General features: G+C 38.0%; 2 protein-coding genes across 2 annotated transcripts; both read right to left on the bottom strand.

Annotated features, from left to right (window-relative positions):
• Window positions 1-23,145: 23,145 nt before the first annotated feature.
• Window positions 23,146-26,403, bottom strand: LOC138896838 (uncharacterized). The gene is made up of 3 exons (XM_070182214.1): window positions 25,661-26,403; window positions 23,573-23,798; window positions 23,146-23,406 (listed from the first exon to the last, which is right to left on the bottom strand). Exons 1-3 carry the CDS (start codon window positions 26,401-26,403, stop codon window positions 23,146-23,148), a joined length of 1,230 nt encoding a protein of 409 aa, XP_070038315.1.
• Window positions 26,404-39,758: 13,355 nt separating this feature from the next.
• LOC104119372 (protein transport protein SEC23 C) lies at window positions 39,759-56,925 on the bottom strand. The gene is made up of 13 exons (XM_009630863.4): window positions 56,345-56,925; window positions 47,804-48,082; window positions 47,054-47,227; window positions 45,934-46,095; window positions 45,087-45,229; window positions 44,016-44,091; window positions 43,766-43,941; window positions 43,584-43,665; window positions 42,462-42,539; window positions 42,119-42,280; window positions 41,757-42,020; window positions 40,959-41,063; window positions 39,759-40,192 (listed from the first exon to the last, which is right to left on the bottom strand). Exons 1-13 carry the CDS (start codon window positions 56,792-56,794, stop codon window positions 40,049-40,051), a joined length of 2,295 nt encoding a protein of 764 aa, XP_009629158.1. The 5' UTR covers window positions 56,795-56,925; the 3' UTR covers window positions 39,759-40,048.
• Between the last annotated feature and the right edge of the window lie 15,164 nt (window positions 56,926-72,089).

Genomic DNA, 72,089 nt, shown 5'->3' with positions numbered 1-72,089 from the left:
CCTTAGCCGCGTTTACTTTGTCAAGCCTTTCTCAAAACGCTTCCCAAACCTTTTGTGGATTCGAGGAGTAAACAATTCCTTTCCTAAGCTCCTGTGCTACTGAACTCATGATCCACGATTGTACAATGGAATTACATCAATCCCACTAGTGTAACCTGAACGAATCTGCTCCATACTTCTCCCTAGTACAGGTTCCGTCAATCAAACCTATTTTGTTCTTCACCAAAAGTGACATTTTCATAGAGCGACTCTATTTCGAGTAATTTTCTGTTCCGACCAAAAAATGGAGGAACCAACGCAATCCCCGACGTGTCTGAGGGATGAACAAACAACGGGTCGTTGCAATCGAGAGCGCTTGCATGTGAAGTTCCGACTCTAATTTGGGGAGAATCACTCGTCATCGTAGTTGAATTCGTCATTTTTCAAAAATTAGGGCTAGGATGAAAATCGAAGAAGAGAGAACTTGATTTGGAGATATTGAGAGTAACTAAAAACTTTAGATTACAAATCGTACTCGACCCGCTCTGATACCATGTCAAAACTAACCTAGATCTGCCATGGAAATGGAGGCAAGGTCTAGTGAGAAGAAGAGAGGAAATATAAAGTGAGAGACAAAAGATCGTAGAGAGGGAAATTGTAATATGTATTTCTTTTCTTATGTCTACCGTCTACACATTGTGTCTAATATATACAAAGTTGTCCTAACTAGCCAACTAATAAATGTATCTAGAAGAGTACATATTAAATACCACAATGTATAAAATGCCTCAACTACATTTTATATCTCTACAGAATTCCATGTAAAAACAAGTGTTGATTTGCCTTTTAAGCTAAGAATACTCACTAACTATGAAAGGAAATCCTCTTGACCAAACACATGTTCTTCCTTATTGATTCTGCTTTATCTGAAATTTAGATCACTAAGAATTAAGGGGATCTTGTAACCGTATACAAGCTGTCCCAATGGGGTACTATTAAGTATTAATTAGTACAATCATACTAGTCAGGATACTTAATTAGTACCTCTGTGAGATTATTAAGATTTAAACTGTATAATTAACAAACCTCATATTGAGGACTTGGATCTTTGATGGGAACTTAAGAGTTGGAAAGGGAGATGCGCCGCAAAAAAAAAGTTAATAGCCACAAATGGTTTTTGGTGTTGGACTATTTAAAGTAGTGATTTAGGGTGCTTAAGAAGTAGTATATACAATTCCTCAAAATTTATAACATGCCATCATCATTACCAATGTTTATTTATGTGCATAAACATGTGCTATCGAAACCGGCCAAAATCGACAATTTTTTTTTTTAAAGTATCATATTAGTAGCTAGCTAAGTGTAGCCTTTTCTTTATAGATATCACCACTAAAGACTTAAGATTAAGATTACTTAATCAAGAATCCTTAACAAGTTAGAGGGTTAAGTGCATTTGGTAAGCTAATTTACTAACATCCCACCTCCCTTTTTCGAGTTTGGTCCATAAAAGCCTGATAGCTTAAGTCTTGCTATGAAAAGTGATGCTTTCGAACTTATCAAGTTGATCGAAGTAGATCATATTGGTGAAGTTGGAATATTACCGATTTGACGTCATTAATTAAGTGATGAGAATTAATTTGAATCCGTTGAGAAAGGGTGTATTATAATGCTAGCATGGTAAAATTTTATCAACATCCGGTATTTATACTAAAATCAATAGAAATGAAAAATACATTTACATATTTACTTTAATCACTAAACTATGATTAATAAATATATATTTTTACTTTATTAAACTAATTAATCATGATAAATTGAATTAGTTTGCTCACCCGATGTGAATAAGTATTTACTAAATACTATTTTGACCTTTAAATAGTTCAAAAGGTAAAAGTAGTAACTTCTAACTCCCGTTACCTTTATTTGCGATTAGATCGAAGCCGCAAACTTGATTTAATTATTGGAGGTCAGCGTGTTTTATCAAATAATTTGAGGACCAAAATTGATATTAAGTCATAACTTAGGTATCAAAATAAAAAATGAAGCCTTACATAACAGAGTAATAATCGCTCGTACTAGTGCTAGGTGCTTGTACAAATTTTTGGCTCGATAAAAATTCACTAGCACGATAAAGAAGTACGTACTATTGAACACAACTATATGTATATATGCACTAGTATATACAACATGTTTGTAGAAAAAATAACTACTTTATAAACTTTTAGAATTTGAGGCTAATTTTTTTGAAAATGAACAAATGGAAAAAATAGCTTAAGTTGGAAGGGTTGTGTTATAATTCAACTTTTAGCCTAATTTTAAACGAATCATCTTGTTTCAAGCAAAAAACTCAATTAGATTGGTGTGTCATTGCCGGTCTATTAACCCAATCCCGTTTGATCCGTCTAAATTAATCTTAACTGCCTATTTAATGCCTCTAGTCATGTATGTAAGAGTTTTCAACTAGATTTATAATGATCTTGAAAACTTCACCATTTACCTCATGACTTCAAATTTGATGTTCAAATCTTCTTTCACATGCCTATACACAAGAGTGTAGCTTTGGTATTTCAATGTATGATTTAGACCTTCTAAAAAATCAATTGCCACAAAAACAAGAGTGTAGCTTTGGTATTGGGAATTCATTAATTCATTTTCTTTCGGTTTAGATTCCCAAATAAACAATTACGACTACCGTACGTAAGAGCATACAACAACAACAAACCCAATATAATCTCATGCACATGTGGAGTTAACTTGAGGAAGGTAATATGTACGTAGGTTTACTTGTGAAGATAGAGATGCTATTTTGAAAAATACAATAATGGATAATCCATGGAAAAAAATAGTAACACGAAGCAATACCAACAATAACAAGAAAACTAAAGCAACAAAACAACTGATAGTAATATAAATTTAAGTATAAGAAAGTACGAGAATACTATTAATACTACATGTAAGAAAAGGATAAACTCGCGACTACCTACTAGCCTTCATGTAAGAGCATCAAATGGTGAAATTATAACACTTTGTGTCAAATTAGTTAAGTGAATCTAGTAAAGAAAGTTGAAATACCATATTATATTACTAAAAAATAATTTTTGATTTGTTCGATTTTCTAAAATCGAATTCGAAATAGAAACAAGAGGAAATTCACAATTATAAAACGTAAGGGAATCAGAAAGTGTGAAAATCTGAACAACAATAATCGAAAGTTTTATATTTCTTCCTTTTTCTTTGTTGGGTTAAACGGAATAATGTACAGACTACCCAACGATGTAAATAAGAAATATTCTGACGCTTGTTCAACCGAAGCACAGGATAGTCCAAAATTTGAACATCAACATAGACACATGGTGTTTACATTAAATTAATAAATACAATATAATTATCTTACATACATATATTTATCAGTTAATTATGATTAAGTTATATGAATATTCACTTCAAACGTAACCGTCAAACTGGTCTAGTATTATCCATTTAAAAATTTAGTAATACGTTTATCAACATATGATTGAAATTTGAAAGCATTACGTGTGAATCGAAATTAAAAAATGACTAGCTAGAAACTCTTACGTAAACAACATTCATTGGAGCTAATAAACCCATCCCCTTTTTCATGCAATTGGAATAGATAAGTTTGTTACATGCCATACGCGCGGTAAAGCATATGCTTTTATCCTAAATTAAAGGATCATCTTGTGCTAAATTCTAAATTCAATTCCTTGTACGTATGATTATTAAACGCAGGGGCAGAGAGAGAGAGTAGAACCTACGCGTTCGGCCGAACTCAGTAGTTTTGGTCCAAATTATGTAATTGTTTTAAGAAATTCATTGAACATGTATAAATTATTAATTTAGAACCCAATAACTTAAAAAATTTAGAATCCCAAACCTATAAATTTTAAATTCTGGCTCCGCCTCTGATTAAACATAGTGATGGATCAAAATTAACTGAATTATTACCATTGACAGATAATGAATTAATACACCTAAAGAGCAGCTACAAATAATAATGAATTAATAAGAATACCTAAAGCTATATCCAATATGATCTCTTAGGCCTCCAACAAAAACAAACTTGTTACGCGACTTCTAAATCGAAAAACTACATGAGCTCTGTTGGAGCCCTTCGGTATATGTATCATCTCTTTGACAATTTTTTTTTTTTTTTGCATCTTCTACTTTCTAATAAGAGGGAGTTAACAGGCACCTGGACGACATGCCTGTTTATTGTCGGGACATTTTCGACATTTCACATATTTAGCTTGCCTGAAAGAGTTATACTCGCTGCTGCATTATTTGGACATTGTCGGTAGCTACGTCAAGATCATCATCGTTTTATGCTAATTTTTAGCAGCTCTTGTGCCACGTTAAAATAGCCACTGCTCAATGTATTGATTATGGTGGGCCCATTATATTTTTGGTTTGACACGCCAACCCCAGAACCCTTACTTGCGCTTCTACACTGATGATGTCATTGTAATGCCACATTTTTCTCTTCTTTACTTTTCAACAATAGTTGCTTGTAAGCTAATTTCCTTTTATGTTTGTAGACCACCATTATTTTTCTTTTTCTTTTTGAATTTATGTATTCTATTGATTTAAATCGGAGATACCTTTTAATTAATTCCAAGAATTGATACATAAAGATTGTTAGCTTCTACGAATGATTTTATCATTCTTGGCTATTAGAAGGAAATATCATTTGTAATTTTAGAATACGTTTTTACCGTTTATAAACGAATTAAAATATGAATTTTGTTGTCTTGAGAAATTATAAAAAGATGAAGGAATACCAAAATATTTTACCTTAACAAAAGCCGAGCATTATTTGGTCATTACAATAAACGTTGCTGGAGAGCCAAAACTTCTTTTGTGTTATTACAGTATTATACAACGAATAATAGTAATTTCTTGGTATGTCCTTTACTTAATTAATTGGTTATTTTGAGTGACATATGATACAAAACGAGATACGAATAAGGTTTGTGTACACATTACTCTCGCCAAATTCTACTTGTGGGATTACACATGATATGTTGTTGTTGTATACGATATAGGAAAAATAAAAATAACATTTTAAATATATTACTAAAGCATAATATTTATTAAAAAACGAAATAAGAAAAAATAAAGAAGAATAAAGTATAAGAAGTTGCAAAGTACTACAATGTACGTATATAATAAGAGAAATAAAAGCAGGAAAATATGCAAATAAAAAAAGGGAAGAAGGAGGACATGGAACCGAAGTAGCAACACAAATACTCTATAGTTAACACCATAAAAATGTCATGGTAAGAGAAAGTATGAAATAAGTAGAAAAAAGAATTAAAGAGGAAAGGAGTACCTCGAATGAAATTAGGAGTAATAAAATACATTTTGAGAGACAAATGAGAGGGGGGAAAGAGTTTTCCTTTTTTATTATGTTTTAAAAAGAAAAAAACAAGAATTTGAATGTCATCACGTAATTATCATCAATTTATCCTCTGTGAGAATTGAAGAGTATAATTACTTCATTTTAATTATACTTAATTCATATTGACTAAATGATTACATATGCAGATAAACATGTCAAACCGTATAATTAGTTAAATTACATTCAAATTCAATTACGATAATACTTAAACAAGCCCTAATAGGTTTACGTATATGGTGGGGGTGGGGGTGGGGGTGGGGGTAAGAAGTAAATCAGAAATAGTTAGATTTACAACCGGTAATTGAAAAATAGACACAATTTCAAAAGTAATCCGTAAAAATTCCAGCATAATACACCGGAGTTCGATTTTTTTACATATGAGATTCCAACATAATGTGCTGGAGTTTCATAATGTATCGGAGTTCCACCATAATATACTAGAAGTTTATACGGAGGAGCTCCAAAATTTAGTATATTATGCTGGAACGTTCTGTGTTTCAGCTAAAATAGTGGTTATTTTCAATAATTTTGCAAATGCTGGTTATTTCTAATTACGAATTTGAAAATTGGCTAGCCCATACTATTTTCACATATATATATAAGTAATAATTGCACGGGGCGCCCTATTTGGTCGCCCCCATTTAACCTATACCCATATTTTTAAAATTCTTTAACCTATATCCTAATTTTGACAACTTCAGACGCCTCCTCTTCTTCCTCCTGACCTATGCGCTCCTTTCTCCCTCCTCTTATTTTCCTCTTCTTCTTTTCTCTCTCAAACACATGAGACTTTGTATAAGTATTATTGATTGGATCTGTAAAGTTTTTATTAAATCTTATCAACTACCATATTCTATGTTGAAGGACGAGTAATAAAACTCCACAAGCTGGTTAAAGTAGGTATGATTTGTGTCTTTCCCTGATCTATCCTTCTTAAATATACAACAACAACTGACTACTACATGTCATCTCTTCCAAGTTACCTGCCACAAGAATGGCACATGCATATGAAATTTATTATACACAATAGTTGCTCTCGCGATCTCTTGGAATTAGTTTACCCCTTGCTTTATGATATCATCTGCAGGAAAAATGACAGAAAAGGGCTGCAGAACTGAAAAATAAAAGATAGGAAAAATAACTTCAGAACTTTATAAAAAAAAATCAGTTAAAATTTCAGCACAATTTAGCTTAAGTTATATTTTAAAGCCATCTAACTTCAAAGAAAGGCATAACACAACTTCAGCTCTAAGACTGCTAAAGTTTAGCAAATATAAAATAAAAACTTCAGCTCCTAAAATGCTGAAGTTCATTAAATACAAAACAAAACTTCAGCTTCTAGAATGCTGAAATTCAGCAATTACAAAACAAAATTTCAGCTCCTAGAATGCTGAAGTTCAACAATTACAAAACAAAAACTTCAGCCAAAACATGCTGTAGTTTTATTGAATTGAAGTTTGCCATTGCGCTATGAACTGAAGTTTGCGTGATTGCCTTTGCAAGTCAGGCCAAACTTCAGGCAAAACTATCTGAAGTTTTGTTTTGATAAGACTACACTTCAGGCAAAACATTCTGAAGTTCAAACTTCAGACATAAATTTTTGTTACTTCAGGCCCGTATGTCTGAAGTTACCCAAAAAGTGGGTACGCTTGCAATTTATTTTGCAAAGCAGGTATAAGTTAAAATGTGACAAAAAAACTAGATATAGATGCAAATCCCCCTATATATAAGCGTTTAAATTATTGGGCCCGTGCCAACGCCGATCTAGTGTACCACTACAAATTAGTGACTCCTTTAAATAACTTCAGTTCCTGGCTTTCCAGTATCGGACTTTTTGTGGTGTTAAATACGAGCTCAAGCCTTGAATTATATCAATCAAAAAATAAAATGAAAAAAGTATTAATTAGTCAAATGTTCTACGTAATAAAATACTAGTGTTTTTATCTTTTTGTCTAACTTTTGATTTTAGATAAAAATCTTAAGACATCATTACTCTCTTCTTTTGTTCTTTTCTGGGGTTTATTCTCGAATGAGGTTTGTTTTCAATAGTTTTATTTTTTTGGGTCAATGGACTATTTACTTTCTTACTTTTTCTGTACATTTTTTGCATCTAAAGTTTAAAAAGAAAGATTGCTAATCATTGCACGTTATTTGAGGATTGGATCAGGTTAATTGTCATTCTCTACAAGAAACAAACATACACATAGAAGCTGTTTTCCATCTTCTCCATATTCCATTTTCTTTTAAAAGGCAAGAACCATAGCGAGACCCTCCAAGAAATCGATCGCATTAGCTTCAAAACAAGCAGCAAAAAACCTTCAGAATTACTAGCAAAAACAATGGAAGAAATTGCCTCAATGGCTTCTTCAGAAATAACTTCTTCCCCCATCACAACTATAGTAGTGTTAGTCCAAGAAAACCGTTCATTTGATCACATGTTAGGTTGGATGAATACCCTAAACCCTAATATAAATGGTCCAACAAGAAAATCATCCAACCCTATCTCAACCTCCAATGCAAAATCCGACGTTCTTTTTTTTGGCAACCAATCACTTTACGTAGATCCAGATCCCGGCCACTCAATCCAAGATGTTTATGAGCAAATATTTGGAGTTCCATGGAGTAAGAACTTGGCTAGCAAGAAACTTCAGCCCACCATGAAAGGATTTGCTCAGAATGCAGAGAGAAATCTCAAGGGTACGATATATCATTGAGGTAGCAAATGAGCGAATTGAGTCAAACTTGAACGGGGATAATGCAAGTTAAAACGGATTATGCAAGATATGTTGGGTTAAGATATGACAAAATAATGTGTCATATATACCCCAAACCTCAATGTCAACACATGAACCCAACCGTCCCCTTTTTTGTTTTGCTTTTTGGAAAAATATTATTATTTATTTATTTTTTAAATAATCACTCCCTTAAGTTCTTCCAAATTTACATACTCTTAATTTCCATTTTTAGTTTAGGTTGGGGTTGCATTTGATCCGTTGGATATATTATAATATTCTGACCTTATAGTTTAGTAGGTCATTTTAAATTCAAAATTAAGTCAACAAATATGTCATAACTTAGATACAGGTTGAATTTGCTATTTTTAGGTATGTCGGAGGCAGTGATGAATGGGTTCAAACCAGAGGCGGTGCGGTTTACAAAGAGCTGGTGACGGAATTTGCTGTGTGTGACCGGTGGTTCGCGGCGGTTCCGGCGTCTACACAGCCTAATAGGTTGTTTGTGCACTCTGGAACTTCTCATGGGCTTACTAGTAATGATACAACAAAGTTGATTTTAGGGGCTCCTCAAAAAACTATATTTGAATCAATGGATGAAGCTGGTCACTCTTTTGGGATTTATTATCAGTATCCTCCAGCTACACTCTTTTACAGGTAATATTCTTTTACTAACCTTCTCTACACTGATGATATATAAGAATATTTTACACTATTATGTTACTAAAAATTGATCATATATAAATGTTTATAACAAGTGAAATTAATAACCTAATTTTTTTTTAAAAATACTAAATTGCGAAATTTTTTGTTTACAGTATAGTAAATATAAGTTAAATCCATATTTTTACATGGTTTTGTGTTTTATTTCTCTTCTCCATAGTTCTATCAATTTCAATCGACGTGTTCAAGTATCTCAAGCCACTTTCCAGTATATTATTGCCTTTGACAGTGGATAATTTCTTCATTTTGATTAATAAAAGAATAAATGCACTAATTAATGGTGGATACTTCTTGGGTTAGTGCCTTGACTCCAGTATTCAGTCTGACTAAAACAAATACTACTGGAAGCCTGTAGATTATGTAGTTATGCTCTGTTGTACAACTCATGAAATTAAAGCTAGTGAAGAATGAAGAATCTGAGAATTTAATTTCTGTTGAGTGAATTTTTTGACACTACTCATAATTCTATTTGTGTGTCATAATTGTAAACTGATATAAACCTTTCCCAGGTAGTTGAGAAAAATATTCTTTTTATTTTTTCATAGAATAAATTATTTATACTTATTTGGTTAAGTGGTTACATATACGAGGCTCAGGCACTGAAAGGTAACCTCGGCGAAGGGGCCCAAGGAGCAGTAGATTCTCTTCACCATTTCTTCGATGGCCTGGATTCTACCGCCTCAGAAGATGTTACCGGGTTGGGCGACTTACCAGTAACAAAAAAGACACCATCCCCGGAAGCCGGCGGGCCTTCTTTAAGCCCACGATTAGTGAACCAGTTCCCAGCTCCAAGTGTTGACCCTACTCGGAGATGGGCAATTTACATGTCGATCCTGGAGGACACCCGGGTTCCTTCTTCCCCGGTGGGAATTGCTAGTTACCTTCGGTGCTTGGTGAACGAAGAGGATCAAATAAAAATGAACGAGGTAGAGGTGCCTGCCTATTCAACGAAGCTCAACATGCGCTGAATCGGGTAATTTTGAATGCCCATTTATTATGTACTTAACTTAATCATGAATAATCATAACGTTTTTACTTTGTTTTTGTAGGCCGCGGTGCTTCATCACGAGGCTTTTATTCGATACCGGGAGGAGTCAAAACGTTTCGAGGTTGAGGCCCGGGAGCTTGCCGAAAAGAGGGATGCTTATAAGCTCCTTAATGAAAAATTCCAAGCTGAGCTGGAAGCGGCTCGTAGGGAACATTCTGACCTGGTCGAGCAGGTAAGAAGATCTTTTGAAGTTAGTGATGATGAGTCGGACTTAATAGCTAATGATCCTCGTCCGAGGTGAGGTGAATGCAGTCAAAGCCGAGACCGAAGAGTGGAAGAAAAATATGGATCGTCTGGCCTTAGATAAAGAGACTGCCCGGACTTCGCTGGCTTCAGCTGAGGCCCAGCTTCAGGCTACAAAGGAGAAGAATTTGGCGCAGGCCAAAATGATCGAGGGACTCCAATATCAGCTGAACTCGGCCGTTTCTGGTCAAGAGAATCTGGCTAAAGAGCCCGAAGCTGCCAAGTTAGAGGTCGTCACGGCCAAGACCGAGGCTGATAAAAAGGTGGCCCAGTTCAAGGTTGATGTCGAGGCTATCCATGAGCAAGCAAAAAACATGGTGAAGCATGTGAGGTGGGAATCCTGAAGGGACACCCTCGAGGGAGTCCATGCTCAGAACTTCGACATCTTGACCGAAATCAAGAACGCTAAGATATGTAAAGTGTCACGACCCAATTTTCCCTCCGTGTGATGTCGTGATGACACCTATTCTCTACAACTAGGTAAGCCTAACATTTTTGCGGAATAGTGAAATAAAAATAAAAATTTAACCAACTATTCAAAAATACACAACAAATCCCAAAACCCGGAAGATAGTGAATCACAAACTACAGAAGGAAAAATCTAGTGTCTCTATACATCAGAATCTAACAAGGAAAATACAGAAGATAATGGACATGAGAAAGAGTAGAAGGGGACTTCGATATTTGCGGACGCGACAGATATACCTTGAAGTCTCCAAAGCTATCACGACTCACTGATAGTACAGCTCATAAGGTGCACATGGATCTGCACACGAAAAACATGTGCAGAGAGTAGCATGAGTACACCACAATCGGTACCTAGTAAATGCCAAGCCTAACCTCGGTCGAGTAGTGACGAGGTCAGGGCCCTACTGGTAATTATATAATAAAATAATATAGAGTGTAATACCGCAATAAAATAAAGGCTGAAATTCAACAACAATGAAATCATATAAGGTAACAACTCAGTACATAGAAACACAACAGATGATCTCCTGAGATACCGTCTCGTAGTCCCAAACGTAAATGTGCAGGGGGATCTCCCGGAATACCGTTCCGTAGTCCCAAAGTAAATATGCAAGACAAAGGGATCGATCGAAATACCGTTCCGTAGTCCCAAAGTAAATATGCAGTACAGGGAGATATCTCGGAATAACGTTTTGTAGTCCCAAAGTAAATATGCAGTACAGGGGGATCTCCCGGAATACTGTTCCGTAGTCCCAAAGTAAATATGCAGCGCAAATAATAGAAATGCAACTACATCATGAAATCTTACGATTTAGACTAAGTACCAGTCAAGGAAGAAGCAGGAAATTTACTAAGCATGCTGCACAGAATTCACATAAATAATTAAGACACGTATACATGTTGTATTAGACTAAACATGATAGCTACACATATTGGAATCACTCAATTAAGAATGAAAAATAGATTAGTACTCATTAACATGGTATAACTCAAAATAACAGGAAACGTGTTGCTGCTCAGTAAGAAAAATCGGGTTTTACCACAACTAGCCCGTGTATATACTCGTCACCTCACGTACACGGCGCTCACATACCACAATAGTTCCAAATCTTAAGGGAATTTTTCCCACACAAAGTTAGGCAAGCCACTTGCCTCGAACCAAGCTCAATTAATCGGTAAGAATGCCTTTTCCTCGAATATCCGACTCTGAATGGCCCAAATCTATCCAAACACAATTGCATATAATAAATACAACCATAATAAACTCATCTAATTAATGAAATCAATATTTAAACAAAATTTCCGAAATTAACTCAAAATCACTCGTGGGGACCATATCTCAGAATCGCATAACAGTTACAAAATCCGAAAGCCCATTCACTCACGAGTCTAACCATATCAAATTTACTAAAATCCGACACCAAATGGTCCTTCAAATCCTCAAATCAAAATTTCCAAATCTCTAGTCTCAAACTCCCAAACTCCACCTTAAATACACACTAACTAGGTGAAAAAATAAATGGGGAAGCAAGATTATTGATCAAAAATAAGCACAAGGGACTTACCTCAATAAATCTCTCAAAAATGCTCTCAAAAATCTCCGTAAACCGAGTTTGCAAAGTCCAAAAATGACAAATATCGCGAAGCCCTTCGGTTTTAAGCACTGCCCAGGTATTTCCGCACCTGCGGAGCCTGGGCTCGCACCTGCGGGTGCGCTGGTGCAGGAAATGTGCGCATCTGCGCAATTCACTTGCCCCCTCTACCTTCGCACCTGCGATGAAAATCCCGCACCTGCGCGTGCGCGCATGCGGAAATCCCTTCCGCTTCTGCGGACCTTGCGCACTTGAGATGACTCTAATGCATCTGCGGGCATCGCAGATGCGGAATTCACCTCGCACCTGCGACCCCTGGCACTCCTCCAATTTTCTGCTTCTGCGCTTGCCTCTCCGCACGTGCGATCATGCACCTACGGTCTCTCCACCGCAGGTGCAAAAATATCACATGCCTGAAGACTTCAGCAGCAACACAAATCCCAACTTTTTGATCTGTTAAGCACTCGAAACTCACCCGAGGCCCCCGAAAACTCAACCAAATATACCAACCAATCCTAAAACACCATACGAACTTAGTCGAGCCCTCAAATTACATCAACTAATGCTAAAATCACAAATCATCCTCCGATTCAAACTTAAAGAACTTGAAATTTCCAAATTTGACAATCGATGTCGAAACCAATCAAACCACGTCCGATTGACCCCACATTTTGCACACAAGTCATATTCAACATTACGGACCTACTCCATCTTTCGGAATCGGATTTCAACCCCGATATCAGTCTAAAACTCCAAAAATTTGACTTTCGCCATTTCAAGCCTAAATGAGCTACGGGCCCCCAAAATGCATTCCGGACAAAGCCCTAAGCCCGAATCTCCCAACGGAGCTAACCGAATTCTATTCCGGAACCGTCTTCACACAGTTCCGACTACGGTCCAAATTCTAAGACTTAAGCTCTCATTTAGGGACTAAGTATCCCAAAATACTCCGAAACTCAAAACTAATCATCACGGCAAGTCACAATAGCAGAAATAGATATGGGGAAAGCGGTTAATAGGGGTTCGGGGCTCTAACTCTTAAAACGACCCGCCAGGTCATTACACAAAGCCAATGCCCGGAAGCTAGATTTTTCCGATGAGGATTCTGTGGCGTGTGAAGAGTCAAGTGAGTCCAATGGTGACAAAGACTTTGTAGATGATGACGTAGCCCCCGATGAGATATAGGCCATTTTCATATTTTTACCAATTTTTTGTTGAGGCCGTTCGGCCTTTATAAATAAAACATGCATCGGGGATGTTCAGCCCTTGTAAATAAATTCTGATATATATGTATGTATGGCTTTTCCCTTTTATGATTTTTTGAATTTTTCCTTTGCTTTTCTATTTGTGTTTGTAAACATCATAATGCCTTAACATGCAATTGTTAAGTTATGTTCGAAGTTTCGAACAAACCTTGCCCCAATATAATTTAGGTTTACATCTTGTCGAGAATAGTCTTTAAGACTGGTTATGAGAGATTTTTCAAAGGGCTTGTTTTTTATACGAGTCTCGGACATCCCCGAACCTTATTAGTATGGTCGTATCCCTTTCAATTCGAGACTTTTATGCCCTCGAGTATTTTTAACTCGAAACAGCCTTAGCCTTTAGATTCGGGCATGTCGAATAAGCTTCATACCCTCGAGTTTTATTAACTCGGAACGGCCTTAGCCTTTTAATCCGGGAAATGACAAATAAGCTTCATGCCCTCGAGTGTTTTTTAACTCGGGATGACCTTAGCCTTTTAATTCGGGCAATGCTAAATAAGCTTCATGCCCACGAGGGTTTTATAACTCGGAATGGCCTTAGCCTTTTAATTCAGAAAATGCCAAATAAGCTTCATGCCCTCGAGTTTTATTAACTCGGAATAGCCTTAGCCTTTTAATTCGGGGAATGCCAAATAAGCTTCATGCCCTCGAGTTTTATTAACTCGGAACGACCTTAGCCTTTTAATTCGGGCATTGACAAATAAGCTTCATGCCCTCGAGTGTTTTTTAAATCAGGATGACCATAGCCTTTTTATTCGGGCAATGCCAAATAAGCTTCATGCCCACGAGTGTTATTAACTCGGAATGGCCTTAGCTTTTTAATTCGGTCAATGCCAAATAAGCTTCATGCCCTTGAATTTTATTAACTCGGAAGGGCCTTAGCCTTTAGATTCGAGCATGCCAAATAAGCTTCATACCCTCGAGTTTTATTAACTCGGAACGGCCTTAGCCTTTTAATTTAGGCAATGCCTAAAGTCCCCGAGTGAAGTGAATGTTCGAACTCGGATTAAGGTGGCACTTGGGCCTGATATCTTTGGGGGGTCAGGTGTAGGAAATTCCTTGAGAAATGCAAGTAACGTTTTTGAGGATGAGATGTTTATATGCAAAGAAGAGACTTTTTTTTCATTCCTATGCATAATAGTTGTACATGTATACACGTTTTATGCCAGGGCTCTAGTGATTTGAGCGGGCACAGTTCATTTGACCATTTAGCCCTTACAATAAATCATTTTTGATCGAGGCTATTTAATCACGAAGTCGAAATAGCCTTATTAAATCCGATATTCGAGGATATTGCCCTCGCAGTGTTCGAGGTTAACCAAAGAGAGGCCTAGAACGCTGTCGTAATCATTGTCACTGGTTCCTAGCCAACTTTCGATTCTAAGTTAGCGTGATTACTTGTTGTCTCGTTAAAAACCTTGCCAAAAACCCCATTTGGGACAAAACCGATCCAAGGGAAAAAGAGTGCAATGCGTGCTTTCAGACTTAGTATCTCGTATTATTCTTTGTAGGTTGCCTGCAAGTGTCAGTTTGAAATGTAAATAAAATGAAAGAAAGAATTGGGTTTGTACCTTAGCAATAATATCGCTTTAACTGAGTTATATTTTGATTGTTCTGTAATTGCTCGCCGTTCATTGTTCCGAGCTTGTAGGATCCCTTTTTGGTGATCTCGATAATTTGGTACGGTCCTTCCCAATTTGGGCCCAATTTCCCTTCGTTCGGGGTTCGGGTGCTTAGCTTGACTTTTTTCAGTACCAAGTCCACGACATTGAAGTTTCAAAGGTTAGCCTTCGATTGTAATACCTCTCGATCCGTTGCTTCTGGGCAGCTAATCGAACAAGGGCGGCTTCACACCTTTCATACAATAGCTCCCGGCTCGTATTCATGGCTCACTTGATTCCTTTGTTGCATATCAGAATCTGATACTTGGCTCCTCGACTTTGATCGGTATTAAAGCTTCGGCGCCATAAACTAAAGAGAACGGGGTGGCCTCTGTACTGGATTTCGAGGTTGTGCGGTATGCCCATAGGACCTTGGGTAGCATTTCCTTCCATTTTCCCTTTGCGTCGGTTAACCTCTTTTTAAGGCTTTGGAGTATAGTTTTGTTGGTAGACTCGGCTTGTCCATTCCCACTAGGGTGATAGGGAGTATATAATATCCTTTTGATCTTATGGTCTTTGAGAAACTTACTTACTTTTTTGCCAATAAATTGTTTCCCGTTGTCGCACACAATCTCGGCCGGTATCCCGAATCGACATACGATATGGTCCCAGATAAAGACAATGACTTCCTTTTCCCTGATCTTCTCACATGCCTGTGCTTCCACCAATTTAGATAAATAGTCAGTCATAAATAAAATAAACTGAGCCTTACCGGGTGCCCGAGGGAGGAGGCCAATGATGTCCATCCCCAATTTCATGAAAGGCCATGGTGACAAAACCGAATGCAGTGGCTCCCCAGGTCGATGGATCATCAGAGTGTGCCTTTGGCATTCATCACATTTTCGAACGAACTCCTTTGCATCTTTTTCCATGTCGATCCAATAGTAACCGACTCTGATTAGTTTTCCAACCAGTGATTCGGCACTGATCGAGTCGAAGCCTGCACTACGATTGAGTAGCGATGATGGTCGATGCAGTTTTACCCAACAAGGTCTGGATCGAATCCACAGAGAGTTAATTGATTTGGAATTAGGTTTATATATAAGTCTAGATGCATATTTTATTCCTACTTATGCTTCCACACATTTTGGTTTTGATTCTACTTCTAATTATATTATATTGTATGCAATGATTAAAGTTAAGTACAATATTTGTGATATTGGTTTTTAAGTGTTTAAAAGGACTAGGGTAGTGACTTCCGCCTAGGTGGACATCTAACGGGTAGAAACAATTTAGGACAAACTTGATTAATTTGGGGTCGTAATATAGCTATCACACCCAAGTACTCACTTTATATCTGTCGATTGTTTGAGTGATTTTGCCCAATTTGGCTTTCTCAAGTCCAAATGAGTATTCATGCAAGTCATGTGATATTAGCTCAAGTCGGGTATTACTATCTCTAGGTTTAACCCTTTAATTAGGGCTATCAATTTCTTGAGTTCACCCTAATTCCTTGTTAGCCAAGTTTTCCCAGACTTAATCCATCTTTCTCAAGAAGAGACCAAGTCATAAAGGCATGAATCAGTGTTTGCAACCACTAATTCTACAATTCTAGCAAGAACTAGGCTAAATATCACTAACCTATAAACATTCAAGCCCTAAAATTCAGTATCCATTAAATACCCACACTAGGGTTGGGTCTCAACCCTAGCTATGGGTCTAGCTACTCATAGCAATAGCAAAAATCAAAGATGAAAAGAAGATAAAATTCATAATACTAGATTAAAAGATGAAAATCTAATGTTAAAAGGTGAATCTAATACAAAATTGCCCCAAAGGGAAGTTCCAGCCGTCTCACGTGCTCAGCAAATACACAACATAACCTAAAAATGACAAAAAGTTCTATTTATACTAAGCTAAAATTTTCGGACAAAAATACCCATGCGGAGGTTATGCAGCTGCGTAATTCTGACCGCGGCCGCACTCCTGCTTTAGCGGCCGCGTAATTCTGATCGCGGTCCGCGTTCTTTACTTCTAGATATGGGTTTCGCGAACCGCGTAATTTCCATCGTGGTCGTGTAGGAGACTTCCACGGCCGCATAATCTTGACGCGGACCGCACTTCTTATTTTTGCTTAAAATGTAAGCTCTCTGAACTTCAGCAACAACGGTTCGTGTAATTCCAATCGCGGCCGTGCAGGGACTTTCGCGGAACTCGAAATAGTGCTCGCGACCGCGTTGTAGCTTTCGCGGCCGCACAATATTTGTGAGGTCCGCGTTTCACATCTTTTGGCCCAGTCTTGGTTTTTTTTGTTCAAGTTTTGACTCCTTTATAAGTTGATTACGACTCCTTTGGCTCATTTTGATTAATCCCTACAAGCAAGCATATTACATTAGTTTCTAGGAATACCTTCACGCATTTTTGGCCCTAAACACAAGTAAAAGAAAGAAAATAACAGGTTAAAATCCCTACTTATCAACTCCCCAAACTTAAGCTTTTTCTTTTCCTCGAGCAAATAGGGTAATTCCCACCTCCACAAGAAAAAGAAAAGGATATTTCAGCTGGCCTAAGGTGACTCCATCAAGCATCAATTGGGACTAACAATTACCCTCAACACAAATGAATTATCAACAACATCACGTTACGGCCTTTTGAGTTACTATAGTTCTAATGTGACACAAGAGCATTAAGAGTTGACTCAATTCATCAAGGAAGATCACTCTATCACATAGGTCATTGTAGATCCCAAACTCCTCCTCCTCCACTCTTCATGAGAAAATCTTACTTTTTCAGAATGTACCAATCAAAATAAGGATTGTGAAGAAGTACGCTCACCACTCTCAAAACAATGCCACAAGTCTGGCTCTAAGTACCATAAGCTTGCCCCTTATGTAAATCACCACTAATGTAAGCTCACTCAACTTGAAATCATATAGGGCTTTAACAGGATGTAATGAAGGCTTTTGGATCAAGGTAGGCCTTTATCGAACTATGATGGTTTCATCTTTCATTAAGCACTCCATTTTCTCATTTTGGCTCATACTTTCTTGACTTTGAGTCATTTTCTTCTTCCTTATGTGAACTAGAGAGACACACCGTCACTCTTTCTTACTCATGATAATTATTTTTCTCCTTTTCTCATCATTCCATGCCTTTTGGACGTATTTCTTTTTTGGATTTTCTTCATTTTCTTTGCCTTTCCTTTTCAACAATTCTCTTTTCTTCTTTGAACCTTTTGTCACTTTAAAATTCCTCGTCTCTCCCCCAATTTTATGTTTTTGCCAATTGTTCATCATGAATGATAAGGAAAGATTGGGTGCCAAGAGAGGGTCATTATAGATCGGATAAAAGCTTGTAATGTGGCTATTGAATGAAAAAGGCTTAGGCTAAAAGGAGTTGACTAGGGATATCATATTGGTAGGCTACGAAAGCTTTCAAAGTTCAAATTGGACCAAGAAGATCCTACAATCATTTCGCAAGTCGAGCTGCACTTAGAATTTCGCCTAGACAAACATTTAGGGCAAGTTGTAGACTTATTGGCACGGGACTTGGACTTGCAATTTAATAACTCACCTCTCAAGCTGTTGGATTGTTGAAGAGAACAGAGTCGAGGTCCCACAACAACCCTAGCTAAGATTGGAAAATACAAATGGTTTAAGGAAACCACTCGATGATTGTTTTAGTCAACGCAAGAGTCTAAAGGTCACAACTAGAGCTAATCTTTGCCAATCAACTTGTCTCTAACCATGAGGTCGAAGGTAAATGTGTTAGTACCAAGTGAAGCCCGCTTGAGACACTTTTATTCATTACTACTACTATATACACCAAAACAAAAAGAAAACGGACTCGATCCCTTAAGAAAGTTGTCACGTCATCCATCGTTGGGAAGAGCCACCCGGTTCACACAACATCCACCTTTGAAAAGAACCGTGGAATTAAGAAAACCAAAGGCTTATAGTTCACACAAAATGTTAAAAAAAAAGCTAAAAACTTAAAAGAAGCTACTAGAGGAAATAAGAAGCTAAACTATTAAGGAAAAATAACGAAAGAAGTTATGAAGTAAACTACGGAAAGTATACTGAATATGTACAAAATGGATTAAACGAATATATACATAATGGAAATGAATATATATACATCGAATGGTAAAATTATATACATACCAAAAGTGAAAATAACGGTAAATAAAGATAAATAAAAATAGTTTCATAGTTATTACATACAAAATGTCATCACAAATCAAATCAAAATGGACCCCCCCCCCCCCCCCCCAAATAAAAAATAGCATTGTCCTCAATGCTAATATCAAAATAAGATCAGGGAAAGGTTAGAGAGTCAAGAGAACTCCTTATGTGGTCTCTGTTTGCATCGGGTCAGGAACATGAGTGAGGTCCTCAGACTGCATAGGATCATCAGCTCCCTCCTTGTCCTCTAACTAGATCTCCACATCCTCAGACCACGGGGTACCGAGCATCTGGATCATCCCCTTAGCAATATGTGTAGTGGCAGTCGGCTCCTCAGACTGGCCAGTTGTTGCATCTGATGCCTCATGCACTGGTGTAGGTGTTGCTGGGGCTGTCTCCCCCATGAGCATGTCCGGTGGAATATCACCGGTAGAAGCAATCTTCTGAACCTCTTTGCTCAACTTCTCCACTGAATCCTTAGATGCCTGAGTTTTTCGCATCTTCTTCACCTGCTTCCCCAAATCCTTGATAATCCTCCCATGTGTATCAAGAGTCTCTTGAATCTTCTTCTAGTTGTCCAGAATCTTGTTCTGGTTGTCCAGAATCTTCTTCAAAAACTCCTCCAATGATGGAGGTACCTGAAGCTCTGATGGGTCTAAAGACTGTGTTGCTACTGCACTGGATAGGACAATCAGCTTTGTGGTAGCTGCCTGCATCCAGTTGTTAAGGCTGGATAGTGTTTGTGAAACCCGCAGTGCAGTATGAGGGTAGGTGAAAGATGAAGGCACAGATAATGGCACTGTGATGGGTGGCCCAGAGGAAGGAGGAGGCATGGCAGCTGCTCCGGCAGAAGTACTGGCTGCTGTGGAGGGCTCGGCAACTGACCCGATAGCCACTACCCCTGGATCTTTAGATTGGCCAGTAGGGGTAGTGGATTTACCCTTGAACTTAGAGTTGTTCGCTCCCTAGAGGTGGTACCATGAGAAAGGCTTTTTAGCCTTCACCTCCACATCAAAATGTCTCGGCTCTACCCCTTGGTCGTGGAAATATTCTGTGAGGAAGTTGGGGTAGGGATATGATCTTTCTTCTTTTTGAACTGCAATGGAGATGTTGTAGTCAAGTTTCCTACATTAACAGGATATCCTGCCATGATACAAGCTACCAATACTGCCCGGGAGAGTAGAAGGACATTCTCATGCTGGCACGGGTCATGACGGCTACACACGAATGTCGCCCACTCTTTTTCTTCAAAGTTAAGGGTGACTCTGACAATTTGAACTCCAGTTGTGATCCATGCAAGTGTTGTCCCCGGAATAGCAAGTATCGCATCTAGCCATGGGCGAGCTGCATCACCCAAGGCTAGCTTCTCTAGGTATTGCACTGCCTCAACCTCCTCAAACCCTACATAACTTTTCAGTGCATTTCCATCAAACCGGATTTTCAAGTTTCGAAACTTCGTCACCTTTGTACCATTTTTGATGTGGGCAACATTGGCATAAAATTCCTTGACGAGGTATTCATTGGCATCTTTCAACCGGAAGGTGAACATTTCCATCCTTTTCTCTCCGTAAATTTCCATAGGACATTCGGATTGTGCTGGCTTAGGTATTTTGTTATGAATTGTCGCTCAAGTGTGAGCGACCTTTGGGGCCACCATTCCCAAAATTTTTGCTACGCCTTCTCACTTACAAATATATCAGCCCACACTTATGGCCTCTTTGATCTAGTCAGGCCTCCCATAATTGTGTCACCCCATCTCTCATCATTTGGGACCTCATCATCCTCATTTACATTGATTGGGGTAGCTGTTGGGGCAGTTGTTGTAGCAGGTGGGGAAGATGGTTTGGATGTCTGACTACCTCCTTCTTAGCCATTAGAAGAACTAGAGGAGGAGGTATATTCATCGACTAAATGGAATTTGTCGGGGAATTGTTGTGATTGTGCCCCCGGTTGTGGTTGTACAGAATCCCCCTCAAACGTTTCCCAAGATGGGAGGTATTCACTTGTGCCCGAGTAGTGGGCAGAAGGTCTAACGAGGGTATCCTTCTTGCCTACTACCATTTGAGCTGCTAAAGGTACGGTTTGCTTTCCTTTACCCCGGCCTCGGGAGGATTCTGCCCTCCCCTTTGAAGTGTCTCTTCCCCTACGAGAACGCACTATTTTCTGCAACACACAAGTAGTGAAAGACAGTTAGAATTGGGGTTCAATCATGTGTTAAAGCAGTACAGATGAAATGAAAAATAATGCTTCTCAGAACAGGGCATCGCGGACCGCACAAAAATGAGTGCGGCCGCAAAATGCCCAATGCGGACCGCGTAAAAGTGAACGCGGCCGCGAAGAGGCCAGGCTCAGACTACTGTCTCTCTGAACTTGATCAACTGCAGACCGCACAAAAATGAGTGCGGCCGTGAAAGACCAATCGCGAACCGCATAAAAATAACCTCGGTCGCGAAGGCAAATAATAGAGTCTCTGAAGTTCAAATGCGCGGACCACAAAAGATTGGGTGCGTCCGCGAAAGACCAATCGCGGACCGCATAAAAATGACTACGGCCGCAAATTCTAAACAACCATTAGTACTTTGAAGCTAGGGTATTGCGGACCACGTAATTTAGGATGCAACTGCATACCATATCGCGGACTGCGGAAGAATGACCGCAGCCGCGAAATTCAACATAAATCGGCAGTGATGAACACCTAAAACTAAGGTTTTCACTAATTACCCAAGAATTGTAGCAATTAAACATGCAAAGTTACTAACCCCATCCCCCATTATGCATACAAACACTACCCATATGTTGTTAATAAAAAATTAAGCAATAATTTGACATTTTGGCATGATTCTAACCTTATCTAAAAAGAAAAATTAAAACAAAGAGAAAAGAAAAGAAAAATATAAAATCAAATTATTGAAATGAACAAACCAGTTGTAAAATGTGGTAGGAAATCGAAAAATTGATGAGAATAAGATGACTTTGAAACCAAGTAAGGATGCACAGTGCATTAGGTGGTCTGAGAGGTTAGGGTTCGTAAAGTACGAAAAGTTTAAAGAACTCCTATTTATACTCAGAACCCAGTGACCCCACTGCCTTACTTGAGTGCGGCCACAAAATGTTGTCGCGGTCCGCACTCTTTACCTTTCTGTAGGTCTGCCTCAGATGCACGGGCGCAGTCCGCAAAAAACTGGCCGAGGCCGCACAATTTGTGCGGACCGCAAAAATTTGAACGCGGCCGCGAACTCTGAAGGAAATTTGACAGGCCAACTTTAGAGAGTTGGCATTTTGCCCATTTCAGCTATGCGACTGCGCGCAGAATTGTGCGGTCGCAAAGTGCTCATGTTGTCCGTAAAAATTTGAGCGCGGTCGGCGAAAGTTTACCACCACCAAAGTTCAATTTCCTGCACTGCACAACCAATTCTTACGTACACTTCACAACCAGTTATGCCAAAACAATGTCTAATCTAAGAAGAAAATCAAAAGAAAAAAAAACACATGGGTTGTGTCCGAAGAAGTGCCTGATTTAATGTCGCGGCACGACACATGTTACCATTATCATTTGAAATGGATCAATGCCACAACGTGGCTATCATCAATATTTCCAAGTTAGTGCTTCACTCGGTGCCCATTAACTCTAAAGATCTCACCATTCTTGTTTTTCAAATCTAGAGCACTGAAAGGAGTCACATGTACCACTTCGAAAGGACCACTCCACTTCGACTTGAGCTTTCCCAGAAACATCTGTAACCAAGAGTTGAATAGAAGAACCAAGTTGCCTTCCTTGAATTATTTTTTTCGGATATACTTATCATGTAAGTACTTCATCTTGTCCTTATACAAGAACGAGCTGGAATAAGCATGGAATCGGAACTCATCAAGTGCATTTAGTTGCTCTACCTAAAGATTGGCAGCTACATCCCATTTAAGGTTCAATTTCTTCAGCGCCCACATGGTTTTGTGCTCTAATTCAACCGGAAGATGACATGCTTTCCCAAATATCAACCGGTATGGAGACATACCAATTGGAGTCTTGTAAGCTGTTCTATAGGCCCATAAAACATCGTCACGTTTCCTTGACCAATCAGTCCGGTTTGCATTGACAGTCTTGGATATAATGCTCTTGATTTCCCTGTTGGAGACTTCAACCTGTCCACTTGCCTAGGGGTGATAGGGGGTTGACACCTTATGATTGACATCATACTTGGAAAGTAAAGTGTCAAAGGCTTTGTTGCAAAAATGAGAACCCCCTATCACTAATGATAGTCCTTGGGGTGCCGAACCTTGTGAAGATATTTTTCTTTAATAAAGCCACCACACTTCATGCCTCATTGTTGGGCAAAGCCACAACTTCAACCCATTTGGAAACATAATCCACAACAATAAGAATATAAGTATTCCCACATGAACTCACAAATGGACCCATAAAGTCGATGCCCCACAAGTCAAAAATATCAATCTCAAGAATGGTGGTGAGAGGCATTTCATTCTTCTTGGAAATTCCATACGCTCTTTGGCACTCATCACAACACCTAACGAGCTCGCTAGCATATCTGTACAAGGTAGGCCAATAGAATCCACAGCTTAGGACCTTTGTATCACTTCTCGCCCCACCATGGTGACCACCATAGGGCGAGGAATGGCAAGCTTCAAGAATACTCAAATGCTCTTCTTCCGGAACACATCTCCGAATAACACCATCTTTGCAAATTTTGAAAAGATATGGCTCGTCCCAATAATAACCCAAGCAGTATCGTTTGAGATTCTTCCTTTGGTTTGAAGAGAGCTCATTCGGGACAATGTCGGTCACAAGAAAGTTAGCCACATCGGTGAACCAAGGTATCCCAGTCACATACACGTATATGAGTTATTCGTCTGGAAATGAATCATTAATCTCGAGGTGGTCCGCCCCTCCTCTTCCAAGCGGGAAACGTGGTCTGCCACTTGATTCTCACTCCCTTTTTGGTCTATGATTTCAAGGACAAACTCTTGTAGAAGAAGAACTCATCTCATAAACCTAGCCTTAGAGTCCTTTTTACTCATCAAATAGCAAAGTTCCGCGTGATCGGTGTGCACAATCACTTTGGTATCCATGAGGTACGGGCAAAACTTTTCCATGGCGAAGACAATGGCTAATAGCTCTTTCTCAGTCACCGTATAGTTGACTTGGGTATCATTCATTATTTTGCTTACATAATAGACCGGATGAAATATCTTGCTGATTCTTTGCCCCAATACCGCTCCTACCGCAATGTTGCTAGCATAGCACATGAGCTCAAATGGTAAGCTCTAATTCGGTGCGGTAATGATGGGAGTGGTAGTCAACCTATACTTGAGTATCTCAAAAGCTTTCATGCAATCATCATTGAACACAAACTTGGCATCTTTTTTCTACAACTTGCACAAGGGGTTCACCACTTTTGAGAAATCCTTGATGAACCTACGATAAAACCATGCGTGACCAAGAAAGCTCCTCACTCCCTTGACGGAAGTCGGAGGAGGGAGTTTTGATATCACTTCAATTTTTGCTTTGTCCACTTCAATACCGTTCTTGGAGATCTTATGGCCGAGGACAGTGCCCTCCTCGACCATAAAGTGGCACTTCTCCCAATTAAGCACTAAGTTGGTCTCCTCACATCGGGCCAATACTTTATCAAGATTATCCAAACATTCTTCAAAGGAATCCCCCACAACACTGAAATCATCCATGAACACCTCGAGGGAGTCCTCCACCATATCGGTAAATATTGCCATCATACACCGCTGAAAAGTAGCCGGTGCATTACACAAATCAAACGACATCCTTGAGAACGTAAACGTGCCATACAGACAAGTGAAGGTGGTTTTCTCTTGGTCTTCAGGTGCAATGAGAATCTGGTTATATCCGGAGTACCCATCCAAAAAGTAATAATAAGCACGTCCGGCAAGTCTATCCAATATTTGGTCAAGAAATGGCAATGAAAAATGGTCTTTCCGGGTCACTTTGTTCAGCTTCCTATAATCCATGCATACCCTCCAACCGGTGACAGTTCTTGTGGGGATCAATTCATTTATATCATTTGTGATCACAGTCATGCCCCCCTTCTTTGGGACACATTGTACAAGCAAAGTCCATGAACTATCATAAATGGGGTACACAACCCCTGCATCTAGCCACTTGATGATCTCTCTCTTGACTACCTCTTGCATGGCCTCTTTCAACATCTTTTGATGTTCTATGGATGGTTTGACATCTTCCTCCAATATGATTTTTTTCATGCAAAAGGCGGGGCTTATACCCCGAATATCCTCCAATGTCCAACCTATTGCCTTATTCCTTCTTTGAAGCAGTGCAAGGGTGGAATCTACTTGCACGTTAGTTAAGCACGAAGAAAGAATAACAGGTAATGTGGAACAAGGGCCTAAGAACTCATGCCTGAGGTGTGAAGGCAAGTGCTTCAACTCCAATGTGGGTGGCTCCACGATTGAGGGCTTTGTTGGTGGAGTCTTCCGGTTCTCAAGGTCCAAGGAAAGTTTTTGGGGTCCATATGTGTAGGATCCCATTCCTTTCAAAGCATTTGCACATTCTACCAAGCCTTCCTTCTCATCCTCATCATGATTTAACAATACAACTTGCAAAGTGTCTTCCACATTCATCATAGCACTTGTGTCATCAACAATCACCTCAGTCACAAGATCCACAAATGAACATACTTCGTTGCTATTAGGATGCCTCATTGACTTGCACACGTGGAACACAACTTTTTCATCGCCCGCCCGGAAGGTTAGCTCCCCAGCTTCCACATCAACTAAAGCTTTCCATGTATTTAGGAAAGGTCTCCCCAATATGATTGGCACCCCATAGTCAACCTCACAGTCGAGTATCACAAAATTTGCGGGAAGTATGAACTTGTCGACCCGAACTAGCACATCATCAATTATCCCCAATGGCCTATTCATTGTTCGGTCCACTATTTTCAACATCATGGAAGTAGGTCTTGGTTGCCCAATCCCCAATGTCTTGAACATAGAATATGGCATCAAATTAGTGCTCACTCCCAAATCACACAAGGCTTTGGCGAAATCGGCACTACCAATAGTGAATGGAATTGTAAAGGCACCGGGATTTTCTAGCTTTAGAGCCATGGAATGCACAATGGCACTCACTTGATGTGTCATTTTGATCGTCTCATAGTTCATTGACCTCTTCTTTGTTACCAAGTCCTTTATGAACTTGGCATATCCCGACATTTGTTCTAGAGCTTCAACCAAAGGCACATTTATGGACAAGCTTTTCATCATATCAATGAATTTCTTGAATTGGTTCTCGTTGTTTTGCTTGGTGAGCCTTTGAGGATATGGTGGAGGAGGCCTTGGCAAAGGAGCCTTGGCTTTGGGCACTACTAGATTCGGTATGTCTATCACGTGTTCCTTAGACGGGTTCACATCATCTTGTGTCTCCTCCACATTTTCATCAATGTCTATCCTCACTTCATCGTTCATATTCTCATCATTTCTTGGCTCATCCTCTTATTGCACAACCACATCATCATTCACGATCTTTCTTGGATTGGAGGTACTAGCAACTCCACCTCTACCACTTTTTATAGTCACCGCCATAGCATGGCCCGTGTTGTTTCCACCCTTCGGGTGTACTATCGTATCACTTGGTAGTGCCCCCTTAGGGCGAGTATTCAATGCTTGAGAAATTTGACCCATTTGGACTTCCAAGTTGCTGATAGAAATGTTGTGGGAGGCTATTTGGGCATCGGAGTCGGCGTTTCTTTCCATCATTTACTTGAACATACTTTCTATCCATCCCATCTCGTTGTTGGAAGAACTTTTCCCTTGTGACGGATATAGAGGCAGGTTGTTAGGTTGTTGATACATCGGGGGCCTTTGAGAGCCCGACCTCTGGTTCCCTTGATTATTGTTGTTCCAAACCCCTTGGTTTCCATTGCCTCCCTAATTACTATTATTATTGCCACCCCAATTGCCTTGGTTATTTCCTTGATTCCCCCAATTTTGATTGTTGTTCCCCCAATTGTTCGGATTGTTGTTATTGCCACTATTCCAATTCCCTTGGCCTTGGTTGCCCCAATTTTGATTGTTTCCCCGTGATATCCATTGTTGTTGATTTGGAGCATTGCTCCGTTGACCTTGGTAATTGTTCACATATTGAACCTCTTCACTTTGATCGTCATAAGAGTCATCTTGGTTGTACCCACTACCACTTTGCTCAGATTGATCCTGATTGTGTTACTTGTTGACCTCTTTGTCTCCTCTTGTTAACCATTACATTCACTCATTCCATGGCATTTACTTGCTTTGGCCCCTGAACCTGCTGAAGTTGTGCCTTGGCTAACTGATTCATGGTAGTTGTCAAATCTGCTATGGCTTGTCCGTGATCATGAAGTTCCTTATAAAGGTGGATAACATTAGGGTCACCCTGAGGAACATTGGCCCGACTTTGCCAAGCTGAAGAGGTGTCCGCTATCTCATCTAATATTTCACATGCTTCTGAATATGGTGTGTTCATGAAGTTAACCCCTGCGAGTTGATTCACCACACACTAGTTAGTTGTGTTGATACCCCTATAAAAGGTTTGCTGGATCATTGCTTCAGTCATATCATTGTTGGGGCATTCTTTGACCATTGTCCGGTACCGTTCCCAAATCTCATGTAGCGGTTCATTTGGCTCTTGTTTAAAAGCAAGGATTTCATCTCTCAATGTTGCCATATGTCCCGGAGAAAAGAACTTTGCTATGAACTTCTCGGCCAACTCGTCCCAAGTGGAGATGGAATGGTTGGGTAGCCTCTCAAGCTAATCTAAAGCCTTCCCTCTAAGTGAGAAAGGGAAAAGCCTTAACCTCAAAGCCTCCTCAGATATATTCGTCTGCTTTCTCCCCCAGCATGTGTCTACAAAACCTTTGAGATGCTTATATGCGTTCTGATGTGGAGATCCGGTGAAGAAACCCTTTTGTTCCAATAGAGTAAGCATGGCATTTGTTATTTGAAAATTGCCCGCCCGAATTCGGGGCGGGACTATTGCACTTGCGTAGCCTTCATTGGGCAACACCCGGTGTGCTGCCCTTGGAGGAGGTGGGGGAGGGTTTGGAAGGTTTTCATGAGGCGGGCAGCCTCTTCTTTGTACTTGAGGTTCAAGATGAACCTCATCTACTTCATTTTCCTCTACCTCCTCCCCCTAAGGAATATGTCCGAGGACCTCGTTAGGAGCCATTTGGTACCTAAAAGCAATTGACACACAAAAATTAGAAAAACGAAAGGAAAGAAAAACAAAACACACAAATAGTTAGATATATAGCTAAGACCATCTAACTCCCCGACAACGGTGCTAAACATTGATCGGGTCCAAGCCTGCACTACTATTGAGTAGCGAGGATGGTCGATGCAGTATTATCCAACAAGGTCGGGATCGAATCCACATGGAGTTAATTGATTCGGAATTAGGTTTATATCTAAGTCTAGATGCGTGTTTTGTTCCTAATTACGCTTCCACACATTTTGGTTTTGATTCTAATTCTAATTCTATTCTATTGTATGCAATGATTAAAGTTAAGTACAATATTTTTTATGTTGGTTTTCAAGTGTTTAAAAGGACTAGGGTAGTGACTTCCGCCTAGGTGGACATCTAACGGGTAGCAAAAATTTAGGGAAAGCTTGATTAATTTGGGGTCTTAATATAGCTATCACACCCAAGTACTCACTCTATATCTCTCGATAATTTGAGTGATTTTTCCCAATTTGGCTTTCTCAAGTCCAAATGGGTATTCATGCAAGTCATGTGATATTAGCTCAAGTCAGGTATTACTATCTCTAGGTTTAACCCTTTAGTTGGGGCTATTAATTTCTTGAGTTCATCCCAATTCCTTGTTAGCCTAGTTTTCCCACACATATTCCCTCTTTCTCAAGAAGAGACCAAGTCATAAACGCATGAATTAGTATTTTCAACCACTAATTCTACAATTCTAGCAAGAACTAGGCTAAATATCACTAACCCATAAACATCCAAGCCCTAAATTTTAGTACCCATTAAATACCCACACTAGGGTTGGGTCACAACCCTAGCTATGGGTCTAGCTACTCATAAAAATAGCAGAAATCAAAGATAAAAAGAAGATAAAATTCATAATACTAGATTAAAAGATGAAAATCTAATGTTAAAAGGTGAATCTAATACAAAATTTCCCAAAAGGGAAGTTCCAGCCGTCTCACGTGCTCAGCAAATACACAACATAACCTAAAAATGACAAAAAGTTCTATTTATACTAAGCTAAAATTTTCGGACAAAAATACCCCAGCGGAGGTTATGCAGCTGCGTAATTCTGACCGCCGCCGCTCTCCTGCTTTAGCGGCCGTGTAATTCTGATCACGGTCCGCATTCTTCACTTCTGGATCTGGGTTTCGCGGACTGCGTAATTTCTATCGCGGTCGCGTAGGAGACTTCCGCGGCCGCATAATGTTGACGCGGACCGCACTTCTTATTTTTGCTTAAAATGTAAGCTCTCTCAACTTCAGCAACCGCGGCCCGCATAATTCCAATCGCGGCCGCGTAGGGACTTTCGCGGACGCACCTTTTTGACGCGGACCGCATTCATGCTTTAGCCCAAAAATCTATCTCTCTGAATCTTCCTTTCGCAGGCATCGAAATAGTGCTCGCGGCCACGTTGTAGCTTTCGCGGCCGCACAATATTTGTGCAGTCTGCGTTTCACATCTTTTGGCCCAGTCTTGGTTTTTTTGTTCAAGTTTTGACTCCTTTATGAGTTGATTATGACTCTTTTGGCTCATTTTGAACAATCCATGCAAGCAAGCATATTACATTAGTTTCCGAGAATAACTTCACGCATTTTTGGCCCTATACACAAGTAAAAGAGAGCAAATAACAGGTTAAAATCCCTACTTATCAGGCACCCGAATGATTTCCACAAGTACCCTCGTGGATTTCCCTCATAACGTACTCAGTATCCCCCAGCCCTAGACATTTTGCAAGTGGACCATCGAATGTTCTTCTAAACAAGGTTCCGTCTTCGGCCGGACTAAATCGGGTTGCTTTTGTACGCAAAGACCTCGATTCTTTTGGGTCTGATGGAAAATTTCCGTTCCTGAGATACTCCACGTAGTTGTTCCTCCAGTCCTAATTTAGGCTCGTCGAGTTGATCTCGGCGTGGTCTTCTTCCAGCACAGATCTCATAAGATGCACGACTTCTCCTAAATTGAACTCGTTATCTTCGACCGACGATACCAAGTTAGCTAGGGCATCGGCTTTGCTATTTTGATCCCGAGGTACATGTTGCAAAGTTCATTCTTTGAACCGATGTAATGCCACTTGTAACTTGTCTAAATATCTTTGCATTCATTATCTTCTAACCTCAAATGTTCCGTTAACTTAGTTTACCACAAGGAGGGAGTCCCACCTGGCTTCGATCACCTCTGCTCCCAAGCTTTTGGCTATTTCAAGGCCTGAAATCATGGAACCATATTCGGCCTCGTTGTTAGTCAATTTCACAGTCTTAATAGATTGTCTAATTATATTAACTGTTGGTGGCGTTAGTAAGATACCAAGTCCGGGCCCTTTGGCGTTCGAGGCCCCATCTGTGAAGAGGGTCCAGATTCCCGAAGATGTCCCTAAGTTAACCAATAACTCTTTTCGACCTTAGATATCAGGGCCGTTGTAAAGTCGGCCATGAAGTCTGTCAATATTTGGAACTTAATGGCAGTCCGAGGTTGATATTTAATATCGTATCCATTTACTTCTACGGCCCATTTGGCCAATCGACCCGAGAGTTCGGGTTTATGCATAACGTTCCTTAATAGGTAAGTAGTTACGACACATTTGGGGTGACATTGAAAGTATGGTTTTATCTTCCTAGAGGCATTTAGCAAAGCGAGCACCAATTTTTCTAGGTGGGGGTATCTAGTTTCGGACTCACCCAAAGTCCGGGAAACATAATAAATCAGAAATTGCGTACCTTGCTATTCCAAAACTAGGACTCCACTTACCGCTATCTCTGGTACTTCCAAATACAAGTATAGTTGTTCGTTTGTCCTCGGTGTGTCGAGCAGTGGCGTGCTCGATAAATACCGCTTAAGTTCTTCCAAGGCCTGTTGGCATTTCGGGGTTCATGTGAAGTTATTTTTCTTCTTCAACAACGAGTAAAATCGATGACTCTTATCGGAAGACCTCGAGATGAACCACCCCAGGGCGTCAATGCACCCGGTTAGCCTTTCCTTCACGTTGTCCACTACCGTGATATCTTCGATAGTTTTTATCTTGTCGGGGTTGATCTCGATTCCTCGGATGGATACCATGAATCTGAGAAATTTACCTGATCTGACTCTGAACGCGCATTTTCCCGAATTCAGCTTCATGTTGTACTTCTTCAATATACTTAAGGTTTCCTACAAATGTTTTAAATGGTCCTCTGCTCGCAGGGATTTAACCAACATATCATCAATGTAAACTTCCATCGATTTTCCTACTTGTTCTTCGAACATCCTATTTACTAAGCGTTGGTATGTGGCACCGATATGTTTTAATCTGAACAGCATTACATTATAACAGTATGTGCCGTTTTTAGTGATGAATGAGGTTTTTTCCTGATCACCACCCAGGTCTATACGTGTTTGGTTGTACCAGAATATGCATCAAGAAAACTGAGGATCTCATGGCCGGTCGTGGCATCGATCATACGATCGATTTTGGGCAAAGGAAAAGAGTCTTTGGGACATGCTTTATTCAAATCTTTGTAATCTACACACATTCTTAGTTTATTCCCTTTTTTAGGGACTACCATTACGTTTGCTAACCAATCCGGGTATTTAACCTCTCAAATTGACCCTATTTTTAGGAGTTTAGATACCTCGTCCTTGATGAAAGCATGTTTGACCTCGGACTGGGGCCTTCTCTTTTGCTTGACCGGATTAATTTTTAGGTTCATGCTTAGTCTGTGAGTGGTTATTTATGGTGGGATCCATGTCATATCAAGATGGGACCAAGCAAAACAATCTATATTAACTATAAGAAATTGAATAAAAATTTTCCTGAGCTCGGAAGTTAGTCCCGTGCCCAAGTATACCTTTCGATCAGGCAAATGCTCGATTAATACAACCTGTTCCAGCTCTTCGATCGTCGATTTGGTTGTGTCAGAGTCATCAGATATTATAAAAGATCGGGGAACCTCGTAATCATCTCTTCGTAAGTCTTTTTCTTATCTGATTAGATCGTTAACGAATTCGGTAATTTCTTTTTGGCCTCTGGGTTGGAGCCAGAATTTGGTTCCTTCGGTGTTGTGAGCGTTGATATCCGAACCACTTCTCCGATGGCAAATATCTCTTTTGCAGTCGGTTGTTCCCTGTAGATTGTCTTGATCCCCTTGGGACCGGGAATTTTAATACTTGGTGAAAATTCAAGGGTACTTCCCTCATGTGGTGGATCCATGGCCTTCTGAGAAGGGCGTTGTACCTCATGTCCCCTTCGATTACATAACTTGGCCTCTCGTACGATCCCGGTGGTATTAACCGGTAACGTTATCTCCCCTTTGGTGGTTTCACATGCCATGTTGAACCCGTTTAGGATCGGACTGTTGGCACGATCTTGTCTTGTAGACCGAGCTGTTCTACGACCTTCGATCGAATAATATTGGCCGAGCTACCTGGATTAATTAACACTCGTTTGATTCTAGTTTTATTTACGAGTATAGATATTACCAGTGCATCATTGTGAGGTTGTACGATCCCTTTCACGTCCTCGTCGCTGAAGGATAAGGCTCCTTCATGTATGTAGTCTCGAGTTCGTTTCTCCCTAGTGACGGAGATTCTGGTGCGTTTCAACATTGGCCCTTGTGGGATGTCGACTCCACCGATGATCATATTTATGATGTGTTAAGGTTCAGTATCTTCTTCTCTTGTCTATTTGTTAGAATCCATGTTTCTAAAGTGGTTCTTGGCTCAGTCTCTTAAGAATTCTCAGGTTCCCGTTGTTGAATAAACGAGCTACTTCTTCTCTCAATTGTCGACAATATTCCGTTCTATGACCGTAAGTGCCATGATATTTGCACATCTGGTTAGGGTCCCTTTGAGCTGGATCAGATTGTAAAGGTCGAGGCCATTTAGTAGCACTGATGCGCCCGATAGCAGATACGATGACGGCATCATCGATATTAAAGTTCTACTTTGATAGCCTTGGTGCTTCTTTAGGCCCGATGGACCTGTCGAAGCTATTTTTGGTCATGGGCCCCCGGTTGCTTCGACCTTGATCATTTCTCCTGTCATTTCTTATGGGGTTCCGCCCCGACCCACAACTCATTCAATCTACATTATAGGGCCGATATCGATCCCCGTTTGATCCTGGTTCACGATCGATATCCCTTTTAGCTCTATCGAGAGTCATGCCGGGGACATATAGACTTTGAAGGTGCCCCGAGTTGATCATCTTCGATTCTGATTTTTGACTGATACCGATTATGTACATCGGCCTAGGTAACAACAGGGTATTTTATCATGCTTTGTTTTAATTATTGTGAAGCAACCGAGCTTCGAATATTGAGTCTCTGAGTGAAAGACTGAACAACCCAATCATTAGCGACAGGCGGCAGATCCATTTGTTCCATTTGAAAATGGGACACGAACTCCCCGAGCATCTCGTTCTCCTTCTGTTTTACTGTAAAAAGGTCTGATTTCCTGGTTTCGACCTTGATGGCACCGGCATGTGCTTTTACAAAAGAGTCTGCAAACATAACAAATGAGTCAATAGAATTAGGAGGTAAGTTGTGATACCATATCATGGCTCCCCTCGACAGTGTCTCCCCAATTGATTTTAGCAAATCAGACTCAATTTCGTCTTCTTCTAAGTCTTTCCCTTTGATGGCACATGTATAAGAGGTTACATGCTCATTGGGATCGGTCATTCCGTTGTACTTGGGGATCAGCTTTGGGGTCGCACTTGGAGGAAAAGGTTTTTGTACGAACTTCTTGGAATTCAATCCCTTCAATATCAGGGGTGCTTCTGGGATTTGATCTACCCTAGAATTATAGGTTTCAACATTTTTATCATTTTCTTTGAATTTCTTTTCCCCTAACTTTATCTTCTTTGTCAGCTCCTCGAGCATTTTTATAATTTTGGGGTTAGTCCCTGACTCTTGTTCATTCGACCTTACCATGGTTGGTTCCGTTCTGCGGGTGACTTCCTGGGGCAGATCGGGTTCAACCTTGCTAGGGCCTGGGTTTGGCTCTGCAACTGAGCTATCGCCACTTGTTGACCTTACAACATTTCAAAGATAATGCGTAGGCTAATCCCGTCTTCTTCAATGTTTTGTGTGTTTCGAGCTGTAGATCGGGCTCCACCACGGATGGTATTTTCAGGGTCGGTATGCAAGTTCGCGTTGATGGCCACATGTGAATTTACATCAATTGGATCCGCAATCTAAATCCCAACGACATTAGCAGGTGGCCCCGTATTACTAGGCGCCATGTTGTTATTCTCACCTTGATGACCAACCTCGTTGTCGATATGTAGAAGTTCTAATTGAAAGTTTATCATTTTTGGCTTGAAATCAAATATACTTCAAAGAGCATGTGTAAAGTAGTGTGTGTTATGAAGATTTATATCAAATAACTACTATTATCCTTGGCCCCACGGTGGGCGCCAAACTGGTTACCCCCAAAATAGGGGTAACAATTGAATTTATACGCGGTTTTAAGGATATATGATCTAATTTGATACAAAATGAGAAATCAGATTAAAAATAAAAAAATAAGTAAAAAAATAAATGCAAACCATGCAAATTGAACAACTTAAGCCTCGCAAGGTTAATTTCCTTCGAATTTAGATGTGACGTTATTGAAGTCAGAATAATATGAATAAAGCTGGAAAAAATAGTATCTTGCTCTTTGAAGTCAGTTACAATCCCCCCCCCCCCCAAGTACCGAGTTTCCCTGCTATATATTTAGAGAGATTAAGCTTTTAAGACATTATTTTATATCAAATTATATAGACTGTTAGCTCCCTTTTTGACTTAATCCCGTGATTTATTCCATAATGATTGGTTAATGGCGAGAATCTCGGATCTTTGTTTGATGGGTTGGCAAAGCTTTTTTTCGAGGTCGTTAGAAGCAGGATCGGTTGTGCCTTCAGTAAACTCGAGGGCAAATCTGATGGTATTGTCGAACTTCGAACTTCGATATTGAGCTCGGTTTCATCTGTACCTTCAATCTCTTACAGATGTGTCGAACCTGGTCTATTGTTCCATATGCTCGATCAAGCATCGAGCTCGGTTCTACCCGTATACAATGTATAAAGTTCAGCATCCAAATTTTATTTAACTCTATTTTTATATATATGAATACGTGTGTATCTCATATCAATGAGTACCAAAATTATCAAAAGTGACGTAAAATGTTATTAAAAATATGTTGGACTCAAAACATTAAAATCGTTAAAGGAAAAAGTGCAAATTCTTGAAAATAATGAATATTGATCTTTTTTAACTAACTCAGGAAGAATTCTTGCGGACAGAAATTCTTGAAATTGTAAATTCGATATACATGAGTTATGTATTTGCTTTAGAAGTCCAAATAAAGGGGCATAATGCACAATGTGTTGACTCGTATTGACATTATCCGCAACAATATTTTAGTCCTATATATACTTACGTACTTCTTTGAGGAAATAACTTGAAAAAGTAAATTTCAATGACACAAAGCATGCACGGTTCTAAGATGAAAAAAATATATTTAACATGAAGAATCGCAATTATGACAACATGGAAAAATATTCTAAGCTTCTTTGCACTAAGAATATGTGGCGTTTAACATGACCATGTCTGTGTTTGATATTAAGACAATGACACAGCTAATGATATGTTCTAACTGAAATGCGTTTATTAAAATGTACTTCCAACCCCCTATTCGACCTAACTTCAGCCTTGGAAGTTGAGAACTTTCAATTGGGCTCCCTTTATGGGGTAACTGTCCTAGAAGAAAAGGAAAAAAGAACCATGCTTATTCCAAAAAATCCAAAAAAATAGATACGAAATTTATGTAGATTAATAACTTTAACATTCATGTTATTAGCGATTTATTCTTTTGATAATCAAGAAAGTGATTATCTAATAATTAGTCTAATTAATTAATTTTATTAGAGTAATGATAATTAGCTCAGATAGCTTTTGTCTAGTGATTAAAGTTAGAAATAAATAAATAATAAATAAATCAAGAATTTAAAAATATAAAAGTATGAGAAAAGGTGAAGATGCATGTGATGTGAAACAACCCTATATATATCAAATACTAATATCACGTATAGAAACCAAAAAATATATATAAACTAATTATAGTGGTTAGTAAACATGATAAAGAAATATGAAGATAAAAGACAGAACAATTAACTTTGCAGTTACATAAATTGAATCCATGAGTCGTCCTCAAATATCAAGCATGAGCATTAAAAGATATTTTTATTACCATACTTCCAAAATGTACAAGATCCAGGAACTTCGTTCTATGTCCAAAGAAGTTTTAGTACTCAATCTCGGCTTCGTTCTATAATATAGAAAGTCCATGTCGCATTCTTGTTAACATATGCATCTAAAGAAATGAATGATTTCCAATTCCCACGAAAGGAGATTATAAAGCCACAAAAATTTATCCAAACAATTCTTGGTTTTTTGTCTCCCCCTCTTTTCAAACTTAACTTTCGACACTTTAATCCCCTATATTTTTTATTAAAGATGGAACTATTAATTGCCACATAAATATTTCATAATCAATTCCCACAAAGAACATTGTGTACATTGAACGTATTTTTAATGTTTATGGAACAATCATAAATTTTCCTAACACTCCATATTTAAAATTATATTTTTGTACTTTAAAGACATAATAGTTATTAGGATTTTGAAAGGGCAAAAAAGTCATCAAAATTCTTATGGATATTTTGGTAATTCAACTTTTCCTTTTGGGGCTTCCCACTTATAATATAACTAGTTTCTGGACACGTGCGTCGCACGTGTATCACATGTTAATTATTATAATTTTTTTAAAACGACATATATATTATTTAAAAAAATATATTTGTAATGATTAAAACAAAATTTGAAGGGAAAAATACAAGCTTAAATTGATAAATTGTTAGCCTAATTGATCGGCCAACGTGATGTACTAAACCCAAACTATGGGCTCAACTCGAAATTTAACTACATTTGGTTAGATAGGTATGCCGTACTACAAATTGTAATGACTAAATTTGTTAAAGCCAAGCTTAGCTGGTTATCTTCATAGCAAAGACTATGTTATGCTTCCCAACCATTCTAACGGTTCAATCAAATATATGAGAAATGACTTAGACAGTTGTTGCCATAAACTAAATATAACTTAGATACTTTATCTATATATATTCATATGCATTGTATATATTCCTTCTTACAATAATGTCAAATGAAATAATTTACATTGTATAGTAGATGTAATATCCTAATCATAAATATACTTTTTATCATAATTCTTCTAACACAAAGGTAAGAAAATGAAGCAAAATCACAAAACTTCAGAAAGAATCAGGCTAGGGTTGGTCATCCTAAATTGGAAATTTTAGATGAAATAGTAAAGTTTTTGGCATTAGCTCTTACAGATAATTAGCATCATTGACCACGATCGGTAAAAATTAAAAAGCAAAGAATTTCTAATGTTTATATATGAATTTCAATATAAGTTCGGGACTCAAAAATCAGACATGATGCTCTGTAAACCTTATCATAGACTTCAAAGTTGATAAATTGCTATAACTTTACCTCTTTATTTTGGATCTACTAATGCCAATACATATGACATATCGATTCGTTTCTTGATAATGGAACGATGCACTATTATAACCGAACAAGAACTTAAGAATAAAATATCACAACTTATAATACGGAAATTAGACATGCAGCTTAAAATTTGCAAGATCAAATTTGCAAGATCCATATTGGAGCTCAATTTCAAAATGCAAAGAAATGGACAATGAAAAATAATAAAAGCAGCAAGAGTTGAACCAAGAAATACAAACGATATATAACCAAAATATTTAAAAGTAAACAACGAAACAGAAACAAAAGAAAAGGCTCAAACTAACTTAAAGTCATAAAAGGTAAAGTACTTTAGAGCCCGTTTGGATGAGCTTGTTTTAAGTGACTTTTAAGTCAAAAGTCATAAGTTAGGAATTCTAGCTTTTGCTTTATTTTTGTCATTTTAGCTTAAAAACAAGTGCTTAAAAGTATTTTTTTACTTTATCCAAACACTACAAAATGACTTAAAAGCTATTTTAGCTTAAAAATACTTAAAATAAGCCAATCCAAACGGACTCTTTATCAATTTGAATATAACAATTCTAACTTTTTAAATGAAAATAACAATTCAATCATCATCTCATCGATCAGAAAAAATATATAAAGAGACATAAAGAGAATATATTACTCGATTGTGTTTGCCAAAATCTTTTGCTTGTGATATTTTTTTCCTAATTATATTGTGTTCGGCATCGGAAGTCAGAATATTAGAACAGAGAGGCGATTGCTGATGGAAATTCTAAAAATGAAAGTTGAAGAAGACAAAGTAAAATACAGAATTTTGGAGAAGGAAAGAAAGTTTTTGGGGGAAAAGATGAGAATAACTGTCTTGAAAATTCAGTGAATGAAAGTAAAATAATGGGTGTATTGCAAAAGGTTGAAAATATTTAATGTGTTTGTATGTTAGAAACCTTTGGAATCCTTAAATTTAAAAGTAAAAGTAAACGGTTGGTTTTTTTTAGATAGTCTTTTAAAAATAGAACCTCAACTTGGATAATAACTAAAACACAACGTATAAACATTACTAATTTCCAGACGTTACACTTATGAAAAGTCTCTTGGTTGGCAATAAATTTGCGGATTAATATACCTATTAAAAGATACATTAATATTTGTTTTACCTAATGTTATTTATTTTAAATGATTTTACATTTTTATAAGTTAATACTAAGGAAATAATGCATGATGAAAGGCTAAAAAAGTCTATCAATTTTACAAGGATTTTTTCGTCTTTCAACCTTACTTTTTGGACTTCATACTTATAATATAGTATGATGATCTTTGGGATTCATACTTATAATATAGTATGATATGAATGATAAGGTTCAACGTTGAAACACTAAGCTATGTTGAATTTGCAAACTTATTGTTAGATCCATGACTAAATGATTAAGGCTGAAAAGTTAGGGAAAGTGGAAACATACAAGAAACGGAAGAAGTCAGAGAGATTAAATGTTATGCAATAAACATACTAACACTTTAGGCTGCCCGTTTTATTTGACACCATTTGTCTAGACAAAAATTTAAAATATTAATTTTGATTTACGTATTATATTAGTAAAGGGGGAAAACAGTTAAGTCATAGTTGAAAGAAGCTGTAAAAGGCGAAGCCTCGTATCAAACCCCAAATTTGATTAGTATTCAGAGCTGTACTCTATAAAATATCATAACTAGTAGAATAGTGCAAAAAATGTTAGAACCTTCTCAATATATAATTATTGAAATTGACAAATGGCAAAACTAAAGGTACAGATATCTGTTTTCATCACTGACAAATTTTCTTTCTTTGACGTCTAAGAAAACCTCTCTGAGTTCATAATACAGAAGCATTACAAGATTTTATAAATAACTAACACGTAAAAATGATCTCTAAAATAAATGTAAAATGGCTTGCTGTACAATCAATCCAAATGAAAAAAGTTCACAAAATTCTCCGCTTATAACTGCTAGACTCTGAAGATGATGCAAAAAAAAAAAAAAACTAATGAACAGCCAAACGCTGCAGATGATCCAAGAAAACCTCAAAACTAACGTCATCCGTGAATATAATATCTCCACCAGGAATAGGAGGGGCATCAGAGTTGTATGTGGCAGAGGGATTCAACTTTGCAAGCATAAAACGGGCCTGTACAATATTACTAGCAATATCAGCACTACAAAAGATGTATTGTATTATACATTTGTTTTTGCCTATATCTATATACAAGTGAGAGATGACTTCATGTTTGTAATCAATTTTGAAAAAGGGTATCTTTCCAGGTGTGAGCCACTTTATGGCAAAGTTTTGATGTCCCAGTTCTAGTGTCCACTACAGGCAACAGATCCTTCACCGAAGAAAGGAGGAGAATGCCATATGTAGCTCGAAGAAAAGATATATCATGCAGGTAAAATTCAGGAAAGCTCAAAGCTTCGGATGAACTCTGCTTTTTTCTAAAACAATTGTCCATGAACACTTAACAGACATCAAAAGGTGTTTGTTTCCAGAGCTTTTCTTCTAGAGCTGCTTATATAAGCAATAAAATCAGCTTCTTTCAACATAAGTAAAACATGAGCAGCTTTTGGGCCAGGTTTCAAAGGGAAGAAAACAAGTTTAGTTAGACCAAAGACAACCTTCTTAAAACAAGGCATTTTAGAACAAGATATTGTCAACTAAAAAAGCCAATGTAAATCTTGTATTCAGAACATGAATTGCAGACAAAAATGTCATATCATAAACCCCTTATTGTTTAAAAATTATTTTTCAAATATGCGTAAAAGAACTACAGAAATGAAAAATAACAGATCCGCATCGGCTGTAAATGCTGAAATACAGGCACATGTATCAAAAGAACTAAGAATATGCTAACTCTTATATGCATACGGAGGTCTAGATAGAGAACATAGCTAATAACCTGAGATCCATATTGATCGCAGAGGACCAGACGAGGTACTGGAAATCTTTCACGAATAATGGCCTCTGCATCTTCTCTAGGAGTTTTTAATAGTTGAGCAAATGCCTGTCAAGAGAGTAAATTTAAACCACAGAAATGACGAGCAAACACAAATCCAAATCAACAGGAGTTCTACGCACCATGGCATAGACAAGAGTACCAGAATTAAAATGGACTCAAGAAATAAGACGAAGTGTAGTTTATTTAAAGCAAGCCACGAAGCAAAGTGTAGGTAGCAAAACACAAGGATGCTGAGGGCACCTTTTCCACATATCATTGGTCAATACTTCATTTTGATTTTTGTATCAAACAAAAGAAACAAAAAGTAAAAGCTGGTTTATCAATTTTCCACTATTCGAGTCCTTAGCATGACTATCATGAGTCTGATGGTCAAAATAAGACTAGATCAAACACGTGCAACCAGTGTGGCATCTGTGCAATCATGGTGACTCTTTGAAGTGTCTGGATTTGATGGAATATAGCAGTAATTGTTGCCTTGGAAGATCTGGATCCATGAATCAGTTGAAATATGAATCGCTATTTATACACACGTATGTATGTGTGTGTGAATTCATAAGTGTGTGAGTGCACATATGTACAACAAGCAATACTATATATCGAGCTCAAACTAGCTAAGAAAAGAAAGTTGGTCCTGGGATTAAGTTATTTGACGTAATCAAATTACAGAAATCCTTGAATTAGCAATTAATAAAAGCTCCAAATCTTTAATATTTTGGTTCAGATTGCAAAGAAGGCTACCTGATGTTCAGGCTGTTCGTGATATCCAGCTTTTCTCCATTGAGCAATAGTTGATCCATGAAACACGACAATGGTAAAAAACGAATCTAAAAGAAGGATTCTGTCAGCAGCAATTGCCGCCACATCAAGGAGGACTGGTTCTGGACCAGATTGAAAAGAATAAGATATCAAAGAGGGCTGGATCATCACAACTGAGTTGGCAACATTTTCCCGGTTCAGAATCATTCTAAAATATGCCGTCTCATCTGGACTGTTGCCAAAGACCTGAGCCAGAGTTTATGCTTACTGACTGAGCATGATGGTAGAAGCAGAAATGTAAGAAAGTAATATGCTTGATGTTTACAATCAAGATGAATATATACCTGGACAAACTGAGACCGCCGCAAGTGAAACATAAACTGGGGAAATATTGAAAAACGAGGAGAAAGCGTAAAAGAGGATGGACTGTCTTTTTGGTAGTCACCAAATCGCGAACATATGTGTATCAATGACTTATCCAGCCATCTGATGGGATCAAAATCAGCCTGCAGAAGAAAGTGGAAGTGGGTTTCAAAAAGGTAAAGAAACAACAATGAAAGATAACTGGAAGTAAAGCATAACCTGGTCCATGTCATAGTAAAGAAAGCAAAACCTTTTGGACAGAAAATAAAGAATACAACCAGATATAAGGTTAAATCATCTGTAGTGAGACCAAGAGGATGATACCTCGGTTTCCATTTTGAAAGAAACTTGCCGTGACATTACCACAGCAGCTGCTTCTTGATCAAATCCAGCAATGAGGTCCTATAAAATAAAGACAAACTTTTTACTGAAACAGCAAGATCGATAAGCATAAGATGTAACTACATGCTATTTTCTTTAGCTCTAACATGACCATGAATAAAATATACCAGGACTTCAATTTAAGGGGCATAATTGTCACTAAGCAGATAACTTTGTAACTTCCGAATTTAGTCCCCAGTCCCATTGTAATTTTTCTTAGTATCTGACACATTTATTGACAATAGGAACTTAATCTGCGTAAAACTAGTCAACAAATGTGCATTAGATACCTTTTTTAGTCCCCTCAGTCCTTTTGTACTTCTTATAGTATCTAATACAAGCTTACGTTATGGATTATCTAAGCACACAAGCCTAGCATGCACTGCAAATAGCGTCAAGATGACTCCCCAGACTATCAATCTGCAAAGGTACCACACTCTGTACCACAAGACTAGTGAATGGAAGAGCCCAAAAAGTGGTGCATCGCCTTTACAGACCTAGCTCAACTATACCTACTTTTAAATGATAACCAAGTCGTTATAAATCAAAAAGTTATTGAACTTATTTATATGATTATATTCCCAAAGAGGAGATTTGAGTACTTCCTGTCCTTGTTGGACAGAAAGGAGCTCGGGCGTCAAGATGATTCCCCAGTACCACACTCTGTACCACAAGAATAGTAAATGGAAGAGGCCAAAGAGTGGTGAATCGCCTTTGCAGGCCTAGCTCAACTACACCTACTTTTAACTGATAATCAAGTCATTATAAACCAAAAAGTTATTGAACTTAATTATGTGATTATATTCCCAAAGAGGAGATTTGAGTACTTCCTGTCCTTGTCGGCAGAAAGGAGCTCGGGTTATCATAATCTGATGAGCAACTATCTTTCTCATTTCTCTTCTAATCCATCTAAACTACCCTGGTATCCTTAGTTTCATGATTTAACTACTGAACTCATCAGATATTTATTTCTGGTTACATGGCAAAAGAATAAAAGGATAAAAGATAGGCAAAAAAAAAAAAAAATCAGAAACAAACAGCATAAGGAGCACCAACAATCCTTGCCTGTACACTTCCAGGTCCAGCAACCCATCTTCTAGAAAGAGTAGTAACCCGGAGTCTCATTTGTCCACTAGGGTTCTGATAACTGGAGAAGAATATCGTTGATAAGTCAGGAAATGGTTGATCATAGCCAAACAAACCGGCCAGTAGTCAGTATTCTCAAGAAATAATAAGTTCAGTCATACTATGTCAAAAACTGGAAATAAAACTGTGGATTTGCAGATTGAGCAATTGCATCTGGGTTCTCCTTCTTGGCGACTTCAAATATCAAACATAACGATGTAGTTTTATCAAGACCACACATCTTCCAAGCTGTTGTATTTCCCTGACCTACGACAACCTCAGAGCACAAAGGACCTTTCTGTAAAAGACACCAATTAATAAGTATTTAAAGAAGCATCAGAGAAAGTAAGCACTTATATTAGTAAAAGATACCTTTGCAAGTGATGCACAAGGGCCGATAACTCCCTGAACTTTTACATCTTTTGAGCAATTTACCTCAAAAATACCGCTGCATACAAGCAAACATACTACCTAAGTTGTAAGACAGAATAAGAACTTGATAGCATATAAATGCTAACAAATGAAAACAATTCAGACTATTCATCAGCATCTGGAGTGGAACTTTGTGCAGAGATACATATAACATGTTAACATTGACACAAAAAAACACAAAATAGTTCCAGTCAATCGTCTCAAAATGGTTTGCGGGCAAAATAGACTTCTGGTAAAGATTAGTTGAATATATCAAGCCAAGCAAGTCTGCTTCGAAGCTAATCTAAAGCACTAAACAACCCATCAGTTAGGCATGACCCAAGCTATATCCCCGATCCTTCTGTAAGAGAAGTTTACTAGTCAATCTTCAAGAAGTTGTCTAATAATTGTTTCATGCTGCAAACCCCTCACATGTCTCCTAGGAATCCTTAGCCACAATATGAGAGCTGAGAAACTGAAACTCCAAAACCACAAACAGAATCATACATACTAATATATATTCTTAGAGAGGGAACAACTTCCTAAGATATTTAAGTTTCTTATGAAGTAGAGCTTCTTTTTTTTTTTAAAATGAGTGAAGTAAAGTTTATAAATGAATTTAAAAAGCTGGAGTGCAATGGAAATTCATTAAATTGAGGTCAAAAAGATAGATTGGAACCGGAGCAAGATTCTTAAAGGAATTGGCAAAGAATCAAGTCAATATACTGAATCCCGACACATTGTCAAAGTGGAAAGAGCAAAACTAAAACATGTTAACAGGTTTACTGCCATCATAGTTTTCAGAAAGGAAATGAGGTATATGGATAACTTGGCAGTGACAGCATGATAATGATATGCCATTGGAGGTTTAAAAGTAGAACAAAGAATAACAAAGACACTAATCCAAAAAACTAGATAGAAATTAGTGGTTCTCAAGTACTAGATTTCATCTGAAAATTTCTTCTTTTTTTTTTTTGGGGGAAGGGGCGGGGTAGGGGACGACAAACCAAAGAATGTTCAATTAAACCTTACTTTGATGACAGTCCAAGATCATTGCCACCTGACTGGAAAACTTGTTTCAGAGAATCCTTGAAAACACTATGGCCAAAACTTTCTGCTAATACAACAAGTCCTCCGGTTTTCTCATTTGCAACTTTAAGTTCAGCAAGGCCAACCTAGCATGCAACAGATGACAGGTAAGTAAAAGAGAACAGCCATAAAAAATAGCTTGCCTTTCAAGGAATAGCTTGCCTCTCAGCCATAAAAGAATTAGTTCAATCTTCAAGATGTAAAGCTTGCCTCTCAAGGAAATCTAGCAGTAGATTATGGGGACAGAGAAGGACAGCAGGATTATGACAGATTGTATTTACACCAATAAAACTTTCTTTTTATTTGGGCATCTCAGACTACCTTCATCTTCAGAAAGAGGAATGCAAAGCTTGATTTGCTAGATATATCATCAGATAAACCTTGTTTAGTCTTCTCAATGTCTAAAGAATGAAATAATGGGGCCTCTGACTTAAAGCCAACTACAAAATTTAGCTCATGAAGGATTATGTGTATCATGTCATGATGTTTTATGCAGTTAGATACATGTATCATTAGAGTTGTAATCCCTCTCTTATCAATTTGTTGTAATTTCATGTATGAATGAATGAACATGTTTCCTTCTTCCCTGTGCGTTTATATAAGAGCATGGTCATATAAACACCAAACCTCTCTATAAAAGAAAATCCACCAGGTATAAAAAGGTGAAACTTAAGCACTTAAAGCTAGAAGTGTCTTTCGATCATCTATTTTATAATCTAGGAACTGATTAAATAAGTGAAAAATATAACTATATCAACCGTCCTTCTGGTGAAAAGCATTTGATTTTTACCTGTTCAAGTGCACAAGCAAAAACATCCAGTACATGTCCTTGATGCACAAGTTGCTTTGAAAGTCCCTCGTAAAACTTCACAGCCTTGTGATATAACGGTGCAGAATCTTTGTCCAAATCCTTGTGAGACCTTATGGGATCAGACAAAATCTTCGACACAATCTGCAATTATTCAATGTTAAGACAAATCAATCACAAGATTTTTGTTTAAAAAAAAAAGATATATCACTCACAAATACGTAACAATAGATGCCGAGTGCTGCAATTGACAATGAAAATGTTCAAGGACAGGAAAAACATGCACACGATACAGAATTTTTCCGATATAGACGTGCTTAATATTTTGTTGTCTCTTTTTTGTTGTTTTTAAAAGGTAATTTTATTGAGTAAAAGCAGCATCAAGAGAGTGCTGAAAGTTACATCCAAAAGTAACAACCCAAACAGATTCCTCACAGGATGTGCAGTAAGTTGATGAAATCTAACATGGCTTCATAATAATTTACAACAGCCATGTTATTCCAAAAATAAAGTAAAAACATACATTTTAACTTAAGAGTAAGTGTAGAAACCTCGTTGTTTTAAAAAATTCTGGAGTTTCTTTCTCTCCAGATGATCCACCAGATTGCTGGCTCATTGTTGTTACCTTAAACCTTTTCATAAAGAAGTTGAAAACCTCTCAGTAACAAGTTGGCAAACTCAAATCCAGGCGATAATAATCATTCTGACAGTGAGGCACAACAGAAAAGTGAAAACATATGACTTTTAGCTATTTTGTGTATTAGGACTCCTCTTGAAATATGTTTTTCCTGTTCTCTTCTTTGCTGCTTTTTCTACTTCTCTGGTTAGCCATGACTCTTTTCTTCTACTCATTATATTTCTCAGCTTCTTTTTGTTGGCTCTTCGTTGTTGTTCTACTCTCCTTTTTTCTTTTTGGTGATAGTTCCGTTCGTTTTCTACTATCACTAAGAAGAAAAGTACACGTCCATCCACTCCCCCACCCCCCACCCCCACCCACCCCAAACAAAAAAAGGGAAAAAGTCCTTATAATTTCATCTTATTATAGTCTCAAATAAAAAGTCATCTAAGATACTTAATAACTCAACAGAAGGGTATGACTTACAGCACCCGGCCCTTCTGTTGAGGGCCCACCTAAGAATGCCATAATTCTGGCCCCAGAACCTGGAACACATATACCCAACAAATGAGCAGCTACACTCAATGCTGTACCAGTGCACCGTGCCGCTCGTTGATCTGCTGGCACGGGCCAAGGATCTCTTTGAAGTTCCTCCAATATCTGAAAAAGAGAATTTCAGATTAAAAGGAAGTCAGATACAAATTGAGTAACATAACTAGCACTACAATCTAATGACTTGTCAATGCCATTCTATTAGACTTTTCACACTTTCACGAGAAAAAAACTTAAACTTGTCACTTTCGCGATTAGAGTAAATTACTATTAAGTTGAGAGGAATGTTAAATAAACACCACGTCATTATTTATTGCCACATTATTGCACTTCCTATATCTTATGAGTAACTAATGTTTATGTTCTATTAGTACAATTTAAAATGAAAATGTTCTCTATAATTTGTTAAAATTATTGCCAAATTATTGCATTTCCTATATCTTATCAGTAACTAATCTTGTATCAAATAATGATATCTTGAGGGACTAGAGTATTTATTTGGGCATTCAAACACATTCATTTCCACTAATAAGTGCAATATACGTTGTGAAAAAGAAATATTTGACAAGACCTACAAGCTGCATTCCCTTTTTTCCGTTTACACGTTAAATCATGAGTTCTGACAAATGGGCAGCATATCTATAACAGTATTTACATACAAAAAAGACGCGCTTGAAACCATACCGAATTGAGTGTAAACTCGCATTCGGACGCAGGCAACAAAAACCTAGAAATACTCTCTTGTGAAAGTCCATCTCTAACCCCTGCAATGACACCTGTGATTGGTTTAGGCTTATTTGCAAAGAAGCCCATTTGCTCCAACACTTGATCTTTAGAAACTTCCTTTGATCCCTTGAACACATAAACCTTTGGAATCTGCCCAAACCCCAGCTCATGAACATGCACGTAGGTCCCAAATGTGATTAAGCCAATTAAACAATTCTCAGGCAATGTGCCCAGTACCTGCTATCAACAAAAGTAATCATGTCAGCGAAAAATTTATTACAAGGAGAACGTATATGGGATCTTCATTTGTCACTTTACAAGAAGTAGAAATAGAAATAATCATTAATTCACAATCAAACATGCTTCCATGACATTGAAGGAGTCCAGTGGCAACTTTTGGTCTATATGAGATACTTCACATTCCAACTTGAACCCAACCTTTAATTGGTACAGAGAACAGAAAGAAGGAACCAAACTGGGGACTAAGGACCAGGACAAATGTCCTTATTGAAAAAAATAGGGTCAGGCACAAATGTCACCTAAAAATAGAAGCTTCAGTTTGTGGAAGGAGAAAGACACTGCCATTCACTACCTGACCATGTTCGCTAGAGCATATCATTGATGTACTTGAAGAGACCTCAACCGAAAGAAGAACCATTTATTAAGTAATAATATAATGAACTGAGTAAATAAATATGGTAACCCTTAAACATTTTGAAATGTCAAACCGAGGCCCCTAAAAATAGTTTTGGACTCACGTACTGTGGTTCAGTGGTTCGAGGTCTTGAGTAGCTTCATATTGTGTATTATGACTTGCGTGCATGGTCGGATTTGAATTTCGGATGTTTCAGGATGAATTTGGATAAGTGATTCTCACTTTAGAAGCTTAAGTTGAAAATGTTAACCGAGGTTTGACTTTTTGTGTAAACGACCCCGGAACGGTGTTTTGATGGCTCTGATAGGTTCGTATCGTGATTTTGAACTTGGGCGTATGTCCGGAATTGATTTCGGAGGTCCGTAGGTTGATTTGTGTTGTTTTGCACGAAGTTGGCAATTTAAAGGCTTAGAATTTTGATAAGTTTGACCGTACGTTGACTTCATAGCTATCATGTTTGGATCAGTATTACCCAAGGCGAAAAGCACAAAAAAACTCTAAGGTCCGTTGGGGTTTTAAGCGCAAAGTGAAGATAAAGTGTGGGCTTTAATGCAAAAAGGCGCAAAGGGAGAAACAATGCAAATATGTAAGTATAGTCCAAGACTAATAATTATTGCATGAATAAAAAATACATGAACATCGAAATTGGAAAAAGAAATTACGATAAAGTTAAATATCAATTGTTTAACGTCGCCTCTTCGGGATTACGCTCCTTGGCAAGGAAAAATATGCCTTAGAGCCTTGATGACAACACTGAAACGCCCATTAAGCGATGCGAAGCGCGCAACAAGTTTTGTGCCTCGCTTTAGAGCTTAAGCGCGCTTTTGACAACACTGGTTTGGATTTCTGTTTCGGGACTTGGAATAAGTCTGTTTTGTCATTTGGAACTTGTCCGCAAAGTTTGGTGTCATTCCGAGTTGATTTGATAGGAATTGGACGCACGATTGTGTTTTTAGAAGTTCTTGAGTTTCATGTTAAATTCATGTGTTTTGAGGTCCAATTCGTGATTTCGGATCTTATTTTGATGATTTGATCGCGCGAGTGAGTTCATGATATGTTTTTAGACTTGTGTTGATGTTTGGTTTGGAGCCCCTAGGGCTCGGGTGAGTTTCGGACGCGTTTTGGAATGTTTGGAAGAGTTTGGAAATTGTTGGTGTGATCAGATGCCTCACGTCTTGCATTTGTGAGTTTTGGATCACATTTGCTATATTAGGCAAAGTCTGCTAGGTTCGCATGTGCGATCCCAGTGATCGCATTTGCGATGGGGTGGCCTGGGTAGCTGGTTCACATTTGCGATGTGTCCATGTTCGCAATTGCGTACTTTTCATCGCAATTGCGATGGCACCAGGAATTGGAGGGCTTTGCTTATGCGATTGTTTCTTCGCATTTGCGGGGTTCGCCAAGTCGCATTTGCGACTGGACAAAAAGCTGAGGGGCGGGATTTTTGGTCTCGTTTTCATATTTTGAACCCTATAATCGGTAGGAGGCGATTTTGAAGAGGGATTCATCTACAAACTTTGGGTATTGATTCTAATCATATTCCATCAATATATCTTAGATTTTAACATCAAAATCATGTGAATCAAAGTAAAAATTTGTGAAACTTTGTCAAGTTTTTGAAAAATAAGAATTTGGTTCTTGAGAGTCGATTTGGACTCGATTTTTTAAACTAATCACATATATGAACTCGTGAGGTCATGGGTAGTCATAATCTACCATTGGACCCGGGATTTGACCGGGCGGGTCCCGGGTTGACTTTTGTTAACTTTTGAGGAATTGTGTAAAGATCGTAGTTTTAATTATTGGAATTGATTTCTCTTGCATTATTTGATGTATTTGAATCGATTTTGGTTAGATTTGAGCTGAGCGGAGGTGAATTGTAAAGGAAAAATTATTTTTGAGCATTTATTTAGGGTTTTTGAGGTAAGTATCTTGCCTAACGTTGTGTGGGGGAGCTACCCTGTAGGAATTGGTTTGTTTGCATTATTTGAACTACGTGAAAGACGTATACACGAGGTGACGAGTGTGTACACGGCTTATATGTGGAAGTTTGACCGACTTAGACTCTTAGGTTTTTATGTACATTAAAAAGAAGTTGTCTTATCATGTTAAATCCTCCATTGCTAAATTTACCCTTACGTGTCTTATTTGAAGTTGTTTGATTCATGTTCTACCCTTGTTGCCAAATATACTCTTATATGCCTTAATTGAAGTTGCTGCCTCTTTTATTGCCATGTATCTCTTCCGTAATTGCTCAACCTTAATTGAAGCTATTTGTTATCTCTTCCATTGTTGACTTATCCTTATTTGGAATCATTGTTACATGTTATCTATCTTATCGTTGAGTTGTACTTAATTGGAATCATTGTTACGTGTTATGTCTCTTATCATTGAGTTGTACCTAATTGGAATCATTGTTACGTGTTATCTCTCTTATCATTGAGTTGTACCTAATTGGAATCATTGTTACATGTTATCTCTCTTATCGTTGAGTTGTACCTAATTGGAATCATTGTTACGTGTTATCTCTCTTATCGTTGAGTTGTACCAAATTGGAATCATTGTTATATGTTATCTCTCTTATACTTAAGTTGTACCTATTTGGAATTATTGTTACACGTTATCTCTCTTATTGTCGAATTATACGTATTTGTAATCATTGCTATATAGTATCCCTTCCATTGTTGAGTTACTCCTATTTGATATCGTTGTTACACAATATCTCTCCCATTGTTGAGTCATTCTTGTTTGAAACCATTATTACTTGTTATGTCTTTCATTGTGAGCTCGTTCTTCCGTTTCTTTGTGTTTTGTAATTCTTGTGTTGATTCACTTGCCGTACTCCCATGTTATTGTTGTTGTTGTTGTACTCAGTGTTGTTGAGCCGAGGGCTACGTGTGGTTGTGGTATTGGAATTATTTTGAGGAAATATTGTGGTATATGGGCACATGTGGTGCGAGTTGTTATATTGTGTTATGGTTTGGCACACGTGATATTGTTGAGAGGATTGTCATGGTGTTCGCACGTGAGTTGTCCGTGCTATTGTTATTATTGATATTTGCGCGTGCGGCGAGACAAGGCAGGCATTTACTTTATTGATGTGCACGTGACGAGACAAGGGGGCTATGTCGAGGATGATTTGTGATGACTTGTGATGGCCTGGAGCATTGTTATTGATGATATTTGTGTAGCGGTGTGCCTACCTTGTGTGAGTTATGCATTTTACGTTTTGTTGCGTTGTTACCTATGTGCCATTTGTTGCCGTCGCTCTTACTTGTTGACTCGAGTTGTGATAGAACACTTGCACAAGCATACACGTAAGTAATCACTCATATCGGTTTAAGAATATGAATCCTGAAGTTTATTGACCATTTACATGTATTCTCATTTACTTGCCTTATGTGTGAGAGTTGTACTATTGGCACGTGAGTTATCCGTGCGGTTATTGCTGACACGTGAGTTGTCCGTGCGGATATGAGATATTGTCACTCCCTTAGCACATGAGTTGTCCGTGCAGATATGAGGTATTAATGGTATTGGCACGTGAGTTGTCCGTGCGGTTGTGATTTGTAATGTGGCCACAAGATGCCAAGTGATTAGGGTTCGTGAATTGGGACTCGTGATTTGTGATTATGAGGTGTGGTACCTCGGGGAAATTCTTGAATAAATCTTGTGTGAAAGTGGTTGTTCTTATTTAGTTGTTACTTATTTTCCTTACTTGGTTTCACCGGACTTAAACTGTATTAAGCTTACTCTACGGCGCTATTACTTGTGGTGCCCTTTGTTGCTAATTGTTGCTTTTAGTTTTCTATTGCGAGTATTGTTTTGTTATTTTTATCATGCATAGCTTTATATTGATATTGTTCCCTGTTAGTATTCATACTTGTACAGGTTATTAAGACTAGTAGGTGTCTTGACTGTCCCTCGTCACTACTCCACCGAGATTAGTCTTGATACTTACTGGGTATCGTCGTGGTGTAATCATGCTACGCTTTTTGCACATTTTTGTTCAGATCCAGGTACGTCGGAGTTTGTTGATCATTAGCTAGCTGATCGGGCATTTCTGTGGAGACTTCAAGGTATACTTGTCGTCGCGTTCGCAGGCCTCAGAGTCACCTTCTGAAATTATTTTGTACAGTTTATTTTTATTCCGGAACAGTTGTACTTGGAAATTTCCTAGTGAACTCAGTAGAGCTTATGACTTGTACTGCCGGTTTTGGAATAATGTATCATGTTGGGATTGTTGGCTTTACATAGAAATATATGGTTCGCGTTTAATAGTTGTTTTGGTTAAATTCTGTCATTAATTCAGTAAGTGTTAGGCTTACATAGTCTTAGAGACTAGATGTCATCACGACAACCTACGGAGGGAAATTGGGGTCGTGACACGTACCCCCGTTAAGCTATGAAGAAATAGTTTCCCCAAGCCCTCGGACCAATTTCTTTAAGACTATTACGAAGAGGACAAGAGCATATTTTTTTAAACTCTAGAGCAAAACTTAAGATTGGCCTGGGAACAACGTATCCTTTTTTTCCCAAGCTTATTCCTATAGTTAAGTAACATAAACCTCATCTCAATTCTACCTCATCAACCTATTCTACCAAGTCATCCCCAAATTTTTCATTTATTACGGATAATGTTCATAAGAAAGTTTTTATTTATAAAATCAACTGCCAAATATGGCCAATGATCGCATTTTTGGAAATGATGAGATTAACATTCCACAATGTACTTGCCTATTAAACGTGAATCCAACAAATGTAAAACTAAAAAGACAAAATTATCACCTCAAAACTTATAGTATATTGCGAGTCTTCCGAAGTTTTTGCTGTCAAAAGATCTATAAATGAAGGCTTATATGAAGACATTTTGGAGTCTGCAATGAGACAAGACCCCAAAATCTGCTCTTGAGCGGTGTAAAGCAAAGAGTTTGGGAGAACAATTGTGTTAAAAGTTGAATTCTACACACCAAACATATATTAGGTAAAGTAAAATTAAAAAGTGGAACATCAGAAACATTGTCTACAATTTAGCTTTAACTCGTAACTATACTTTTTGAAATGAATTTTTTAAATGATAAATATACTTGATATTTACATTTAATACTCATCCCTCAAGCAGGAGTATATATGTCATGTAGGACTTGTGAGATTGTCTACACTTTAGTTTTAACTATACGTTTTGAAATGATTTCTTTTTAAATGATAAATATACTTGATACTTACATTTAATATGTATCCCTCAAGCAAGAGTATATATGTCATGTAGGACTTGTGAGAGTTCAGTGAAAATATCTGTCAATCGATCATTTGAACTAACAAATGCTATCACAATACCCCAGGATTGCAATTTTTCTCGAACAAAGTGACAAGCAACTTCAATGTTTAGTCCTGTCAATTGATCATTTCAACAAACAAGCTATCACAATATCCCGAGATAGCAATTTTTCCGAACGTAGTGACAATCTACTTCACTGTGTTTAGTACTCTCATGAAAAATTGGATCTCATGATGTTGTGTAAACCTGTCAGGTTATCACAATATAACTTCATAGGATGAGATTGCTCCTCCTAACTCATCAAATAGCTGCTTCAACCAAAAACATTTGCAAGTAGCAAAGGCCGTGGCACTGTACTCTGCTCCAACACCTAATCGAGCAACCACATTTTATTTTTTTATTTTACTACTTCAAGAATCACATTTCCTCCGAACAATACATAATAACCTATCATGTACATGGTGTCTAAGGTAGCACCGACACAATTAGCATCAATATATCCAACTATTTCAGTATGATCTCTATACTAATATGTAAGCTTCTCCTCGAGGCATAACCTCTCCCAGGGCACTCCCAAGGTACTTCATAAATTGAATTACCGCATCCCAAAGAGGTCTTAGTTAAAGAATTTAGAATCTAACTTACAACACTCACAGGAAAGCAGAAGTATCGAATTGGGTTAACTGTAAGCTAAACTAAAAGACGATATCTCCCAACATCTGAAAAGGCTTTGCCTCTCCTAGCACCAATTTGACATTAGGATTCATCGACGTGTCCACAACTGACACTCAAAAATTCATTTTTTTGTAGAATGTTTAACACATACGTTCGTTGTGATATGCAGATACCTCATTCATACTGGGCAACCGAAATGCCAAGAAAGTACATCAAGCACTCCAAGTCTTTGGCCTTCAATTGGTCATTACCAACTACATTATCATCAGTAATGACAATAATATCATCATATACAACCAGAATGATACATTTTCTATCAAAGTACTTGTAGAATAGTGAATATTCTGATTGACTCCTTATGAGACCAAAACTAAGAACTTTTCTATCAAAGAGATTTAGAAGATTATTTGAGGCTACATAAGGAGCTTTTTAGTTTACATATCGTCCAAACGTACTCCGTTCAGCAACAAACTCTGGTGATTGCACCATGTTAATATCCTCTTTCAAGGCACCATGCAAAGGCATTCTTGATGTCCAATTGATGAAGCTGCCAGTGGTAATAACAGCTAGACAGATCACAGATGAACTAAGACAACCTTAGCTATAGGAGAAAGAGTATCCTTGTAATGCAAACCAGGAACCTCTGTACAGTTCTTAGCAACAAGACGAGCTATCTCAATTATACCATCAGGAGCCACTTTCATTGTATTTGTATATATCCAACGACACCCCACGGTAATCTAGCCGAGAGGCAAAGATACAAGCTCACATATATCTTTAGCATGTAGCAGTGATATCTCATCTACCAGTGTCACTCACCAGCCAATATGTGACGGAGCTATGGTAACAGACCTAGGAGTAGAGACAGTCTCCAAGAAGGAGAGGAAGGCAATAGTGCGCAGATAAACAAGTGGTATAAGGTAACACGGGATGAGTTACATCATTCATGGTTTGGCATCATCTGCCCTACATCCCATTTGGTTGCCTTTTGTCCTATTACTGAGTGCTTGATCCAAAAAGCATGTTTACTCATCCAATTTAACCCTCCCACTATGCTATTACCAAGCCTAGTGCAGGTGGAGCACCTGATCTCTGCCATCAATTTGACACGCGCTTGATTACTATGATAATGAAGCCGAGCAAAAAAGATCGGCAGGCAAAAAAAAAGCAAAAAACACTAAGCCACTACCACGGTAGATATACTTCGGACATGCTTAAGATGCATTACACACCAAACAGCTTTTCCTTTTTGTCAATTATGTGGACATACTCATTAGCCAATTAACATTTAACTAATATGTATACATCTATATTATTCATATACTACTATACTTTGATTGATAGCTAATTATCAATAAATAGATGTAATCTGGTATCCTCACAGTCACCATATGTGACCGCTCAAAAGTCAAAATTCCTACTTATCATTTATCAATATAGGCAGCAAATAAGTTATTTTCCAGAAAACATGCCTACACAAGAGGTGCTCTTAACAAACACATAAGAGGTTCCAGAAAAGACATTTGAAGTTCACCAAAAAAAAAAAACTCAACTACCACTACTACAATTCAACTCTAAACTAGTTGAATTGGTTGAGTCCTCAATACAATAGTATGATTCTGTAACAGCATATATTCTCTACATTTCTGGTGACATACGAATCTCTAAACAAGCTAAAATGATTTAATGTAACTGTATCAACACTACTGAGCCTTAATCCCGACTAACTGGTACCGCCACACTCACTACTAATTCCACGTAATAAGACTAGTACTAGTACCCCGATCAACACTGTAACAATGCACCAAACAGTAAGAAAATCAAAAAATGAAAAATCTTTCAGTATTAAACTTAACAGTTCTCAAGGACTAAGAAAGGAAAAACACATAACCTGTAGCAAAGATGATTTCAAGTAACCAATCTCCTCTTCAATAACACAAGTATCGATCACGAAAAGGAAAACCGGATTTGTCATGGCGGCCTTTTCAGTAGGACTCTCGTACTCGATCGTAGTGTATTGCGGGAACAACTCCGCCGGCATATTAGTCTCCGATATGGACTGATAATTCTGAGGGAAGTGATTGCGCTGAAGGCAAAAACAGCAGATCCAGATCTTAGTAGACGAGAAATCGACGATGGAGAAAGGATTGAGCACCGATCGGCAATTGCGGCAACGCAGTGGAGCGTAAGGAAGAGTAGGAGTGTTAGGGAAAGGTTTTAACGGCGTGTATATGGCGGAAACGGGGATTACGCATTGAGCGGCCTCCGATTTGCTTCCCGGCAAAACGTTCCACGGCATCCTAACGGCGTCTTGTGTTTCTAATTCTAAGAACTCCGTCATTGTTCCGGCGGTGGAAAGCAGCGGGTGATTGGATCTCCGGAGAAGTGGTGGCACCGGCCAGCTAAAGAAAGGAGTTTTTCAAGTGTTGGGGCTTAGTGATTGTAACGTTTAATTCTGTTGTTCTCTATTAAGGCGTTTTTTGTTAAAATAGATTTAAATAAACATGTCATACGGGAGTTGAACATATGTTACTTTGTTTTTGAGTCAACTATGTTAAACTATAAATGATAACTATTTCCATAAAATAAATTTGTAAACTTGATATTTAGAAAATTAACTATTTTGTAAGCTTCTAATATACAAATACTAACTGACGAGAAAAAGATGTAATTTTTTTAGTTGTAGTATTTTCAAAACCCAAGTATGTACTCGGGGTCTTATTTATAAAATTAGTTTAATTGACTCCATAAAATAGAGAGAAACACTTAAGCATTTGTGTTTATGTGATGACCCGAAAGGTCATCTTTAAATTTAATATTCATTTCTGTGATCTGAGATCTCGAATAGCACCACTTAGCATTCCTCGACTTGCATGCACAGTCCGTAATTTTTTTCGAAAAGTTTTTATGTGAAAAATTGATTAAAATGTGAAATGGAGTTTTAAAACTCACTTGAGTTGACTTCGGCCAACATTTTGAGCAAACGAACTCGCATTAATGTTTTAATGGTTCTGATGGGTCCGCATTGTGATTTTGGATTTAGGAGCGTGTTCGGAAAATTATTTGGAGGCCCGTAGTTAAATTAGGATTGAAATGGCTAAAATAGAAATTTAAGCTTGAAAGTTTGACTGAGGTGTTGACTTTTTGATATCGGGGTCGTAATCCGATTGTGGAAATTTGAATAGATTTGTTATGTCATTTATGACTTGTGTGCAAAATTTGAGGTCAATCGGACTTGATTTGATAGGATTCAGCATCGAATGTAGAAGTTGAAAATTCTTAAATTTCATTAAGCTTGAATTGGGGTACGATTCGTGGTTTTAGCATTGTTTGATGTGATTTGAGGTTTCGACTAAGTTCGTATGATATTTTAAGACTTGTTGGTGTATTTGGTTGAGGTCTCGGGGGCCTCGGGTGAGTTTCGGATGGTTAACGGAATGAATTTTGGATTCGGAACCCTGCTAGAAATTTTCTAGTGCAGTATCTGGTTTCCTTCATCGTGTTCGCGAGAGGGAACTCACGTTCACGAAGGGTAAAGGGCAGTGTTCATCGCGAACGCGTGGGAGTGTTCGCTTTCACGTGGAAGGGGCAAGGCCTGGTTGGGCACCAGGCGATAAGGCTTCGCGTTCGCGAAGGGGAGACCACGTTCGCGAAGGCCAAGATTGGCAAGGCATCGCGTTCGCGAGACTGCCCTCGCGTTCGTGAAGAAGAAATCTGGGGCAACACAAAAATGTGCTTCGCGAACGTGAGGGTCCTGTCGCGTTCCCGGAGAGGAAAAACCTGGACAAAATGTTTAAGTTCTGAAAATGGCCATTTTTGACGATTTGGAGCCCGGAAAGAGGCGAGTTTTGTGAGATTTTCAAGAAAACTAATGGGGTAAGTATTCTTAACTTAATATTGGTCAAATTACCCGAATCCATAGTTATTTTTAATATTTAATTGGTAAATTAAGTTGGAAGATTTAGAAAAACCCTCTTAGTTTAAATTGAAGATTTGAGGGTCGAGTTGATATCAGAATTTAGTAAAATTTATATGGGTAGACTCGTGGTTGAATGGGCGTTCATATTTTATAACTTTTGTCGAGTTCTGAGATGTGGGCCCCACAGACGATTTTTGAGCTAAATTTCGGATTTTAATTGGAAAATTTAGTATTTTCATATAGAATTGATTTCTATAATTCGTGTTGAGTATATTGAATTGTTTGTGACTAGATTCGAGGCATTCAGACAACAATTCGCGAGGCAAAGGTTTATTGAAATCTTGAGTTGATTGCAAAGCGAGGTAAGTGTCGTGGTTAACCTTGACTTGAGGGAGTATGACTTATTTGTCTATTTGCTACGTGATTTAATGTGCGAGTACAACGTATATGTGAGGTGACGAGTACTTATGTGTTGTGGTTGAGTCAAAACATGCGGGTGAAATTTATTTATTGTGAATAATTACCTATTTAATTAAGATATTCTTGCTTAAGTTATTATTGTTTATTTGATCATTTTCATGAGATTATTGCTAGTTTAATTATTGTTGAATATTTTGGAAGGTGAAGTCGGTATTCTGGTATTGAATTGATTGATAAGTATATATCCCCGCATTCAAATACTCTTCGAAATTTATATTATTATTTTCATGGTAAGGAAGAGTGTAAAAGCACGAAGGGTGATGTCGTTCCATTTTCAAAGAGTGTAAAAGCACGAAGGAGAATGTCGTGCCAAAATAGAGTTAAAGCACGAAGGGTGATGCCGTGCCATTTTCAAAGAGTGTAAAAGCACAAATGGTGATGCCGTGCCAAAAGAGTGTTAAAGCACGAAGGGTGATGCCATGCCATTTTCAAAGAGTGTAAAAGCATGAAGGGCGATGTCGTGCCAAAAGAGAGTTAAAGCACGAAGGGTGATGTCGTGCCAATCTTATTATGTATTTATAAATTTATGGTAAAATAAGAGTAAAATCACGAAGGGTGGTGCCGTGCCATTTTCATATTATCAGCTGCTTATTTTATTGTTGATGAATTAATTGGCTGCTACCTAACACTTCTCGTGCTGAAATTTCTATATCATTCCCCTACGCATGTTCCCTCCCAAATTTATAAATTGTTAATTATTGTGTTATTGTTGCTTCGTATTTGTATATGCTTGTACATGTTATTTACGTACGTGTCTTGTCATAGCCTCGTCACTACTTCGTCGAGGTTAGGCTCGACACTTACGGAGTACATGGGATTGGTTGTACTCATACTACACTCTGCACTTCTTGTGCAAATTTTGGAGTTGGCCCCAGCGGCGTACCATAGACTTGGTCGGATTCAGCTACCCAGAGGAGACTTGAGGTATAACTGCACAACGTCCGTAGTTCTGAAGTCCACCTCTATCTTATCTTAGTTGTTGTGATGATCCAAAATATCATCTTTAAATTTAATGATTAATTATGTGATCTAAGCACTATTTACCATTACTCGACTTGAGTGTGCAGTCCGTAAAAAATATTTCGGAAAGTTTTCAGGTGAAAAATGAATTAAAATGTGAATTAGAGCTTTAAAACTCAATTGAGTTGACTTTGGTCAACAGTTTGAGCAAACAGACTCGGATCAGTATTTTGACAATTTTGGTAGGTCTGTATCGTGATTTGGGACTTAGGTGTATGCCCGGAATCAAATTCTGAGGTCACTAGCCATAGATATGGAATTTTGATGAAAAATTAAAAGTTTAAGTTCAAATAGTGACCATATGTCAAATTATGTGCAAATGACCCAGGAATAGGATTTTGATGATTCCAACAGCTCCGTATGGTGATTTTGGACTTAGGAGCGTGACCGAAATTTTATTTGGAAGTCCGTAGTAGAATTAGGCTTGAAATGCCGAAAATTAAATTTTTGGGAAGTTTGACCGAGGGGTTGACTTTTTGATATAGGGGTCGAAATCTGATTCTGAAAATTTTCATAACTCATTTATGTCATTTATGAGTTGTGTGCAAAATTTGAGGTCAATCTAAATTGATTTGATATGTTTCGGCGCAAAATATAGAAGTTGGAAGATTTGAAAACTCATAATTCGATTCGATGCGCGATTTGTAATTTCGGCATTGTTTGGCATGGTTTGAAGCCTCAACTAAGTTCATATTGTATTTTGGGACATGTTGGTATATTTGGTTAAGGTACCGAGGGCCTCGGGTGGATTTCGGAAGGTTAACGGAATAAATTTCGGACAAAAAGGAACTGCTGGAATTTTTGTGCTGCATAAGCTGTTTTTGGACAGCAACCGGTGCAATCGCAGAGCTAACTTTGGAAGCTTATATCTCAAAATCTATAAGGAATATGAACATTTTCAAAATATGAAAGTTGTAGCCATTTGATTCTAGTTTCCATAATGATAAACCATTTATCATTCAGACATTTATGCAAAATGTTATGATCGATTGACCGAAGCTACTACTGGAGATTTTTGCTACAGCAGTGTGCATCGCCAGAAATTTCTGCTGCACAGGGCTGACTTTGGGAGCTTATATCTCGCAATCTATAAGGATTTGAGCGATGAGCAAAACATGAAAGTTGTAGTACTTTGTATCTAGTTTGTAGAACTTTAAACCATTTGGCAGTTGGAGTTGAGTGCAAGAAGTTATGATTGATACACTACAAGCTGTCGAAGAAGAGTTTGATGTTTTCAACATAAGCATGTAATGATCCAAAAGTCCATTTTTATATCTAGAGATCGAAATTCTATCTCAAGACTTTCTACATTTTGATAATGAATTATAGGAGTGATCTGGAAAGTTTGGTCTAATTTCATCAAGTCGTGATTGAGTTTTAATCACGAAATATGAGTTAATTGTTTAACGAGTGAAATCAATATCATATTAAGCAAATGAGCTTCGAATTGAGTTTCGATTGAACGAATGGGTTCGTAGTTTTATTTGTGACTCATAGGAACAAGAATTGTCGAATTCCGAGTTCGTATGATAGAGTTAGAGCATTTTTAGTGAAATAAAACTGTTGGTGTAAATAGTCCTGGTGTGCACCTTTAGCGACCAGATGTGACACTGTTAGCGACGAGATTGGACTTTTAGCGACCAGAATAGTGTTTTTTGGGCAGAAACTTAAGGACCAAAAATGGTCATTTCCTTCATTTCGTTTTGGAGTTTTGGAACATGGTTCTTGGGCGATTTTGAGAATTTCTTCAAGACTTCAACCTGGGTAAGTGTCCTATATCCAAATGTGATTATATTTCATAAATTCATGGTCATATTCATCATTTATTTCGGATTTAAATGGAAGAAATCAAGATTTTTGCAAAATCTTCCAAAAACGAAAATTTAAGATTTGGAGGTCGAGTTGTTATCGGATTTTGGTAAAATTGGTATGGGTGGACTCGTAATTGATGGGTTGTCGGATTTTATAAGTTTCGCCGGATTCCGATATGTGGGCCCCACGGGAAAATTTTGAGCTAATTTCGGATTTTAATGAAAATGTAATATTTTCTTATGAAATTGATTACTATAATTTTTATTGACTATATCGAATTAATTATGACTAGATACGAGTCGATCGGATTCGGAAAATCGAGGAAAAAACATAATACTTGATTAAATTAGAGCAAGTCGAGGTAAGTGACTTGTCTAACCTTGTGTGGGGGAAATTTCCCCTAGGATTGGTATTGATGTGATTATTGAAATATGTTGAAAGTCATGTGCACGAGGTGACGAGTGTGTACACAGGTTAAATTGCGAAAGATTATATTTTTAAATTGTGTAGATCACTGTTGCGCATTTATTAAATTATTTTATCTTGTTATATTCTTCATCATTGATGTGAGATATATATTTCAAATTTGTTTGATCTTTTCTTACTAATGGTTTTACCTGTTTAGTTGAAACTTGGTTTCTTTTATTCTGTGCATTATTTGAAGGTTGATTTTTTTAAATTAAATATTATTAATATGAAGTATTTGACATTTTTAAACTTGATATTGAAGCAACGTAGTAAAGATTTTGAAATATTATTTTCCTAAATTATTTACTCTTGAATATTTTTATACTCATTGTGAGGGAGCTGGGAGCTCTTTATTGTGGAAGAATATTATTGATGAATTATTTTGACATGAGCTGTGAGCTCTTTATTGTGGAAAACTATTATTGATGATTTATTTTGGCATGAGCCGTGAGCTCTTTATTGTGGCAAACTATTATTGATGATTTATTTTGGCATGAGCCGTGAGCTCTTTATTGTGAAAAAATATTGTTGTTGAATTATTTTGGCAAGTTAAATTATTTGAGCACTTGAGGTGCAAATTGTGATATATTTTGATATTGATACGCATGTGGTGGTATAAGGTCTGGGTGTTGAAACGCATGCGGTGAGATAAGGGTGGTGTCACGACCCAAAAATCTGACCATGGTCGTGATGGCGCTGTGATAAGGGTGGCTAAAACGCGGGATGCTATTTCGGGAAAAATATTTTCTTTAAATAAATTGTGAAGGCTCCCGCGGTGATATAAGGAAATGAGATATTGTGAATTTATTTATGATTTGGGACTACGAGGCGGTACCTCGGGAGTGCCCTTGTTGATATTGATTTATGGCCGTAGTTGCCTTTGATTATTATTGTGATTTTCATAAAGTTGAAGGAAATTCTGTTTTGATTTTCACGAGATATTATTTGCAATTATTTGGTGTCATTAAATGTGACATACTATTTGATTCATTTTCAATGTCATTTTATTTTACTACATTGATAAATATTTTATCATGTCATTATTATATTCCAGTAGGGCCTCACTTGACCTCGTCACTACTCTACCGAGGTTAGGCTTGGCACTTACTGGGTACCGCTGTGGTGTACTCATACTACGCTTCTGCACATCTTTTTGTGCAGATCCAGGTATATTTTACCAGCTTAGATGTCAGTGAGTTACTTGTGCACGGAGACTTCGAGGTATATCTGCCAGCGTCCGCAGACTCCGGAGTCCCCTTCTATCATTTTATGTTGCTTCCTTATATTTTATTTAGACCTTGACATATAGAGACATTGAGAATAAATTCTTAGAAGCTTGTAACTTATTTCTACCGGGTTTTGGGAGTTGAAATTGTTTGAATTGTAGTTTATTTATTTAAGATATTTATTATTATTCTGTATTGATAGGCTTACCTAGTCTTAGAGATTAGGTGCCATCACGACATCCTACGGAGGAAATTTGGGGTCGTGACAAGTTGGTATCAGTGCACTAGGTTCATAGGCGTTATGAGTCACAAGCAGGTTTAGTAGAGTCTTGTGGATCGGTACGGAGACGTCTGTACTTATCTTCGGGAGGCTATGGAACTGTTAGGAAAATATTCACTTCTTTGATTCCTTATCGTGCGACATTTATTTAGCTTGAAACATATATCTCATATTCCTTTGTATCCACTCGTGTATGACATTGCGCACTCAATATCAGTTGTGCGTTGACGGTTCGTGATGCCGCAGATGGACTACGAGGGAGCCAGAGATGCTCAAACATTGCCTTAACGCGTGGTTCCGACTGAAGATGTGGGCGTATTGAGAGATCACCTAGTGAATTATGTGCGGGGTTCAACGGACATTGGCGTCTGGTTGATTTATACAAACTGTGAAGATTATTATTGTGGATTATCGGACGTTGTGACCTATGACTTCGCGCTGAGTAGGGGGAGTCCACTACCAATGGGTGGATTGCGAGGTCATGTATTATATCAGTTTTGGCCTACAATGTATATATGTGGTACTGAAAGGTTCCCTAAAATTTACACATGTTTAAGACCTGAGATTTTGTAGAGGATAAGGTTGTGACTTGCGGTATGTCCGCCTCCTTAATAATCTTATACTTCAATACCAAAGGAGTTATAGAAACAACTCTAAATTTATAGAAGGTCTACTTAGCGTGGACGTCACTGTTGCGGATTTTGGGGTGCTTCGGAGCAAGTACACTTGTTGACGAGAGTCTGGACTATGTGGTTCGTGATAAGATTTGTTTGTATGGAGCTCTACTTTTGTAAGCGTTGTGTATAAATAGGGGTAAGGGTTACCCCAAAGAAGAGTAGAAGAGTATGTTAAGAAATTGGTCAACTCAACAGTGTAGAGTCAGTATAATAAAAGAAGAAATTCGCCTTGGGAGAGATAATTCTCCACAGGTGTTCGTGGCAAGCCTATGAAGAGAGCATACCAGCCAATGCAACACCGCCCACTTGGCTCAGTTCTCAGAAACGCTTTTGAAAGAGTTTGTTTTCTGGACTCTCCGTAATGCGTGGCGCATAGGGTTTGAACGATTGTGTCATATCACTATTGACGATGTCGGAATATGCCATCAAGTTCAATAAGTTATCCCGTCATACTCGTACTTTGATTCCTACAACCAGAGGGCGAGTCCATAGACTCATTAAAGGACTCAATTATGATCGTAAAATTTTGTACGACTCGGGAGCTACAAGCTGATACTTCATTTCTGCTAGTTGTAAAAATTGCCAAGATATAAGAATGTGTTCGGGGTGAAAACAAAAAAGGAAACTGGGGAGACCAAGACGTCTCGAGGTTCTAGGGGATTCAGCGGATTCTACTTTACAAGTATAAATCATTATGGCGGGGGCTCAGGCAGTCGTCCAGCCCAGTCTGCACATCGGATTACTCGGGGTGCTCCAGTAAGTTCTTTTAATGCACCACCGACATGAGTTCCTACAATGGTTATTCTAGTTATCTGGCATAGACTCAATATGAGCAGCCTAACCCGCAAAAAAGGTTGTTATGAATACGGTGATACTTGAACATCAGGAGAAAAATTTCCCAAACTTGGGAGAGGCTTATTTCATTAAATCACTCAGGCTACGTGCCCCATTGCAGTTACTACACCACCCACATGACCAGTTAGGGGTGGAGGACATATGAGTAAAAGGCGTCCTAGAGGTGAAGACCCAGCCGTTGATATATTTATTTTACGGTATGGCAGAGGTTGCTACATCAGATGGTGTCGTTATAGGTACGACCTCGATTTAATATAAAGGAATAATTTCCTTAAGTTGATTCGGTTCCAATATCGAAACGAGTCTTCCTATTGTGCTCCACTTATGAGTGAGCTTCATAATTCTATAATCTACTTATGTGTTTATCCATGTTGGGAGATTTTATGGAGATAACTACGCCTATCATTTCGTGTTGGTCACTAATAAGAGCTGCGAGGCTAAATGTGGCTTTCTATTACTCATTTCGGTAAATTTTGATGTAAATTCCGAATAATTAATTGAAAATTATGAATTATATGCCCTACCGGTGTGGGGTTCATTATGTGTTGTGATTTGGTGTAACCGAAATTATTTAAAAGGAGAAAATAGAAATTTTCAATTGGCACGATGTGCATATTACTTGTGATTCAGAACTGAGGACGAGATCCTCACATTTTTATATAAATTGATATGTTTAAACCGGGCTACGAGCTGCGGTGGAAGTTATATAAGGACGAGATCCTTATGAGAAAAATTCTTGTGTTTAAGTTCTCCCTTGTGAAATTAAATTTGTACTATAGTACTAATAGGGAGTCATGCTTGTTAGGCTTATTTGAAAATTCTTATATGAAATTCTTTGTGCATAGTTGTCAAATTCGTGTTGTAATTATTAATTTTTAACCTATGAGGTAGGTGCCCGCCTAGGTGGCGTTAAATGTGACTCGTTAATTAAGGTAAATAATTATGAAGTCTTCATGCCTCGCATCTAGTTATTAGTATTGTGAAGGATTACAACGAGATTTTTGTTAACATGAGGTTAAATGACGATTCTGTAATTGATTATGAATAACTATTAAGACCAAATTGATCCAAGAGGGTGCCCCATTTGTAGGGTCAGACGAGTGTGAGTTAAGCTTTCAGAAGCTCAAGATCACTTTGACTCCGACACAAGCGTTGGTATTACTTACATATTCAAGGTCTTATACTGTGTATTGTGACGTGTCGCGTATTGGTCTCGGCGCGATGTTGATGCAAGACGGTAGGGTGATTGCCTACGCGTCCAGACAATTAAAGGTACATGAAAAAAAAGAAATTGGTCCACGGCCTTGGGTTTGCAGTTATTGTTCGTGTCTTGAAGAATTTGGCGGCATTATTTGTACGGTGTCCATTGTGAGGTCTACACCGATCACCGAAGTCTACAACATCTGTTTAAACAGAAAGATCTTAATTTGCAGCAGCGGAGATGGTTAGAGTTGCTTAAGGATTATGATATCACCATTCTCTATCATCCTGGGAAGGCCAATGTAGTGGCCGATGCCTTGAGTCATAAGGCAGAGAGTTTGGGCAGCTTAGCATATTTACCGGTAGCAGAGAGGCCTTTGGCCTTGGATATTCAGGCCTTGGCCAACCAGTTTGTCAGATTGGATGTTTTCAAGCTTTGTCGAGTTTTGGCTTGTGTGGTTTCTCAGTCTTCTCTTTATGATCGTATCAGGGAGCATCAGTATGATGACCCCCATTTGCTTGTCCTTAAGGATACATTTCAGCACGGTGATGCCAAAGAAGTCGCAATTGGAGAAGACGGTGTATTACGGATGCAGGGCAGGCTATGTGTGCCTAATGTAGATGATTTTTGTGAATTGATTCTCCAGGAGGCTCACAGTTCGCGGTACTCCATACATCCGAGTGCTGCAAAGATGTAGCAGGACTTAAGGCAACATTATTGGTGGAGGAAGATGAAGAAAGACATAGTGGAGTATGTAGCTCGATGTCTAAATTGTCAAGAAGTGAAATATGAGCATCAACGACTGAGTGGATTGCTTCAGAAGATAGAGATTCCATAATGGAAATGGGAGAGGATCACTATGGATTTCGTTGTTGGGCTCCCACGGTCTCAGAGGAAGTTCAATCCAGCTTGGGTGATTGTGGATAGATTGACCAAGTCAGCTCATTGCAATCCTATGATGACTGCCTACTCTTCCGAGTAGTTGGCTCGAATCTATATTCGCGAGATTGCCAGATTTCACGGCATACCAGTATCTATCATCTTTGACCGGGGTATGTAGTTTACATCACGGCTCTAGAGGGTAGTACAATATCAGTTGGGTACTCGGGTAGAGTTCAGTACAACATTTTACCCTCAGACGGACAAGCAGTTCGAACGCACTATTCAGATACTGGAGGATATGCTTTGTGCGTGTGTGCTAGATTTTGGGGGTGCTTGGGATCAGTTCTTACCACTTGCGTAGCTTGCTTACAACAACAGTTGTCAGTTAAGCATTCAGATGGCTCAGTATGAGGCCTTGTATGATAGGTGGTGCCAGTCCCTAGTGGGTTGGTTTGAACCGGGCGAGGCTAGGCTATTGGGTACAGACTTGATTCAGGATTGACTTCGTACAGCCCAATCTAGACAGAAGAGTTATGCAAATCGGAAGGTTTGTGATGTTGCATTCATGGTTGGTGAGCGGGTATTGCTCCGGGTTTCGCCTATGAAGGGTGTGATGAGTTTCGGGAAGAAGGGCAATTTGAGCCCTAGGTATATTGGGCCTTTTGAGATTCTTGAGAAAGTTGGAGAGGTGGCTTACAAACTTGCACTACCACCTAGTCTCCTTGCCGGTCATCCGATATTCCATATTTCCATGCTTCGGAAATATCACGGCTATCCGTCTCATGTGCTAGACTTCGGTTCGGTTCAGTTGGATAAGGATTTATCTTATATTGAGGAACCAGTGGCTATTTTATATAGACAGGTTTGAAAGCTGAGGTCAAAGAACATTGCTTCCGTGAAGGTTCAGTGGAGGGGTCATCCGGTCGAGGAGGCGACTTAGGAGACCGAGCATGATATACGTAGCCGTTATCCACACTTATTCACAAGCTCAGTTACTTTTTCTAACTCCGTTCGAGGACGAACGTTTGTTTTAGAGGTGGAGAATGTGATGACCCAAAATGTCATCTTTAAATTTAATGATTAATTATGTGATCTAAGCACTATTTACCATTACTCAACTTGATGTGCAGTCCGTAAAAAATATTTCGGAAAATTTTCAGGTGAAAAATAAATTAAAATGTGAATTAGAGCTTTAAAACTCAATTGAGTTGACTTTGGTCAACAGTTTGAGCAAACAGAATCGGATCAGTGTTTTGACAATTTTGGTAGGTCTCGTGATTTGGGACTTAGGTGTATGCCCGAAATCAAATTCTGAGGTCCCTAGCCATAGATATGGAATTTTGATGAAAATTTAAAAGTTTAAGTTCAAGTAGTGACCGTATGTCAAATTATGTGCAAATGACCCCGGAATAGGATTTTGATGATTCCAACAGCTCCGTATGGTGAATTTAGACTTTGTAGCGTGACCGAAATTTTATTTGGAAGTCCGTAGTAGAATTAGGCTTGAAATGCCGAAAATTGAATTTTTGGGAAGTTTGACCGGGTTGACTTTTTGATATCGGGGTCGAAATCTGATTCTAAAAATTTTCATAACTCATTTATGTCATTTATGACTTGTGTGCAAAATTTGAGGTCAATCGGAATTGATTTGATATGTTTCGGCGCAAAATATAGAAGTTGGAAGATTTGAAAACTCATAATTCGATTCGATGCGCGATTCGTAATTTCGGCGTTGTTTGGCATGGTTTGAAGCCTCAACTAAGTTCATATTGTATTTTGGGACATATTGGTATATTTGGTTAAGGTACCGAGGGCCTCAGGTAGATTTCGGAAGGTTAACGGAATAAATTTCGGACAAAAAAGAACTGCTGGAATTTTTCTGCTGCAGAAGCTGTTTTTGGACAGCAACCGCTGCAATCGCAGAGCTGACTTTGGAAGCTTATATCTCAAAATCTATATGGAATATGAACATTTTCAAAACATGAAAGTTGTAGCCCTTTGATTCTAGTTTCCAGAATGATAAACCATTTATCATTCAGACATTTATACAAAATGTTATGATTGATTGACCGAAGCTGCTACTGGAGATTTTTGCTACAGCAGTGTGCATCGCCAGAAATTTCTGCTGCACAGGGCTGACTTTGGGAGCTTATATCTCGCAATCTATAAGGAGTTGGGCGATGAGCAAAACATGAAAGTTGTAGTACTTTGTATCTAGTTTGCAGAACTTTAAACCATTTGACAGTTGGAGTTGAGTACAAGAAGTTATGATTGATACACTACAGGCTGTCGAGGAAGAGTTTGATGTTTTCAACATAAACATGTAATGATCCAAAAGTCCATTTTTAGTTCTAGAGATCGAAATTCGATTTCGAGACTTTCTACATTTTGACAATGAATTATAGGAGTGATCTAGAAAGTTTGGTCTAATTTCATCAAGTCGCGATTGAGTTTTAAGCACGAAATATGAGTTAATTGTTTAACAAGTAAAATTAATATCATATTAAGCAAATTAGCTTAGAATTGAGTTTCGATTGAACGAATGGGTTCGTAGTTTTATTTGTGACTCATACGAACAAGAATCGTCGAATTCCGAGTTCGTATGATAGAGTTAGAGCATTTTTAGTGAAATAAAACTGTTGGTGTAAATAGTCCTGGTGTGCACCTTTAGCGACCAGATGTGACACTTTTAGTGACGAGATTGGACTTTTAGCGACCAGAATAGTGTTTTTTGGGCAGAAACTTAAGGACCAAAAATGGTCATTTCCTTCATTTCGTTTTGGAGTTTTGGAGCATGGTTCTTGGGCGATTTTGAGGATTTCTTCAAGACTTCAACCTGGGTAAGTGTCCTATATCCAAATGTGATTATATTTCATAAATCCATGGTCATATTCATCATTTATTTTGGATTTAAATGGAAGAAATCAAGATTTTTGCAAAATCTTTCAAAAATGAAAATTTAAGATTTGGAGGTCGAGTTGTTATTGGATTTTGGTAAAATTGGTATGGGTGGACTCGTAATTGAATGGGTTGTCGGATTTTATAAGTTTTGCCGGATTCCGAGATGTGGGCCCCACTGGCAAATTTTGAGCTAATTTCGGATTTTAATCAAAATGTAATATTTTCTTATGAAATTGATTACTATAATTTTTATTGACTGTATCGAATTAATTATGACTAGATACGAGTCGATCGGAGTTGGAAAATCGAGGAAAAAGCATAATACTTGATTAAATTAGAGTAAGTCGAGGTAAGTGACTTGTCTAACCTTGTGTGGGGGAAGTTTCCCCTAAGATTGGTATTGATGTGATTATTGAAATGTGTTGAAAGTCGTGTGCACGAGGTGACGAGTGTGTACACTGGTTAAATTGTGAAAGATTATATTTTTAAATTGTGTAGATCACTGTTGCGCATTTATTAAATTATTTTATCTTGTTAAATTCTTCATCATTGATGTGAGATATATATTTTAAATTTGTTTGATCTTTTCTTACTAATGGTTTTACCTGTTTAGTTGAAACTTGGTTTCTTTTATTCTGTGCATTATTTGAAGGTTGATTTTCTTTAAATTAAATATTATTAATATGAAGTATTTGACATTTTTAAACTTGATATTGAAGCAACGTAGTAAAGATTTTAAAATATTATTTTCCTAAATTATTTACTCATGAATATTTTTATACTCATTGTGAGGGAGCTGTGAGCTCTTTATTGTGAAAGAATATTATTGATGAATTATTTTGACATGAGTTGTGAGCTCTTTATTGTGGAAAACTATTATTGATGATTTATTTTGGCATGAGCCGTGAGCTCTTTATTGTGGCAAACTATTATTGATGATTTATTTTGGCATGAGCCGTGAGCTCTTTATTGTAGAAAAATATTGTTGTTGAATTATTTTGGCAAGTTAAATTATTTGAGAATTTGAGGTGCAAATTATGATATATTGTGATATTGATACGCATGCGGTGGTATAATGTCTGGGTGTTGAAACGCATGCGGTGAGATAAGGGTAGCTTGATACGTGTGGCTAGTAGGAGAACTACTAGAAGTCATGCGGTGTGATAAGGGTGGCTAAAACGCGGGATGCTATTTCGAAAAAAAAATGTTTTCTTTAAATAAATTGTGAAGGCTCCCGCGGTGATATAAGGAAATGAGATATTGTGAATTTATTTATGATCTGGGACTACGAGGCGGTACCTCGGGAGTGCCCTTGTTGATATTGATTTATGGCCGTAGTTGCCTTTGATTATTATTGTGATTTTCATAAAGTTGAAGGAAATTCTGTTTTGATTTTCACGAGATATTATTTGAAATTATTTGGTGTCATTAAATGTGACATACTATTTGCTTCATTTTCAATGTCATTTTATTTTACTACATTGATAAACATTTTACCATGCCATTATTATATTTCAGTAGGGCCTCACTTGACCTCGTCACTACTCTACCGAGGTTAGGCTTGGCATTTACTGGGTACCGATGTGGTGTACTCATACTACGCTTCTGCACATCCTTTTATGCAGATCCAGGTACATTTTACCAGCTTAGACGTCAATGAGTTACTTGTGCACGGAGACTTCGAGGTATATCTGCCAGCGTCCGCAGACTTCGGAGTCCCCTTCTATCATTTTATGTTGCTTCCTTATATTTTATTTAGACCTTGACATATAGAGACATTGAGAATAAATTCTTAGAAGTTTGTGACTTATTTCTACCGGGTTTTGGGAGTTGAAATTGTTTGAATTGTAGTTTATTTATTTCAGATATTTATTATTATTCTGCATTGATAGGCTTACATAGTCTTAGAGATTAG

This window comes from Nicotiana tomentosiformis, chromosome 1, assembly GCF_000390325.3.
Source record: "Nicotiana tomentosiformis chromosome 1, ASM39032v3, whole genome shotgun sequence".
NCBI classification, from domain to species: Eukaryota; Viridiplantae; Streptophyta; class Magnoliopsida; order Solanales; family Solanaceae; genus Nicotiana; species Nicotiana tomentosiformis.
The sequence above is the reverse complement of the archived record's forward strand: the minus strand, read 5'-3'. Positions and strand labels throughout refer to the sequence as shown.

What these genes read in the sequence shown, in the direction of transcription:
- LOC138896838 (XM_070182214.1), bottom strand. Translation starts at nt 26,403, where the DNA reads ATGACACATCAAGTGAGTGCCATTGTGCATTCCATGGCTCTAAAGCTA. An exon ending in CACTTGCCTTCACACCTCAG is followed by an intron (nt 23,799 to 25,660) that starts GCATGAGTTCTT and finishes TACCTTGTACAG; the next exon opens with ATATGCTAGCGAGCTCGTTA. An exon ending in TGGCTTTGCCCAACAATGAG is followed by an intron (nt 23,407 to 23,572) that starts GCATGAAGTGTG and finishes TATCACCCCTAG; the next exon opens with GCAAGTGGACAGGTTGAAGT.
- LOC104119372 (XM_009630863.4), bottom strand. Translation starts at nt 56,794, where the DNA reads ATGACGGAGTTCTTAGAATTAGAAACACAAGACGCCGTTAGGATGCCG. An exon ending in TGAAATCATCTTTGCTACAG is followed by an intron (nt 48,083 to 56,344) that starts GTTATGTGTTTT and finishes TGTTGATAGCAG; the next exon opens with GTACTGGGCACATTGCCTGA. An exon ending in CAACAGAAGGGCCGGGTGCT is followed by an intron (nt 46,096 to 47,053) that starts GTAAGTCATACC and finishes GAATAATTGCAG; the next exon opens with ATTGTGTCGAAGATTTTGTC.